Source organism: Protopterus annectens, chromosome 9.part0, assembly GCF_019279795.1.
Source record: "Protopterus annectens isolate FY-2018-M chromosome 9.part0, PAN1.0, whole genome shotgun sequence".
Taxonomy (NCBI): Eukaryota; Metazoa; Chordata; order Ceratodontiformes; family Protopteridae; genus Protopterus; species Protopterus annectens.
The window spans coordinates 1,546,940,145-1,547,012,233 of NC_056743.1; positions in this window are offsets into that span (position 1 = coordinate 1,546,940,145).

Sequence of the window (72,089 nt, forward strand, 5' to 3'; positions counted from 1 at the left end):
ATGCCTTTCCTGCCCAAGACACATACCTAGTAAGTTCTGTCATGCTTCACTGCATGTCACTAAGGGTGGAGCGTCTAAGATCATTCACTACCATATGTAACACCACTAAATCATAATTATATTTGTAAGGTTTTAGGAACCTCACATCTGTAACGATGTCTTAGATTCTCATCCTGGAATGTCAGTTTACAGCCACCATGTTATGTTGTAGACTGGTGAGAGTGTACCGGTACATCATACTATAGATTCAACAATGACTAGGACATGACTTCCAAGATGGCTGCACACTGATCAACAGGATGATTAGAGCATTCCTAGTGTAAAACAAACTTTGGAAAACAGCCAACAAGAATCATTTATTTCGGTAAAGATTCAATTACTAGTTAGTCACTGCACTGCTTGGATGTAGGAAAGAATAATTCTGTAGAAAATAAGAGAAAATCAGCTACAAAAAGAAATAAAAAAACTCTACTGGGAAAGAGCCTTACAGATGTTCAGTAAAAAATCTGTCCAACTTTTAGTCTCAATAATTGCTTCCAGTAATTTAGAGAAAAAGACAAATCAAAAGCATTCAGAGGCATTTAAAATAAATGAGAAACTGGAGAAATGCATGTAGTCAAATGTCAAAATGATGGAAAGAATATAAGAAGCTTTAAGTAGCTATTCAGATGAGCTCATAAAACTACAGAAATCAGAAGCTGAAATGAAGGAAGGACTGGTTGAATATTAGGTTTCACAAGAAGAACTTTTTAAAAAATATTTGGTGAATGAGAAGACAGAGCATAATGAGAAAACCCGAGCCTTTCTGCTGTACCAGAGAAATCAGAAGGAACAGATTGCATTCATTTTATGAAAGTACAAATAAGCAACTTGACTGGCATTCCACAGTAGGAATTGCTAACTGAAAGGGAACATGATGTCTATGCCCATAATCTGAACATGTGAAAGAAGCCAAGATCTCTGCAGTAAAGATGCAGTCATATCTGCAGAAAAAGCTGCTCCTGACAAAAATGTGGCAGAAGAGTAAAGTATTATCAGTTGGGGACATCAGAGTGCTCATGGAAAATGATTATTCACTATGCACCAAGCAGAAGAGAAATTAGTTTATCACTGCAGAAGATGTTGAGAGGCAAGTTTGAAAAATAAAGTTATTATATCCAGCTGTCTTCAGAATATTTTTTTCTTCTGAAGGAGCAAAAACATTTTTTTGGAAGTACAGCAGGTGAAGGAAAACTTTACACAGCAAAAAGTGAGATGGCAAGCTACAGGGAATTCTGCTTCTCATTCCTTTGACAATGGCAAGTATATATACAAATCCTACTAGAGTTACAAAGGAAAGTGATTGAGTGGCAGAAAAAAAAACTCAAGAGCTGATGAGACAAAAAAAAAAAAAACAGGAGTAGCTATGACTAATGTTGGATGGTTGATAAGATGAAAAAGAAGGCCAGCAAGAATTTGAAAGCAAAAATAATCAAATGAGCTGCAAAGTGTCATTTCTATAACATGCAGTTTGAGCATGACAACTGTGCTTTTTCAAGAAGAAGAAAGAAAAAAAACTGAAAGCTCTTGGAGTGTGTTAAACTGGTGGGAAGACTCTAAAGTATAATTCCCACTTTATTATTAATGTTTAGAAGTATAATTGTGGAACTGAATATGCAACTGTAAATAAAAAGTTGTTTTCTTCTAGTAATATGTGTATAATAATTGTCTTAAAATCGAGTGCATGTTACACAGTAGTTTTCTACAGTATGTATAGGTACTTTAAATGTGAAGCGGGGGAGTCTTATCAGTGACTGTTAATGCCAGTGATGTTAAAGTAGGAAAGTCCTTTTTTCAAATGTATTGTATCTGTGGTTTATACTGTAAGAAGATAAAAACTAGATATAAGTGCCATAATGCTTTGACCTTGGGGTACGAGAGGAATTATATGCGTGTATTAAATTAATATGACTACCCTAGTGCAAGCATACAGGTGGAAGTGTAAGCTAAAATCAAGCAAAATTATAATTTTTCAGCATTTGACATGACTTAAATCTTGTAAATGCAAAATTATTAGCTGGTCTTTTTATCTAAATCTCTGCAATTGTAAACAAACTGTCTGCAGCAGAAGCCAATTAATCAGAAAATGACTGAACCACAAATTTTGAGGCATCTGTGTTTGAAACACTTAAAGGAGAAGTAACAAACAGTTCAGTGAAAATAAATGGTCTAAATACATTGGAAGAAGTACGAGTAGATACATTCATAGTAGCATAAATCACTTCCATATAAATCACAAGAATGCAAAGTCTACTAATTTAATGGTAGCTAGGGCACTCTTTCTTAAGGCTAAAAAACAACTATTGAGAGTATGCAAGTTGTTTTTCACATCTGGGAAGAAGCAGAGATGGGGGAAGAATAGACAGTGTGGGTGCAGGAAGGAACACAGACTGCAATATGCATTTTCAGCATAATTAAACCTAAGATGATGTTGAATAATGACTGTTGGCATAGCTGTCTATTTTGGAAATCTGCCCTGCATAGAAGGGGTAGCTTTACATTTTAGAAAGTATATATGGTTGTGTATATTTATTCTAAGTTAAATGAAGTTGTCAGTTAAAATGAAAATGCACATATATATTTTTTTCTTTCTTGACTGCTTTATTGAAACAAAAAGTCTGGGAAAATATGACATGAGTCCAAACAGAAACTGCAATTCCACATAATATTAGCCTAACAAACATTACTGTGTATATATAAGTTGCAAGTGGGAAATATATATTAAAAACACACACAAAAAATGTAGAACCGGCAAGGTGAAAAAAACTAAAACCAATACAAAATCACCTCCCAAAAAGTCACAAATGAAGACGTTAGGAATCCATTTTATTCTTTAGTGCTTTCATCCACAAGGGACTTCATCAGAATACCAGACAACATTGAACACTTACTTTTAAACAGCTCTAGACCAATAGACAGCTGTATCGATTAACATTAAAACATGTTTTTAAAAATATTTAAACAAGCATTCATCTACAATACTAAACTAGCACTTATGATTTAATAAACCATGCTACTTAAAATATTAACTTTTAAAACTTCTATTTTGTAAACAAATAACATTAATTTTCTCATTTAAGCCTGGAAACTTATCAGTTTGTAATTTAATCTACCACAATGTTTCTTTCATTTAGAAAAAATCTTATAACAACCCCTCTAAAGTCTAGGTGTACACATTCTAAAACTGTAAAATAAAACTTCTTCAATCCATTACAAACTGTTGTATGTTTATATAATGAATTATTTACATCCTTGTTTTTTTATTGAATATAAGCATTCTTTAATCTGTTTGAATAATCTCTGTGTAGTCATTCCTACATAAAGAGCATCACATTGTGAGTACAGAGCAACGTATATCACCCCGCCAGTATTACAATTTACATATTCAGAAATCTTAAAGGATCCATCTAAATGCGGTAAAAAATGTTAGGTCCCTCTAATATAAAATTACAAAGATTACAATAAACACATTTATACATACCCTTTAGTTTATTTATGTCTGGACTAGGTACTTTTGTACTCTCATTTTCTAAATATTGTTTTATTGTCCTCACTATTTTATATACAAATGTCAGACCTGAATTAATTACCTTATGCAAATCAGGGTTACCTTTCAAAATTTTCCAATTATCTAATATTATATTCCTAACTATCTACAGTCATTTGTAAAATAAATCCATTTTTATAATCATAATCGTTGATGCAGTTAATTTTACATGGAATACCTGCCAATAATATAGGAGCAAACAAATCACTCCTATTATTTTTAATTTCTACAGCAGTAGCTTCTAATTTATGTCTGTTATACACTCTGAGACAAAACATTTCAATTACTTCATTAAGAGCTTCACAAAATATTTCAACATTTGTTGTAAGTCTATATAATCTAATCATTTGTCCCTGAGGTATACTATTCTTAATACAACCTGGATGTGCATTAGAAAAATGCAGATAATTCATTTGTAAAACACACTTTGCGATGAATCCTACTAGCAAATTTACAATCATTACATGTCAAAAAATATCTAAAAAAAGTACAGTGTAGCCAACATGACCTAAAATAAACATTAAAAAAACAGTCCTATCATTTAAATTAATTACAAACTTTTCAATATCAGTAGATGAACTATCAGTAATAAAAAACAAATCATCTATGAACCGTTCAGAAAAATAGATATGTTGTCTAAAAAAAGTCAGGTTCATTAAAGTATGACATTCCCACCAACCCATAACTAAATTGGAAAATAAAGGTGCTACTGTAGCACCATTGCCCCTTCTTAACTGCTGGCAATAGTTACCGTTATACATAAAAAAATATTTTCCAACATGCTTCCACTAATAAGTATAAGGTGTTAATCATGCTATTAGCAAAATTAGCCTTGTTAGACAAAAATTATCTTAAAACGTCTAAACCTTTCCCATTGGGAATACTATATATTATATAATAATTATATATTAAAAAACTGTTGTGCAATACATGAAAGTAATAGTATCTTATCTGTATCCCTTATTAATCATAGCATGGAATGTAAATGGCATTGTAGGCATGAACATGCAGAGAGTATTGAATTTGAATTATGTTAAGAAGTGTAGGGTACAAATACCAATGTTACAAACAGCACACTTTGAAATGAGAAAGTGAGTTTGGCAAATAAAGGATTTCAGTATAGTTATTCAGTATAGTATCAGTGGCAAAGGAAAACAGGGGTAATAATACTCATTGCAAGACATGCTCCAATAGTGACAGAGGTGGAAAAGAAAGACAATAATGGTAGATTTGTGGTAATATGGATTTACTGTCAGGGAATGGGGATTACATTGACATGTATTTATATTCCACCTAAAACTACTATTATGGAGTTTAAGAATTATGGGAGAAGTAATTAGCTTCCAGCAAAAAATATTGTTCATGGGTGCAGATTAGAACCAGATATGCGACAGTGAAGATGCATTAGGGGGACATAGAAAGTAAAATATAACAAAAGAGGGTAGATTTTTGAAGACTTTAGAACAACCAAACTACAGTACAGGAAACAAAAGCGCTGCTGTATATAAAAACAAAAGTGATTTATTAACTTGAAAACTTTAGAACAACCAACTACAGTGTGGGAAATAAAAATATTGCTGTATATAAAAACAAAAGTAATTTCTTAACAAGAAATCTATGAGATTTTTTGGAATTGAAGGTGTGAAATTACTAGCAGAAACACAGACAGAATTTACATATTATTCTCCAAGGCACAATGACTGTCAGAAACTATATTTCATTGGCTCATAGGTTCATAGCTTCATAGGTGTGTTCTAGGCTAATGACCCTGGAGCTCTTACAAGCCTAGCCTATAGAAGTGCCCTGGCATCGTGCCGCCCGATATTAGTTCCCAGTGCCTCTATCAAGTAGAGCCACTGGAGTGATCCCCGGGTTGAACTTTCTATTTCCCATCCACTCATCAAGATTTCTGTTGAAGAGGGCCAGTGAGGTGCTCTGCTTGACATGTATGGGAAGTCTATTCCAGAGCATGGGCTCTCTGGGTTCATGGGGTCTCTGGGTTATAAACCTGTCCCTCCAGCATGTTCTGTTGATTGTGGTAATGAGGTTGAGGTCTCTGGAGCATGTGGTGCGGAGGGATTGGGATTCCTTTAGATGTAGCATTTCTAAGAGCTGGGTCAGGCATGGCTTTGTAAGTCAAGCAGAGATCGCCTTGGGGTATTTCATTGAGATCAAGAGTATTTAATTGAAAGCTTTGAAACACATGCCAATAAAGACTAAGATAAAGATGCAGGGTAATCAAGTAAAATGAGATACTGGTGACTACCTACTTATCTATTAAAATAGTGGGATTTAAGAAATGGGTAGTGGAAATAATTCAAGAGTTGTTAGGGAAAATATAACTTTTTTCAGAAAGTATAGCTGAGGAATGGGATAAAAGGAAAATGAAATTTAAGACAATATTGCAAGAATGAGACAGAAAGACATAATGGAAGGAAGTAGTAAGAATTAGAGGCATTATCAAAAGTTAAATTATTACAGACTAAGGGAAACACTTAAATATGCCAACACTAGTGGAAGATGAGACTCAAGAAGTAATAGCTAAGGATGAGATAAAATGGTGATATGTAATCAATCCACAGGGAAGTCTTCATGAACAGATGGTACTCTTGTGGATGTCTGGAAGTTAGGGAGGAAGAAAGTGACAAAAATCTGGCAGGTTTTAGCAATATTTTAAAGGGATAACAGTAGCAGCATCTTGCAAGAAAGCTGTGGTAGCAGTAGTAGCCAAAGTGGGAAAATAACATTTAGACCCTACTTCATATAGACCAAGTTCAAATCTGAACCATGATGCTAAAGTATTTATGTTTATACTAGCTGACAGAACACCTAAGATGTTGCCAAAACTGACAGATATGGATTAATGTGGTTTTGTGAAAGGCAGGCATACATTTGACAATATTAACAGAATGATAATGATCCAGAGGGAAGCAGAGTGCAAAAAGACACCTCTCTTGGTGAGTCTTTATGCAGATAAGAAATTTGAAAGAGTTAGCTAGGATTTTATGGGTAGAACAATTTAGAATTTGCATTTACTAAAGGAATAATAGGGTTAATTAGGAAGATATATGAGGGGTCAGAGGCATGAGTTAATGTATGTTTGAACAGAGGAACCAGGCTGTGGTGTCCTCCTTCTCTTTTATTTGCCTTATACTTACAGCCATTGGCAAAAAAATAAATAAATAAATAATGACTCAGTGACTCACAAGTACAAGGGATTAACTGGAATGGTACCCAAGAAATATTAGTTTTATTTGCAGATGTTATTATTTTGTACTTGATAAATCCACAAAAAATATTTCCATGTTGTGGAACATTTTGTTATGGTTTCATTTTTTCAGGATATAGAATAAATTAAGATAAAACAAAGACTATAGTGATAAATTATATCCCCACTCATAAATTTGTTCTGCAGTACTCATATTTACCAGGACATGATAAGATGAAGTATTTAAGGATATGGATTAAAAAGGAATCTATTATGACAGCTTAGGCTATGTGGGAAGAAAGTAAACAAATGATAATACAAAAAACATTGAGGTTGGAAGCTGTTCACTATGAATATGAATAGTAAAGTACAAGTACTGAAAATGTTTCTAGTTCCCTTTAATATTATATACAGGCTAGGTATATTTTTATCAACCAGAAGAGATGCTGTGGACCATAATTAATAAATAATTAAAGGTATTTATTTAGGAGGGAAAGACAGCATGAATTATGTGGGTAAGTTGTTTCTCCCCACTGAACAAGCTGATTTAAGATTTCCTGATTTGACGTGATGCTTTAGAGCTACACATTTATGGCTCATATACATAAAATAAATGGAAGTTGGTGGAACAATATATGCAAAATAAGATTCAGGAGGAGAAGTCAAATTTCAAGGAAGGCAGGTCTTGAGCAATCTGTGTTATGTTAAACTGAATAATAATTAAGAAAGAAACCTTACATATTTGTAAAATACATGAAAAGAAAAATGCCTTTGTAATGGTTTGTTTTCTGTTTTGTAACTGTACTGGTATCTGTGTCAGTGGGTAATATGTAAGTTAATAAATATGTTTTAAAAAATAACTACAACATTTCCCTGAATGCTGGTAGACATTAGGGGCTGTGTGGACTTCTGTGTTCTTTACTGATGACAAGATTGTGAACTATGTAAAGTGGTAATGTTATAACAGCACTTGTGACTGATTTTTGTTTTATTACATGGACTCAGAGAGTTAATTGCTTGCCATCTTTGTTTACACTGTTTTAAATTAAAACGTGTTCCTCTTTGTAAGAATGCAATTATTTCTATTAACAAACAGTTTCCAGACGTAATATTCCAAGAGATTTTGGATAACGTTTCCTAAATTGATCTTTTCTTCTTAAAATACAGCTGACATTGTAGCACAACCAGAAAAATAAAACAAGAACACATTTGCAATATACACATGGCCATGCTCAACTGGGAAAGCCTCATGCAAAAAAAATGCAACAGTAATGTATACTTTATAAGCAAGTTTACTTAGTCACATTTGCCTGGACAAATTTCTGTTTTTAAAGACTAAACTCTTCAACTGACAATAGGTACAGGATCATGCATTCTTTTTTCAAATTTTATATGGTTCAACTTGCAATGTTTCTTTTTTTGAAAGACTACATAAAAAGAACATGTTTCTGCTTTGGGAATGACTGATGATATTGCAGACAAAAAAAGCTTTGGCTGTCATAAGTACTGCTTGTCTTCCCAAACAGCTGCAGATGTGACACTTGCAGTTTTGACTATTTATGCTAGTTGTTTATTAAATACCTAAATAAAAAAGAAACAGATATCCTTTGTGGCAGATGTGATACATGACAATGTAGATAAAGGCTACTCAACTGCCAAAAGCTATTCTTTTTGTACAAATCATGCTCAGAAATATTCACTAGTTGTGCATCAATAACACAGTTTAATAGGGGAGTAAAGCTACAGGGAAACAGTGCTGATTTCATGGGGATTGCTGCTAAAACTGAAGACAGATGTTATTGTGAGCTGTCATTATCTGACGCCTACATACTTTGAGCAAGTTAGCAGATATAATGTCTGCTCCTATTAACTATACTAGCATAATTTACCTTTTGTGTATGAAGTCATAAAAGTAAAGCATTCAAGATATTGTAATAAAAACAGCCAATGTGCTTATTTAAATGACTGCAATGTTTTGCAGATTTAAAAAAATGCTCTCTTTCACTAACAACTTTGGTGGTTTCCTACTATTTGTCTAAAATGTGTTCTGTGTTTTTGGCACTGTAAAAAGAACAAATTACCTATTAGGATTTTAGATTATGGAGCTATACACCTAAATTTAGAACTTTCTTTTCATACACAGTATATATTTATGTAACTTTAATTCCTTACGTTACTACTCCATCCATAAAAAGAGGAAGAATATCCAGTTAACAGATTATATATATATATATATATATATATATATATATATATATATATATAATTTGCAAGGCAAACTATCATCAAAACAGCATATCCATTTAATAAAAAGAATTCTGTAAAAATACACAAAACACATTGCAAAACATCAACTTTATAAAGCTTTGTTTACTTTATTTTCATTCATGTTGCTTTTCTTGTACACATACTGACAGACAGTGAGTCTGGTTAGCTTTATTTAATGTCTCACATCCATGCATACATACGGTATGCTTTATCAGTTTTTCCTCATGTGTGTTAATCACCAAGAGAATTTACCTTTAAAGGACATATTTTTTCATACACAAATTACAAGTAGTGTCTGATATGTGCTTTATTCTATCCATGAAGTATTTTACAAGCCTTCATTTCACTATTGTCATTTTATTTAATTTGTTTCAGCCTGAGATCTACATGATCACTCTGGCTGCTTATAGGCTGAGGCCTATTTTGGGGAGCTATATAAACAGACAAAGTGAACAAAAATCTTCAGTATTTTTTTTTCTGTCTTATGCATCTCTGAGACTTTTCTAGATGAGCAGGTGGCCTAAAGCTTTCTGACAGACAGATAAGACTTGCTTGAGGAATGCTTCCACACTCATTTTTATGATTAAAAGTGTTTTTTAGATTTTTTGCTTTTTTTGTCAGAATTGTAGTATATTACTTTAAAAAAACTGGCTTTTCAGGAATGTCTGTCGATGTCCCTCAAATACCACTAGTTTAGTCTAGGAATTGCTCTCTATGTATCTAGAGTGTATTTTAAACAAAGAGGCTTATTTTACACTGAATTGTCTTCTACTTTAAATGATTTATAGACCAGATAATGTCCTTTTGGGCAGAAATAACTGTCAGTTATAGTTGAAATGCTTGTGTACACTTTGTGACTGTTGATTTAGTTTTGGTTTTCTACTGGTTTACTTTGGGGAAAACAATTCTGTTTTCTAAAAGGGCTAGTTTGTATACTGCTCGTGTAACTTGGTGCTTAGATTCTGAAATATTTGGAAGGGATGTGTGCTGCTTGTATGAACTAACTGACAACTTACCTTCCAACTGACACCTTATATTGCATCTTACCAGAATTAATGCATCTTCCCTGGCTGCAGCATGAATACTTTTCCTGTTCCTGCTGTTCCTTCCTCGAAGTTACCTAAAAAGAAAAAAAAAAAAAACAGTCAAAGCACAATCCCTTGACCATAGTGCAGGCTCAGTCAGTGCCTCTGCTTATGGTAGGTGACCCTGCAGTACCCACTGCTAGTTATTCAGGCAACTTACCAGTTGCCTCAAATCTCTCTGTTGTAGCCTTGCTGGTGATTATGGATTGGGGGTTAGACATGCCCTCTTTGTCTGTTCCATTTTCCAGTATGGGCATAGGACAAACTCATTTAAGGTAGTGTAGACATTCTGGGAGGTTCTTTTTAGTGTGGCTTTGGAAAGAGCCCTCTTGCTCAGGATGATATGCTTTCCTCTTGTCTGTCTTCATCTACAGATGTCCTTAGAAAAAAGAAGCAAAAAATTAACCATTGTGACAACAAAGAATTGGTTTATATGGCTAAAACTGATGTTATTACTTTAGCTAGGAACTTGTTGCAGGCTTTTAATCCCGGGTGTCAAGTGCCTCAGACTGTACCATATTCCCCTACTCTAAACGATAAGTACTTTTGTTCAGACAGTTCTGATTTAGGCAGAGGCAGTATAATGCCACCTTAGGGTTCATAGGCAAGACTCTGATTCTTCAGACAGTGCGTCTGAATTTAAACAGTTGGTGACTGTTTCTGAGACTGTATCCAGGCTGAAGGATGTATTGGCTTGGGAATAGGTAGATGTTCCCCCTGAATTGGGCAGATATTGTGATTTGTTAGAACAGGAAGCCCTGCATAGTACACCTATTATTCTCTTATTCTGCCAGCCTTGGAGGATGTTAATAATGCTGCCTTCAGTGCTCCTGACTCTCAACTATCTGGACCTAAAAAGACAGGTAAATTGTATAGTCTTTCAGAATAACAAATATATTTTTTTCTCATCTTACAGCAGACGCAGATTGCATCTTTACCACTGCTCCTAATGTGAAAAGATGCCTTACCACCCCAACCCAGTTCTAGGGATAAGGAGAGAAAACTTCAGGACAGACTGAGGAAGATCATTTTTTCCTCTGCTTCTAGCCTTTAGAATTCTTAATTATCAAGGCTACATGTGGAACTTTATACTTAAATGTACCAGTAGTTTTGAGAAAATGTTCTGCTTCTAAATCTTCTGAAGGGAATCAGATTATAGCTTGTCTCAAGTTTCTAAACATGCCTTAAAAAGTGTATATGGTTGTGCTGACACTGTATCTAGGGATTTTGTTTCTGTCACATTCCAAAAAAGATTTCTGTGGATACAAAACCAAATGTTTTCATATGGCTTAAGTCAAAAATTCAGAACTCCCCTCTAGATAAGAAGGGTTTATTTAGGCTACTGTTACACAGGTGCTCAAACAATGGGATGAGAAATGAGAAATGGTTAGTGCTGGATGGTTTAGGTTCTATTGGTACTGGTCTGATTAGTGCAGATTTCCAAACTAAAAAATAGTGTTTGCTGTGAGGTACAGGTTGTAAACATGGCAGAGAGGAGTAACTATGTATGCTTTGCAGTGATACGGAAACCAGTGGTGGAGATTTCTGAGCCAAATGGAGAATCAGGAGGAATTGTTTTCAAGTAGAGGTCTTATTTGTTTTCATACGATTTTGGAAAAGTAGAAGGGGGCATTTTGGAGGGTTTAGACTGAGTAGGGGACATGATATGGTGGTGGAGAGCGATGCTGGAAAGGTAGCAAATTCTTTAACGAAATCTGATAGAGAGAGGTTGTCAGACGAGCAATGAATGGTTCCTTTATGTGGACAGTCTTTGGGCTGGGATCTACTTGTTATCTTATTTATGTTTTTAGGAGAGTAGTTGTGACATTTGTTTTGAGGTATAGTTATTTTGCTCTGTGCCTTCTAAAGATTTGTTTGGTGATATTAAACAGAAATGTGTGTCTTTCTCTGTTTCATGTGTTAGGCAAGTTTTTCTAGTTTTTCCTTGCATTATCTCTTATGAATATTAAAGCTTTGAGCTCTTCAGTGATCCATTCATTTTTTGTGTCTATATAATCTTGATATTAATGGAAGCTGTAGTTCTGAATGGAAAGTATTCCATACATTTATACATACATATACATTTTGTGGATGTAGAACTGACATCCATCTCAGAAAGAATGGGAGTCCATTTTAAAGTAATAAGGTGACCACTGAGTATAGCAATATTGGTAGGTGTCTTGGCATGAAATGTGATTAATTTGGGATAGAATTTGAGTGTTAGATTTTGAATGTTGAATGTTAGAGGGCAATGGTCACTGAAAGTTAGGAGATGTGCTAAAATTTTAATTGGATAGTATATGATTATGAGATCAAGGAGAAAGTAGTGTTGTGTTTTTACATTGAGAATAGTTGGGTTGCATGCCACCTGAAGATGTTTGTAATCAGCAATAAGCTCTGTTACATCTTGTACAGAGTACCTAGGAAATTTATATTGAAATCCTCTAACATCACAGTAAATCTGTTAGGAGGAATGCTGAACAGTATTGTTTAGATAAGTAATTGAAATGTGTGAAGAGTGCGGGGGGTATGCCACTGCAATGTATAAATGTTTTGCTGATTTGGTTGCAAGTTTGTTGATAATCCAATTTGGGTCATGTTCTGCAACTGAGCTAGCTTGTTTGATTATTGTCATATTGATTGAATTTTTTCTACATTAGCATTATTCTAACTCCTTGTCTGTTACATGGGTGGGTGTCTCAAAGTAGCTGTAATAGTGGGGAAAGTGGTGATCTTAGGATTGGCTGCTTTATAACCAAGATTCAGTCACTGCAACTATGTCTGGGGAGTGTGTTTTAATGAGGACACCAGCTTGATGTAAATTGCTTCTACTGCTTTTGTATTGAATAGTGTGCAACATAGGGTGCTCTTGTTAGGTGTGAGTAGGATGTTTTGCTGAAGGTTCAGTAGAGATTAGTATATTTGTTGATAGTTTGTCATGAAACTCTTTACCATGTTGAATATGAAGTTGTGTAACTACAAAATGTTTACTGAACATCTGCATCAACTGGAAAGGCTACAGAAATACTTCACTAAAAGAATCACAGGTCTAAAGCAGATGCCCTATGCTAACCGTCTAAAAAAACTCCACCTATACTCTGTCGCATATCATCTAGTCAGAGGCAATCTCTGCTTAACATACAAGGCCATGTCAAACTCAGAGCTGTTGGACATGCTAAATTTAAAGAAATCCCAATCCCTCAGAAACACATGCTCCAGGGATCTAAACCTTGTCATCACAATGAACAAAACATGGTGGAGGGCTAGGTTCCTGACCCACAGACTCCCCAGACTCTGGAATAGACCGCCCATACATGTCAAGCAGAGCGCCTATTTGGCCCTCTTCAAAAGGAACCTTGATGATTGGATGGGAGATAGGAAATTCACCCCGGGGATCACGTCAGTTGCCCTGCTAGACAAGGGTCCAGGGAAGTAAATACTGTGGGAAGAAATAGCTAGGGAATTGTTATGGCTAGGCTTGTTTAGGCCCTAGGGCCGATAGCCTAGTACCAACCTATGAACCTGTAATAACCTGTTATATGTGAGTTGGATGTTTTGCTAAAGGGTCAGTAGAGATAAGTATATTTGTTGATAGTTTTCCATGAAACGGTTTACCATGTTGAATATGAATATTTACTGGATAACCATAAAATATACCTGACAGCTTATCAGTATATCTGTATGAAGATGACAACCCACGCAGTTCTAACAAACTGGTTAATACATCAAATAAATTTAAATATAACTATATTTAACAAAAGGAGTGGTAAACTACAACTGTAACTACAGTGCAGATGAGCAGCAGCACAGGATAGAAGCTTCATTAAGAAATTAAAATAGGATGTCAGCATAATATAGGCAGACAGCACTATGTAAACAAAATGTTCCAAGACATTTTCTCTATTTCTTGAAACAGTATTTATGACCAACTTTTCAGACATTGTCTCATGTGAGACATTTTCAGCATTTAACACTACTTTTAAAGGCAAAATTCATTAAGCACATAACAATTCTAATATAGGTAGATAAACTAATAGATGACAACTATAGACATGTCACTTAACTGTCTAGATTTTTTTATAATTTCCAGATTTTCCCTGATATTTTTGTCTCATTCCTCATAAAATTTGTAGTTTTCTTGAAAATCATTGAGGATGGAGTCACTAAATAATGACAGACATTTGAGTTACAGACTTTATATCCTTTAGAAAATGCATGCTACTACAAAACTTTTTATACAACCTATGTTCTTTGTTTACAAGAGCCATTTTAAAATCTGCCCCTATTGTTGGGCCTTTGTCCCCCCCAATTACTTTTAGCTTTGTTCAGATTTCTTGGACTAAGATGTTGAGAGGTATGACTACAGAAAATTGTAGTAAAAAAAACTATTTGAAACGATCACTAAATTTAAACAAACGTGAAGCATTTGAGTTAAATGATTCACAATTATATTGCAAATATGTTTCTATGTAAAAGTCTTTACATAAATAACTAAATAGAACACTTAATAAAGATTAACTGAGAAAGACAAATATTTGTCATAAAACATTTCATTCTACTGGGGCCAAGAAAAATTTTATATGATAATTTGCTACTCTGTGCCAACAGTATGGTAAGAAAGGAATAGTTCATATTTGGATACTCCCTCCTCCGTCTTCCAAACATCCTTTGAACATTTTTTTTGCCAAGGTAACAGTATATTTCTTCCACATTTAGTAAACGATTCATTCTGTTACTCTTGTAAACATGTTGTTTGGAAAAACAAGATTTGAATTAAGGGGTTTAAGTTTCAAAGCACCGTAATGAGAGGTACCATTCCTATCCTCCTACTCAATGACCGTGACAAAGTCATTGATACAAATAAAATTACAGCCTTGTAGGTGATGAGGAGATTGGAGAAAGCACTTTTAAGTACAACATCTTTAACTACCAAACAAATAGCTGATGGCGCAGTGTTGTTGCAGTTGAAAATAATTAGTAATAAAGCAGCAGGTTTTATTTGAAATGGATTGTGTTGATATTTTGTTTTTGAGAGAGGCTGTGGCAAATAGAAGTAAACCATATTCTAGTTGAACAAGGAGAATACCTTTACCATTGACAGCTCTGGCAGGTGGACAGTGGAAAGGGGATAGTTTTTGTGCCCAGATAAGCATGTAGTTGATCATGGTTCTGAGTTCTTGATGCACTCCTTAAAGTTGTGTGACTGATCTAGCCAAATAAATAGGTATCCAAATGTTGCACCTGTTTAAAATAATACACCATAAAACCATAGCAAACACCTTACAATGGAAGGGTTGTACTAAACAAATAGCTGATGACACAGTGTTGTTGCAGTTGAAGAGAATTAGTAGTAAAGCTGCAAGTTTTATTTGAAATGGATTGCAGTGATATTTTATTTTTTGAGTGAGGCCATGGTAAATAAAAGTAAACCATATTCTATCTGAGTGAGGAGAATACCTTTACCATTGGCAGCTCTGGAAGGTGGTCACAGAAAATGAGATAATTTTTATCCCCAGAAAAGCATATAGTTGATCGTGGTTCTACGTTTCTTGATGTGCTCTTTAAAGTTGTGTGACTGATCTAGCCATATACAGAGGTATCTAAATGTTCTGTTTCAATTGGGTTGCTATATTGAGGAGTGATGGGAAATGCCTTTGAGCATTCAGACAGTCTTTTGGTTGTGCCAAAATCATTTTTTAAAAACTTTTTTTGAATTATCACTGGTGACACAGGCACAATCAAGCTGTATTAACAAGTTCACATTTACAAACTATATACTTCACATTTATATATCATATAATCTAAGCAACATTACATAAATTATTCAGTTCCCGCCTTTTTTATGATATAGGCATTCATACATTTATATAAATGAAAACTATCCACACTGACACACTCCCAACTGCAAACATTATACATCACTTATAATCTACAGATTTTCAGTCAAACATTACATAGCTCATCTAAGTCATGCCTTCTTTTAAACTTCATTCCTCCCCTGTATGTAGTATTACCATAATTCCCATTTTGCCTAAATAATTTGCTCCTACACTTTTCTAAAGATCTCAGTTCCAGTTGTTTTATCTCTGTTACTGTATTCACTACTTCAAGTGTAGCTGGTTTTGATTTGGATTTCTGTTTGCTAGTAATTGCTTTTTTGGCAGTCACCATAATTAGACACAGCCAGATCTTACCATGTCTAGGCAATTCTGATTCTGTATCATAGCTCAGAAAAATCATATCCCTCATCACACCAGTCACACCAATCTGCCCACCCAGCATCTCAGACAATGCATCCTGCAGGGAATCCTTAAAGTCCACCAACTCACCCCACTCCCAGAAAATATGTTCCCAATTACCACTTTCTTCACCTGTCATACTTCCAACATTTGCTGTCTACCTGAGGAAAAATTCTATGGAGTCTACTTGGGGTATAAAATATCTATGTAAACATTCCCACACAAAAATCCTAAATCTTCTAGATTCTAGACATATTTGGGAGACATGTATATATCCTCCCATTGTTTCTTTGTGAATAGTGTATCCAATCACTCTCTTCCCAATCCTTTCTAACCTCCTCCTCTGATTGATTCTTATAGTTATTATGCAATATTGTATATGCTCTAATAATTATTCCTTTTTTTTTAATGGTAGTGTCTGTTCTAGATTCTACTAAAAACTCTACCAGTGCTGGTCTTTCATTTAGGACCCCCTATTTCTTTCTCTTTGCCTATACTCTGATAGCAATCCTTAATAGGGAAGGTAATCTCTAACCTGCAGATCAAATACGACCTTAGCATCATCCCATTCTACCATGTTTCCCTCTCTAGTTATTTGCTTCCAATATCTTTGTTCCTTTGCCATTTTTCTCCAATAAATTCCAGCCCCCTCTTGCCAATTGTCTATATCCCTAATTGCAGTCATCCCTATCAGTAGAATCTCCTTTCTCCATTCCCGTGTTGGTTTAGTTCTTAGGATACTTTCTGCTACTTTATAGATATAATATTCTGTATGATTATTGTTATTCTCCTTAAAGGCCTGCATCCAAAATTCCAGTCTCTCCTTGTTTCTTGAGCTTTCCCCCTGTTTCATCATCATCCATTTCTATTGAATTATAGTCTTTTGTTTGTGCTATGTATAGGAGCCTTAACTATGTAGCTCTGAAATACCCCTTCAAATCAGGTAATCCCAATCTACCCTGTTCTACTGGAAGAATCAGTTTATCCCACTTGACTCTTGCTGTCTTTCCCTCCCAGATAAAGTCCTTCAACTCTTTATTAATTGCTATCCATGATTTCGCCTTTTGTTAATAAAAATATGCCTGACCTGTGCATAAGACTTATGGGACTAAAGTTGTTTTAACTGCTTGTATCTTATTATCCATATCCATATAACAAAGCTTCCATTTTCTCAGTTTTTGTATTACCTTTTGTTTAGTCTTGTCCCACATATCCTTAACTGCCAGACCAAAATTATTTTTAATTCATATTCCTAAATACATAATTTTATCATATCCCCATAAATATGGATATTGATGAACCAATTCATATGTGGGAACATAATTTTCCGCTATTGCCTTTGTTTCAGCTTCATTCATTTTGTATCCCAAAAAAAATTTGTAACTGTCTCAAAATGTTCCACAACACTGTAATGTCTCTTTCTGTTTTTTCAGGTATCTGCAAATAGAGCCAGCTTTTCTCGACTACCATACCAATTATATCCTTAATTTCTGAGTCCCTTGTTTTCTTTGCCAATGCTTCTAAATATAATGGAAACAACAAATGGGAAAGAGAACAGCCCTGTCTGGTTCCTCTGCTCAAGCAGACATTGTCAGAGAGGGCCCCACCTACTTTAGTTTTCACCTCCAATCCCTAATATATCCTCCTAATCAACCTTATAATTTTTTTTCAGGAACTGCAAATGCTTCCTTTGCCCTGCTCATACAGTCTCAGCTTACTCTGTCAAATGATTTCTCTGCTTCAAAACCCACCAACAACAATGGTATTTTCTTAATTCTGCTTCCCTCTGGATCATTAATATTCTGTTAATGTTGTCAAATGTTTGCCTCTCCTCCACAAACCCACATTGATCCATATTTATCAATGCTGGCATTACTTGTGTCATTCTTTTAGCCATTTTAGACATTAACTCTTTATAATCATGGTTTAGCATTGAAATGGGCCTGTATAAAGCTATATCTGATGGGCCTTTACCCTCTTTACGTATTACAGCTACCACTGCTTTCTTCCAGGATGTTGGTCCTTTCCCCTCCTCTTAAAATACTGTTAAACAAACCCTTCCAGATCTGTATCACCTTTTTCCTTCCTAGCTTCCAAACTTTCATAGTAATTTCATCTATTTATAGGGACTTTGCTGTAGATTGGTTATACATCACAATTTTTATCTCATCTCCTCCTATGTTATAGCCTTTAGTAATTGAGCCTCATCTACCACTAAACTTGGCATATTTAATTCTTCCATAAACATTTCCATTTGTATCTTTTCTTGATTTCCATATTTCTCTGCTTTATACAGACTTTCACAGAATGTCTGAAATAGTTCTAATACCTCTACAGGATCTCTTGTTACCTTCTTTGTTGTAGGCACCCTAAGCTTGATGACAGCCATTTCTACTTTCTGTTGTGCTAAACGTTTTTGTGCTGTAGTGTTATTATCAAAAAACAATTGCTTAACAGCAATCTTTCTAAACTTGTGTATATTATCAAGGTTATCCCTTATTTTCTGCTTAGCATTCTGCAGCTGATCCTCTTCTTTTTCTGTGAGATTCCCCCTATTCTGCAATACTTTAACATTTGTCAGTCCCTTTAAATCATTCTTGTTATTTCTTAACCATAGTTAACTTTCTTTTATTTCTACTCTATTTTTAAACTTCACCTTAATTTTATCCCACTCCCTAGCTAAATTTTTAGAAGTAATTTATATCTCCCAAATAGCTCCTGAATAATCTCCACTACCCATTCCTTAAATTCCTCTTATTCAACAGATAGCTGGAAAGTGCCAGTTTCTCATTTTTATTTCAATGCTGTGTGTTTTTATTTTAGTAATTATTGGTTCTTGATCCAAAATAACTATTGGGTGTGTATCAAGAATTCAATTAAATACACATGTTCCTTTGAAATGTAAATTCTATCTAGCCTAGTCCAGTTTTTATATCTCAGGGAATAATGTGCAAACTCATTCCAAACTCCTATTTCTGAATTCACATCTTCCATGCCAAATGCTTTCATAAATTTCCTCAAAAATCTACCCTCATTTGTTATACTTTCCTGTCTGGGCCTCCCAGACACATCTGCACTACTGCAAATGAAATTCCAGTCCCCACCTTTGAGTAATATTCCTTGCTGAAAACTGATTATTTCTCCCAGAATTTTCTTAAGCTCTACTATAGCGGTTTCAGGTAGAATATAAATACATGCCAGTGTAATCCTCCTCCCTTGCCAGTAACCCATTAGCACTATAAATCTGACATTTTTATCTTTTTTATCCTCCTCTATCACTATTGGAGCTCCTCTTGCAATTAATATAAGTACCCCTCTTTTCCTTTGTCCCAGATATTCCACTGAATAACCATCCTAAACACCTTTCTTTATCAAAATCACATGTTCAGTTCTTTCCAAGTGTGTATCCTGTAATATAGTTATTTGTACTGTACATTTTTAATATAGTTCACTATTCTTTTTTTTGTATTTATCTGTGAGACCATTGGCATTTAAAGATATTACAGAATGCATCATTATATTAAAATGCTATTATTCCTACATTTTATGTATAACACCTTTTTTATTAAATGTCTAGTTCAAGCTGTTGTGTTACATGTATACACTGTTTGGCAGGTTGAACTTTCACATAGCTGTTTCTTGTCATATCCATTTGAGTCAATGTCACATCTTACAAAACCTTTTGTTTTATTGAAAGCCTTCAAACAAAAAAGAATAAATAAACAAACCCCCAATACCCCCTCTAAAATCCATTGCTTTAATACTAATATTAAAAACTATATACATCTTCAGATATTGATGTTTTACCCTCCTAATAGGAACAAATGTCCCAAACTGACAGCCACACTCACAAACTTGAGTTAATCTAAAATAAAGGTTATCCAAGCTAAGACATATGGTGCACCCTGTGCATGTACTAACTGGTAACTGTTGTTGTCTTATCTTTATAGCTATCCCAGCTGGAAAAACTCCTGAAAGCCTTCAGAGAACATTATTTCCTAGCCAGCTTATCTTTTCTTTTTTTTCCCCAGCCAATCACTCTCCACCAGACTGCAACCAATTTCTCTTTAATAGATTGCCTCCATTGAAACATGATAACCAGACAGCCAATTTCTCATTCATTAAAGATAAATACACCTCTAGACTGGTTAAACAGGACAATTCCCTTGAATTATTCCAGTAAAATCGACTGCAGGTAAGATCCCTCTTCAGATCATTGCCAGCTATAGGACCCTCTCCATGAATCATGACATCCATTCAGCCTACTTGGATCTACTTGAGTCAATCAAGATACAATCAAACACCCTGGTTTTGGATTACTTTAATTACACATCCATTGACTGACTAAAGTATACATGTTCTAACTCACTTGCCCAAAGGTTCCTGGATTTCTTTAACATCAATGTCCTGGACCAGCTGGTTGACACACCCACAAGGGGCGCAAGCATCCTGATCTGGTGGTCACCAAAATGGGGGACCACTGCACCACCCCAGTGTGTGGCCATCCTCAGTGAGATCTGATCATAAATCAGTCTCACTAGAAGTAACTATAACACAAACCCCCCGCCCTTAGCAACAACTAAACTAAAAAACTTTTCCAAAGCCAATTATGACCTCTTATGTGGCAGCATAAATAGCTTCATAGCCCCTCTCTCCACTGATGGAACAAACACCTATGCTGAGTTATACACCAATGCTTTATACAAGCACATGTACAATTGTATTGACTCTACCATGCCTGATAGATCTTCAAAGAAAAACAAACCTGCTTGGAGGACAACTGCCATTAATAGGCTATACAATAGGTGAAAGAAATTGCTGTCTAAGAGTAGGAAGGAACAGTCTCAAAACTGGAAACACTCCCTCCTTAACTTAAACAAGCAAATAAAACTCCAAAGCTATCTATGAATCCAAATTAAATACCCTAACTAAAGATAACCACAACGAGTTATTTAGTTACATCCATAACCTCAAAGGTAAGGCTGAGATTTGCACTGGACATGTAGCTAATGGTATTACAGAACTTGTGGATATAGCAAACCTGCTGGCTGACAGGTTCAGTGAAAAATTCACTCTCTTGTCCCCACCACATATTCCCCAAAGCATTCCTTACACCTGTCTCCCACCTGGTATCTCCAAGGAGCATGTCTTAAATACCCTTTCCAAGGCCAAAAACGCATCCTCTATAGGACCAGACAATAACCCAGGCTGAGTTGTACATGGGTTAAAATAGGAATTAGCATCATCACTGGGCGCACTTTTCAATCACAGCCTAAGCATTGGCTTTGTCCCAGTGGAATGGAAAACAGCTACCATCATCCCTTTGCTCAACAGGGGTGCATCCATGGACCACAGTGAACTATAGACCTATTAGCCTGACCAGCCTTATCTGCAAGGCCATGGAATGAATCATCATGGACCTTATTAACAAAGATACAGGAAATCTCCAAACACTCACGCCCACCCAGTTTGGCTTTGACAAGGGGAGATCATGCCTGTTAAACTTGGTGGACTTCTTCAAGACATTAGCTAAAGACCTGGATGAGGGCAGATATGTGGATACTACCTATCTAGACTTAGTAAAGGCCTTTAACACATTCCCCCACTCAGGCATCATTGATAAAGTCACCCAGCTGGCTATCAACCCATATATTGTCAGGTGGGTTGCAAACTGGCTCACTGAGAGAACTCATACAGTCAAAATAGGGGACTCCACCTCCTCCAGCAGACCCATAACCAGTGGTGTTCCACAGGGAGTGGTTCTGAGAGCCCTACTGTTCAGAAACTGATTCTCCAAAGTACAGGCTAAAACTAAAGGACTGTGGCTGACAGTGTTTGCCGATGACTGCAAACTGGGAGTGATTATAGAAACCCCTAATGATGTCAACATCCTACAAGAAAGTTTTACACAGACTAATGACTGGTGCCAAAGTCAAGGTCTTAAACTTAATGCAAAAAAATGCATTATCATCCCCTTCGGCAAGGGTTATGTTTCTGCAAACTACCACATCAATAGCAATACCCTAAGCACACAATGAGTGGTGAGAGATCTGGGCACACAGTGGTAAGAAGAGCATTTTGTATTGCTCATCTCAAAAGTAAGGGCATTTCCTACAGAAAAAAGAGGTTATAACCCCCCTGTACTCTTCCCTCATCAGGCTAATAACAGAGTGCAACACTCCCTTTGGTATGTTCCTTTCCAAACACCTGAAGTAATTGGAGACACCACAAAGGTTCCTTACAAAGAATATTCAGGGTTTTCAAGATCTGACTTATGCAGACTGACTGAATTCATTATTGCTTTACTCTGTGTCATACAGACTGCTCAGAAGTGACCTCTATCTTGCATATGGAGTAATCTCTGACCCAGCTTTAATGGATATGCTGTACATTTGCAAGTCAAATGGTACATGGGTCACTCACTCAAAGGACTTTAACCTGGTATGTGACATCAACAGAACTTGCTGCAGAGACATATTTGTCTCACAGAGGTTGCCCCATCTTTGCAACATGCTTCCTGTTCATGTTAAACAAAGTCCCTCATTGGCCTATTTAAGCGTAATTTGGATGACTGGATGGGTAACCAGAAATTCACCATGGGGGTTTCACCTGCATCCCTCTTGGACAGGGGCAATAGGTGCTGATTTTAGTGTCTGCTTGAACCAGACACCCTTAGGAACATGGGTTGAACTTGGCTAGGCTTGTAAGGGCCCTGGAGCCATTAACCTAGTAACCTCCTATGATCCTATGATCCTATGATCAGATTGTCTCCATGCAGACATGAGAACCAGACAGTCAATTTCTCTTTATCAGATTGTTTTCATGGAGACATGAGAGTCAGATACAGAATTGCTACTAAGTGTACATTAATTTGCTAGAAAAAAAGCCTCATGATATTCAATATTATGTTTTCATTTACTTGCTTTCTCTTAAAACTTGTTACTAAATGAATCTAATGTCCTTAATCTAGTCATTCCCTCATGCAAGAATGAGAAAAACAACATTAACATTAACAACAAACACATATATATATATATATATATATATACACAAAAAATATATATATATATAAATACATAAATACATAAAAAACATATGTGATGGTAATGAATTGAATGCTCTGGCAAAACATATTAATGGATTCCCCTCACATTCTTTTAAATTTGTTGTTTTAGATGTTATAAAAATGGATGTTCGAGGAGGGGCAGGGCAACCATTTTTGGAAAAACTTGAATTAGAATGGCAATTGAGACTTAACGCCAATAATTGGCCAGGGATGAATAATAGCATCTCTATAAGTAGTGTTTTAAAATTAAAATCATTAGATAGATGATTATTTTCACTTCACATACTCCCCATTATTATCTACTTGAACAAATTTCAAAATTATTAATTTTATATAATTTTTACATTTATATACATTCATATACATTTTTATACATAAAAAATGGTTATGAGACATATTTAATATTTAATAACAAACATACATATATATTTTCGATATTTCTGATAAATTTAAATATTTACATCATGTATTAATGTGTTTTTTTATGTATTTTTTTATGTATTTATGTATTTATATATATATATTTTTGTGTGTGTGTGTGTATATATATATATATATATATATATATATATATATATATATGTGTGTACATATATATTTATATATTTTACACATTTTTACACATTCTTGTATTTATTTTGTATTTATATTTTTATATTGATATCGATATTTATATTTACATTTATATTTCATATTTATATTTTTATTTATATCTTCATTTATATCTATATTGACAATCATACATTATCAAACATATATATTAGATCTATTATATTTAACATAGTTTTCTATATGATACACATTTTAAATATGTATTTTAAATTTGTGTAGTTCTCTTTTATATATATATATATATATATATATATATATATATATATATATATATATACATGTACATCCATCGTATGTATGACATTCTTTCTTCTTTCTTTTTACTATCCTATATGTACACATGCATTCCCCGTCCGTTCATAAATGTATTTTTTTGAAATGAATTCTTTTGAATGGATTTTTTGAATGGATTTATTATTATTTACTTTTGGTTTTGGAAATATTAATATAATGTTTAAATTCCTGATATTATTCATACACAAGTTTGATTACTTTTAAAATTTGCTCGTGAAAAAGATTGTACACTACTCAGTGTTTTTATAGGCTTCATTCTTTCATGATGGTTCTCTTAGTTTTGGGCTTAGTTTTTTTAGTTACTTAGTTACTTTGATACACTAAATATTTCCTTTAAGCTGTTTTTGTGCTGACCGGGTATTTTATTTACGTTTCATATGGGTGCTGTTATTTTAAAGTAATTGTATTTTTAAATGCATTAATTGTTTAATTTATCAATTATTAACAGTGCATTGTCTATTTAAACATACAGGAAGTGATGTTATATATCAGTTGGAAAAAGTTTGGCAGGAACCAAACGAAAGCGCTTACTGGATTTATACTTTAAGATATTTTATTTTGTATTTCATTAAACGTTTCAGTCCTTCCGTGAATTTGTTTTTCTTTATTGGTTTGTTTCCTTTTGGCTCTTATTGTTTTAATTAACAACTCCTGCTGTGGAATACCAGTTCAGTTGCTTATTTGTGCTTTCATAAAATTAATGCAGTCTGTTCCTTCCAGCTTCTCTGGTATAGCTGAAAACTTAAGATTTTCCTTACATGCTCTGTCTTCTAATTCTATTATTTCTTGAAACATCTCTTCCTGATCAGTCTCATATTCAGACATTTTTTTCTTCATTTCAACCTCTGTTTTTTGCAGCTTTATCACCTCATCTGAATATCTGTTTAAAACTCCTTCCAATTTTTTCCCGCTTTTGCTGTTTGCATTGATATACTCCATCAGTGTTTCATTTATTTTAACCAGGTCTGTGTGTACTTGTCTTATACCTTCCTGTGGATTACTGGAGGTCATGTATGGAGGTCACATTGTTTTTTGCTGAACAGCTGCAGAACTTTCCCCAGTCAGTGTTTCTTTCTCCCTTTTTGTAGCAGATTTTTTTCAAGGTTCTCTGTATTTTTTTTTCCTGGCATCCAGGCAGTATACTTACTAGCCAATTACTGAAATTTACCCATAAACACAAAAATCTACTGGCCTTCTCTGTTGAATTTCTGGGTTTTTTTTCACACTGGGAGAGCTAGAGTTAAGCTGTTACTCAATGTGCAGCCATCTTGGAAATTGTGCCAAAAATCATTTTTTGAGTAAATTATAAGTTTATTTGAAGTGAGCCGGTTGTTTAGTTGTTAGAGTTATGTCTGCAGTTGCTGCTGTATATCAAGGAGATTTGAGCTAGACCAATAGGTAACCATGCCATCAGCACACAGCATGAGTTGTAGTTTACGAAGGTCAAAAGGAAGTTAGTTTACTTATATATTGTCGCAGTATCTGTCACAACAAAGAGCACTTTATGACCCAAGGACGAAACGCCAACCAGAGCAGTAAATAAATCCTTTATTGGAAAGCCACCACACTTAAAAACAAGCGCTTTCGCTCGGTACAATACCGAGCTTTTTCAAGTTCAATGAAAATGCAAAATATTCAAGTGTTATATACCAAACCTGGGTCACATAATATGCATAATTAATTAATTAAGTCATTAATTCATTAAGATGTTAAAGGGATATTCATGAGTTAAACACCAAAACATGAAATTAGAATACTGATTCCCATCTAACATAAAGAATAAAATGCAATAAATGTGAAGCCTGAAAACCATTGAATAAATACATAAATATGTGTGAATCACAACTTGTAAAACACTTCATCGATTAAAAAACGTGGTTCAACCACAATTGAATTTGGTGAAAAGTTCATCAACCAACTTAAACAATCTCATGTTGTTCAAAAACTAAACATTACACAATTACTATTGTAGTTTAAGTTGTTACTAAAAATAATGAATGTTTAAAAATAAATATTAAGAATAAAATATTAAATAGTGGCTTGTACCAAAGCTTAAACAAAAAATATATACGTATGTAAACAAATGTAAATAAATATATATGTAGATGAATTCAAATGTATTTAATAACTAGTGCATGTAATAATATTTTGCACGAAGGTCTACATTGGTCTCATCATGTAAAATACCATTAAACGAATCTATAGTAAACCAGGATGACTTAAAGGCTATAGTCAGGCAGTCCTTAGCTTCAGGACACTACTGATGTTTATACTATCATTGAGCCCTGGTGGTTTACCTGCATCCAGTCTCAATTGCCACAAAAGTTCCTGGTACTCAAGTGTAGTCTCCCAGTCACCACCTCTAGCCTCAGGCAAAACTTGTTCTAACACCATAAATTTAAGGCTCATATTAGGACAGGAATCTGTGTGCTTGAAAAAGGCGTTTGTTTCTTTTTGTTTAGAGATGTCGTATAAATGTTCATAAATACACCTCCTAATGGGTCTCTCTGTCTTTCCAACATAGAAACTTGTACATACTGTGCAGACCCCTAAATAGACTACCCCTTTTGTTGAACAGTTGGAATAACAACTAGATTTAAAAAGAAATTTCCTAGATGGAATATATAACTTACAATCATTAATTATAGCATTACATTGTTTACAGGCACCACATTTGAATCTGTCACAACAAGCCAAATTGCTTTGCAATTTCACACAATGGTTACAACTGTTAAACTAAGGATTCTTAGCAAAAATGCTTGAGCTTGAAAAGTTAATATCAATAAGATAATACTGGAAGTGTCAGTGAATGCATCTCCAACACTAGTGACAATATCACTTCAGTATAAAGATCTTGAATATGTTTCTACACAAATTTATTTTTTATTTAAATTTGTTTACTGGGATAGTGCACTGACCAAGAAGGACTATGTGCAGGCACGGCCTGGGCGGATTACAGTAACAAGTGATAACAGAGCAGTAAAGTTACAGAACAGGAAACTGTACTTAAATTAAACAAAGTATTTACAGTACATATTTATAGTGAAAATACAGTAGAAAATAGAGGCAATGTGTTCAAGCAGTGATAGAAATACAAAGCAATTAGATTAATTTTAAGTAGGATATGCTTGGAAACAGGAGAAGAAGGGCAATTAAGTTTCATTGTATAAGCATGTATGCAACAGAGAGAATAAGGAGGTAGCATGATTGGTGGGACTGGCTGAGCTAGGGTGTGTTTCATTTATGAGGGCATGTGCATTTAGCTTGCAGATGAAAAAGGATAATGAGTTCCTCCACAAAGTCAGATAATGTAGAATTTTCTCTGATGCAAAGTGGGATAAATTCCCAGAGGGAACTAGTAGCAATAAAGAAGGCATTAATGATAGGCTGGAGTGAGGATCTTGGAGTGGCCAAGGAGTATACTGTTTGAGAGGACACTCTTTTACATCTTGCTGAATGTTAAAATGAATACAATACATTCATAATAAAATGAATCCAGTTTATAAAAGGGGTTATTGATAAGTCAATCTAGTGTATTGCAATGTGAAATTTAACCTAAGCTTAAACTATGTGTATAAGAATATTATCTTACAAATCTACATAGCACACTGGTAAATTCAATATACAATCAAATCAGTTCCAGTCTGCATATAGAATCATATATTTAATAACATTTTGAATAACTCCAAAAATATGGAGAGGATCTGCTACCATATCCAGGCAAAATGGATATTTGGGGAAAATCTGAATCCTAAATGATGTATATAAGAATTTCATCAAGTCATCCTTAGTCTTTCAAAAGGCTGTGTGAGATTAACAGTCAGAGAAAAGTTAGACCTGTACAGTATCAAGAACATTTCTGAGGAAGGTTTAACATTAAGGACATCCAGGAAGTTAAGAAAAAAACACGTTTCATTTCATGTCCTTCTGGTACAATCTACATAATTAAATTGCTTAAAAAAAGTTTTTCTGGTCTTCAAATATATTTTGTAAAGACAGATTTTGCTATAACAAAAATTGATTACACTTCATTCTCCTGTGATCTAAAACTACCAATAAAATATGCAGATTCATTACTCTCATCCCAAAGCAGGAATACTACTGCAAAACAATTAAAAGTGATAACCTGCTTCAGGTGAAACAAAGAATAGACTTTTTTCTAGGATCACAAGTTTTGAAGTTTCCAAACAACAAAACTGTCTCCCTCCAAGCTGCAAAACTAATAAACAATCACAACTCAATAAAAATCAATGTCAAACTGTATAGACATTATAACCATCTAATGCATAGATGACTACTTTTCCTTACTTACCCCCAAATTACAGGAAACTTTCCCCTCCTACTCCAAAAACACTTTCTCTTATCTTATATTCTGGTCGCAGCTAAAAGCCCATTTCCATATACATGTTAGATGCCAATGCCACTTCTCCAATCACATTGATCTCCTCCTCCTATCTCTCAGTTATTAATAAAAAGCTTTACTTTTCTTTTTTCCTGTTTTCCACTGCTAATCGCAGACTTTTTTGAGCTTTTCTTTACTCATTCCTCCACTAAATTACTTAAGGACCATATCACTCTCTCCCTTAAAACAGGACTTTGATAGAACTGTAAATAATTGCACTGTCCTTTATTAAAATGATCTACGATTCATATTATGATCTGCCATATTTAACTGATAACTCGTGTTGTGGATTTCAATCTATAACTCATGTTGTGCATTTCAATCTAGTTATTATACTTTTCACAGGCTGAGACTGAACTTAGTCATGTGTGATCAGTGCTCTGTCCTGATTAGCAAATGTTTAATAAAATAAAATAGAAATAAATTACAAACTCCAGTATTACCTACTCTTTCATGTTGCACATCCACAGTCTGCTTTAAATCAAATATTGTGGGGTAAAAACAGTTATGTAAGGGAACTATACTAGTTATGTCCATCAAGTTGGCAATAAAGAATTAAAGCCTTTTTTTCAAGATGCCAGATACTGACATGCTCTGAAAGGACACGTCTCAGTTCATGGAATTAAGGGACCCAGTTTAAATAATTTTTGACAACAAATGAGTTAAAGTAGTAATCCAAACATGGCTGGACAAACTGTACCAATAACTAGGTTGGTATTACTGCATAAAACCCTCTAAAACCAAGATTTTTTCCAGGAAGGCAAATTATAGTAAGATTTTACTGAGCCATCCACAGAGATTCCTCATGGAAAAACTGTCACCACCCTCTAGAGTTATATAGTAGTAATAAAACTATCAACCTCAGAAACACCTTCAAACATTAAATCAAGAGAAATTGTTTCCAAATACTAAAATCATACACCATGACATAAACATATTACCAAATCTATATCAAAATATAAAAATAAAATAAATATATATTAAGACTGTGACACAAATTAAATACATTCTGCAGTAATAAAAGCATTACACATTTGAATGTAAGTACATTAGTTGAGTGGGAACAGTAAAATTAATCTAGAAATGCAAAATAAAATAAAAAAAGAAAGAAAGAATTTAAGCTTACACAGACATAAGGCATATCTAAACAATCCTATCTTGGTTTGTGATTTACTGGGGAGTTGACTGGTAAGGGAAGTTTTTATTTGAATTCATATTGTGTTTGTTACCACTGTTTTTCACTGTCTGTAGGTAGGAAGGGATTGCTTGTTAACAAGACTTACTTTGGTTCATATTTAGTTGTTTTACCTTTAATTTCACTGTTGGTTGTTACAAAGGCATATGTTTTAGACAGGCAAACTCTAGCCACCTCAAGGGGCCTAGTCAGCTATAAATTTACAGAGACTGCAGAGAGGAAAATCCTGAGCATATCTAAACAATCCTGTCTTGGTTTGTGATTTATTTAGCTTTACTGTTAAAAAGAAGTGTGAGTGTAAGTGATAGTGAGCAGAAGCTACTGTGCGCCTTCAAGTGTGACATAATGGAATCACAACTATTGTCTGGCTTATAGAACTTGTATGATCAGAACAACTGTACTGCACTTTATTATTCAATTGTATATTGTTGATGTGGTTTATGTCATATAAGTTGATTTAAGTTCTCTTTGCATTCTGTGGATACTGATTTTGATTATTCTTTTGCAATATTTTATTCATATAAAGCCGAAAATGGATTCCTTAAATGAGTATGCAATTACTGATTTGCTAATGCACAGATATCTTGTAAAGTGTAATAAATGCTATGCATATTTAAAGGTAACAGCTGATAACACTGGTGATCTGTGTTCCTCGTGTAAAAAGTTGGATGATTTGCTTACCATTGTTTGAAGCAAATCTAGACTTAGTGATGATGATTGCACTCGTGCAATTGGTATGGCTTGGAGAACTGTTGTTTGATATATTAATGACTGGACTGATGAACTAAATAATGTTAGGCATAGAACAAATAGAGCACTTTTAGGAAATGATGCATTTATTTTCTGCAAAGATCATTCAACCCCTATGAAACAGGACAACCCCCCTGACAACTTTGGAATCCTGGATGCAAGTATTCAGCAATCTGAGGATCCAGTTTGTGTTAAAGGAAACAAAAAAAAGAAAGAAAGAAGTTCATAGCAAATAAGGAAGAAAAATAACTTGATTAATGACTGTAAAGGAAAGAGAATATGTGGTAAAAAGGACACTGCTTTGTTATGTAACAAACGGGTTACAGGGAATGATGATATTTTTATATCAGAGAACCTTCAGTCTACAGAAAAGGCATCAATCTTCCAATGGAGAAGGTAGAAAAAATAGGCAAGGGGCAGGTGTAAAGGAAGAAATCAAAATTGAATGTGGAAGGACTAAAGAACATTATTGTAAGAAAAAAGAAGAGAAAGACAGATGTTGACCACATGGCTCAAGCTGTGGATTTATAATACCCACTAGATGAGAATTTAATACACAATGAAAACAGTGGGACTAATAAGACTAATAGTGATAAAGACCTATTCTTCGTAACAATTGATAGAGCAGATATTATTGTATTAGAAGCTGAAGATTCTTCAGAGTGGCCAGCAAAGATATTCTTGTAATTGAAGATTCAGTTATTAGAGGAACTGATACTTATATTTTTTAGGGTTGATAATAAACATTGAATAGTATTATACTTGCCAGGAGCAAAAATAGAAGATGTGAGACAAGCCTTGGAATGCCTTAATGTAAGGCAGTATGGATCTGTTTTTATTCATGTCGGTACAAATTATGTCACCTGCAAGGATTCTCTGACTGTTAGTAGGGAGCTGACAGCCCTCTTAGGTAGTATTGCTCGTACTAGTGTTAGGACTTATTTTTCACAAATCACCTATAGAAAGGATAATCAGATCACTGTGAATGGAAAGATGTTTTGGGTAAATACCTACATGGAAAAAATGTCCTGTTTTAAAAAATGGAAATGTGTAGGGCATCCAAGCCTAGTTTTTTGGCACACGTGTTCAGACAGGATGGTGTGCATTTGTCAAAATCAGGGAAGAGAATTTTTGCAGCAGATATTTTGCAGTATTTGACAAATACTGGGCAGGATTTCTGCCAAGACAAAAATTTAACAGTTCACTGACAGCAAACTTTGATGCATCTCTGATGGTTGTTAATGCTAGGAGCATTAATAATAAAGTTTTTTTATTGGACACTTTGCTACGTTCCCACAAGACTGATGTTGTTACTGTTTGTGAAACATAGTTAAAGAACAATGACTGGAAATCAGTTCTGTCACGGTATAAATGTTTTTACTGCAACAGACATTCTAACAAAAAATCAAGTGGGGGTGTTATGATAGGGATTAAAGATAGCTATGACACCTGTGATTATTACATGTTCAATGATAACACCAATACTATAGACTGTGCAACTGAGACAATAAAGACAACCCTGGAACATATAACAATTGTTGGAGTGTATAGACCACCAAAGTCAAGTGCAGATTTCCTAGAGGAATTCATGCATTTCTTGTATGAAACACAGGAGAGAAGAATAATATTAACTGCGGACTTAAATTTTTATGATAACATTGATTCAACAACATTATTAAGGAAATTATTCACAGCATATATTCAGGAACAACAATTGCTTCAGATTGTTAAAAAACATACCAGGAGACAGAATATACTAGGCATTGTTTATGTTCCCAAATAAATTACTGTAACTTCAAGTCAGGTTTTACCACCTTTGATGTGCAGTGATCATGGGGTTATAAATGTTATTTTGTTGCTAGATAATTCTGTCAAACTGAAATCTAAGCCAGTACACATAAGGTTAATTACAGATTATATGGAAGCAAAACAGTCACTATGTAAAACTAACTAGAGTGAGGTGTTCAGTGGAAAAACTGCAGATGGAATGTGAAAAGCATTGAAAAAGAAATTGAGTGCAAAAAATCAAAAAATGTTTAACATCAGGATCTAGGCATACAACATCAGGGGGATATATTTCCATAAGAACAAGATATCTGATTAAGGTGAGAGACAAAAAATATAAGAAATGGAAGAGAGGTTGAACTACAACTTTAAAACTGAAATAAACAAGGTGGACAAACAGATTAAGCATAGTGTGAGACAAGATCAAGAAAAATTTGAAGAAAATTTATATAAAGATATTGAGCATAATAGGAAACCTTTTTATAGATACATAAGATGTGGAAGAAGTAAAGACACACAAATTGATAAACTGTGTGCAGATTCTAAAATGTATTCTCAGACACAACAGATTATAGATATATTTACAAAATCTTATGCAAAACAGTTTGGCTCCACAAAAGATATGATAAGTTGTCCGAGTGACATTCAGGTAACCCCAGATACTGGAATCAAATTAGATTATATTGAGAAAAAAATGTGCAGACTGGATCCAAACAAATCATGGGGAGGAAATAGAATCAGTAACAATGACCTGAGAAGACTTCAGCAAGAATTTACAGTACCATTATATTTATTATTCACTAGGTCATATAAATATGGGGAGATTCCTAAAGATTGGAGACATGCACTTACTAAACCTGTCTTTAAGGGAAAGGGGAGTAGGACTAACCTAGAGTCATATAGACCCTTAAGTCTACTTTCATGTTGTGGAAAAATAATGGAGAAGGTAATATTGGACAAGTTATTGTCAGAACTGGATAGGTTGGGACTTGAAACCTGAAAGCAGATCTATTACCACCTGTAAAAAACATGATGTTCTATAACAATATAATAACAGCAATGAATGAAAAATTGTGCTGTGATGCAATTTATATAGATTTAATTTCAGCATTTGACAGGGTTATACACAAAACACTGATCAATAAATTAGTACAACTAGGTATTGATGTACTCTTGATAAGATGGATAACTGCATGGCTTACAAGTAGGACATGGAAAGTATCATACAGCAACTGGACAGGTGAAATCCTTTGTTACAGTCAGGGTGTCCCACGGGACTCTGTCCTAGGCCCTTACTTGTTTAGGTTGTATCTTTCAGACCTAACTTTTTCATTTGAGGTGTTCTAGTCTATAAGCAGATGACCTGAAATTGGGTAAACTGATTACATGTGTTATTGATAAGGCATGTCTGCAAAATAACTTGACTAAATTGACCATTTGGGCACAGGAGAATAATATACCGATAAATACATCAAAAACTAAGCATATGAAATTTGGGAGACATAAACTGAAAGATGAACATTTAATACAGCACCCAGTAATTGAAACTGTAGACTCATTTAAGGACCTGGGTATATCGGTAGATTCGGCTATGTGTTTTTCTAATCATATCAACCAGTTGGTTAATGATAGTTATATAACTACAGGTTGTATAAAAAGATTATAAAGTCTAGGAAATTAAAAATAATGAAGTCATTGTTTGTTAGTTACATTAGATCCAAACTTGAATATGGAATAACAATATGGAACAAGCATGAGTAAATTGGAAAGAGTACAGTGGAAGTATACCAATGGCATGGATGTGAACTTTTAAGCTATTATGAAAAACTAAAATATCTGAACTTGTACAGTGTCTGTTATAGATATCTAAGAGGTGATCTTATTCAGGTATACAGGGCATTTAGATACAACTACCTCTGGAAATGTTTGGGGTTATCAAAAAGCACTAGACAGTCATCAGACAACCTATGTACAAGATTTTATAGGAATGAGAAGTGTATTAACTGGTTCTCTGACAGAGTAGCTGATGCATGGAACAGACTACCAAATTAGATTAAAGCAAGTACTAGTTTAGATATTTTTAAGAACAGGCTGGACACTTATTATGGGAACAAGTGTTTGGGTATATTGGCAATCTAGAAGGGCATTAATGCCTGTGTTTGAAATATTTGTATGTTTGCATATGTATAAGATCAACAACTGCAAAGAAAGTGAATAAAGTAAATAAAAAAATATATAGTCATTCAAACTAAGCTAAGATGTACAATTGCAGATACAATACACAGAGTAAAATACAGATCAAAATAATAATAAAACACATATAACTCAAATAAATATTACCACATAAACCCAAATGCCACAAATGTATTAAGCATACCATTAGCCAAACCAATTTAAGACAAATGATGAAGGGATGCATTATTGTGATTTTCAGTGTTTGGAATTGCAATCATATTAACTTGTCTTGTGAAAATGTTAAAGTAGTTGCTACCTGGAAATGTATACATTAATCAACGCATTATTTAACTGCTAGTCAAGCCATCTCATCTGCATTCATTCACACCTATAAAATTCCATTGGATTTGTGTATGTTGTATATTTTTATTTCATTCTTTTTTTTTCAGATAATAGAAACCTTCAAAAAGTATCATGGTGTTCTCCACAATTCATACATGTTGTCAAAAGTCTTAAGAATCATAAAAAAAAACATAATGAGTAATAGAAACACATATAGCAGTACCAGTGATAAAATCATAAACTGAAACACTCCTTTGCCCCATCCCTTCAATTTCCTTGTAAGACCATCAGATTCTACCCATATGTCATATTTTTTGTTGTATGATAGTAATCTAGCTAGCAAAAGTATTCTGAACAATAGTCATGCCTTTTTGTAAATAATATACAACACAACTCGTTCTGTAAAGTTCACCACATTATCTTTCCACTCCACACAGGGAAGGGTTAATTTCATCCTTCTAATATTAAAAGCTATAAAGTAACATTATTGACGTCACTTATAATCCCCAAGTATGTCTTAAGACTGCTATAGTATATTGCAGAGGACTAAACTTCCCAAAATAAACTAACTACTTGTCATATGAGCCAATGATAACATTAGGCTTGGGTCAGAGGGATAAGCCTTAAGAAATTGCATTCTTTCCACAATATCCTCTAATATAAAACTATATGGGAGAAAGACCCCCCCCACACACACACACACACACACTGCTTTTTCCATTTTTGCCATGAGGATCTAGTTTAAAACATGTAAACATCCTTTTCAGTAGTTGTATAAATTTCTGCCAGGGACATTGGCAAGCATACACTATGTACAGTACAGCATACACTGGCTAGCCAAGAAATAGCAAAATGACAGAAAAAAAGTCCTCCCCTCCCAAGTTTCCACCCTAAAATGCTTAACAGCTGATTGGCTTGCAAGCATGGGGGTGGGGGTCATCATTGACCAAACTGATCAAGAAAGTACTTTTTTTTTTTTTTTTTTTTTAGTTTTACTTGATTATTATTGGCTGCAAGGGTATTTGGCAAGCTACTTCTTTCCAGATAAATACAGCTGGAGTCAATTAGCTCTTTCCTTTCTTTACCTTTTGGAGCTCCAAATTGAGCTAAGCTACTAGTGAGTCATCCGTGACAAGAAGGATATTTTTCTTTTTTTTTTTCAGTCCTAGAGCTGGTGGAGTGAATGACATGGCCAGTGTGGAGTTCCCTGTTTTTAGTAAAATTTTAAATTATTAATGCCTGTGCTGCACTAAATGCTTCTGTTGCTTTTATGAATGTACTTCATTTTTGTCAATATGTGCACCCCATATGCCTGTAGCCTCCTTAAATTCAGTTGGGTTCATGCCTGTGCACTGTGGTATAATTGCTACATTGCCCTGGATCACTTTTATTTGATAAATACAGACCAGGTTGGGAGCCACAGGAAGATTCAGAGGAGGGATGTTAGGTCAAACACATGAGAGGCTTCTTATTTGTAGCTCTATGGATTAATTATCAAATAACAAGTCTAGATATGACAGTCTAGTAGACAGAATAGGTAAGTAAGTAACAAACTGTGTGTGTGTGTGTGTGTGTGTGTGTGTGTGTGTGTGTGTGTGTGTGTGTGTGTGTGTGTGTGTCACTGTGGGAAAACAAAGGCCCAAAAATATGGACAGATATTAAATATTACTCTTATAACCTTAAAAAGTTGGTGGAATAACTGGATCTGTGTTAGCATGCATTTTTTGATTTTGTGTGTGTGGGGGGAGAGGAACAAAGGACCAAAAATAAGGACTTTTTTAAATATTTCCCTCACAAACTTACAAAGTTAAAAACAAAAAAATGGTGGTTGACAAGGAAACTAGCCACAAATACAGTGATTTTATTAAAGATGAGTGCTTTCATCCACTTTTTTAGCATTATGTGAACTTCTTCAGATCTGTATTTACGGCCAGTTTCCTTGTCAAACACCTTTTTTTGTTTTTTTTTATCAGTTGGATTCATTTTTGTCATTTTAAAACCTACAAAGTTACTGGAATAATTGGATCTGTGTTATCATGCATTTTCTGAAGGATATAAAATCTGGACAAAGACAAACATGAAGGGAGGACAAAAGCCACAATAGAAACAGATTTTAAATAATCTTCTTATAAACTTATGAAATTGCAGGAATAGCTGGATCTGTGTTAGCATGCATTTTCTGATTTTGTGTGTGTGTGTGTGTGTGTGTGTGTGTGTGTGTGTGTGTGTGTGTGTGTGTGTGTGTGTGTGTGTGTGTGTCTGTGTGTGCTTGTGTGTGTGTGTGTCTGTGGGTGTGCGTGCGTGCGTGAGCGTGCATGTGCTTGAAAAGTGCGAGTGTGTCTTTGTGTGTGTGTGTGTGTGTGTGTGTGTGTGTGTGTGTGTGTGTGTATGTGTGTGTGTGTGTGTGTGTGTGTGTGTGTATATGGGGGGAGAGCAAAGGCCAAAAATAGGCACAGACTTTAAATATTGCTCTTATAAACTTAGAAAGTTGCTAGAAAAAGTGGAACTGTGTTAACATACATTTTCTGAAGGATATTAAATCTGGGCAAAGCCAAACATGATGGGGAGGGAACCAAAAATAGGGACAAGTTTTAAATATTGCTCTTATAAACTCTGAAAGTTGCTGGAATAATTGGATCTCGGGGAACTAAAGCCCCAAAATAGCAATACATTTTAAATATTTCTGTTGTGTACATCAAAGGTATTTGGAATAACTAGATCTGTGTTAGCATGTATTTTCTGAAGGATATGAAGCATGGACAAGGCCAAATATGAAGGTGGAGGGTCAAAGGATAAAAAGTAGGGAAAGCTTTTAAATATTTCTCTTATAAACATAGAAGGTTGCTGAAATAATTGAATCTGTGTTAGTATGCATTTTCTGAAGGAAATGAAATCTAGAAAAAGCCAAACATGATGGGGGGGGGGGGGGCAAAGGCACAAAAATAGGGAGAAATTTTAAATATTGCTCTTATAAACTTAGAAAATTATTGGAATAACTGGATTTGTGTTAGCATGCATTTTCTAAAGAGAATGAAATCTGAACAAAGCCAAATATGATGAGGGGGTCAAAGGCCCAAAAATATGAACAGATTTTAAATATCGCTCTTATAAACTTTATGAAGTTGTGGGAATAACTGGAACTGTGTTAGCATGCATTTTCTGATTGTGTGTGTGTGTGTGTGTGTGTGTGTGTGTGTGTGTGTGTGTGTAAGGTGGAGAACAAAGGTCCAAAAATAGGAACAGACTTTAAATATTGAAACACCATACACAACACGCTGATTTCTAATGGCCCCAGTTCCAATGTAGATCCACAGAAGCAAGTAAAAACATTATAAACGTCCAAATAATCCAAGTAAAATTAATTCTGGTAAAACAAGCTTTATTCAGTCGACACCAGTAAGCGCTTTCACCCTAAGGCTTCATCAGACTTTTACAAGTTACAATTAATTCATTAAACTTTAAATAGTCCTCCAACCCACCTCATTGGTTGCAGGGTTAACAGTCTGAACATATATTTAAAGCACTACAAGACATTAAAACCTACATTACTGCATGAAAATGCATAGGAACATCACCATAAATGCATATATACAAATGAATAAATAAATAAAATAATACATATATCTAAAAAGCATATGTATATATAAAAACTTCACTGTAGACAGAGTCCTATAATTAATACATTACTATACCATATGACCAGATACCAGATGTAAGTGAAAAGACACAACAAATAGACATATAGCCTGCACACTGTATATTCAAAAATATATTCAAAAAATATTCAGATACAACTATTTTGGTCTGAATAGTCTCCTACTCTTTAGGAAAGGTTTAATATGAACCTTATCATTGAGCCCAGGGGGTACATCGGCCCTCCATCTAATAATCCATCGCGTTTCACATTCCAGGGTCTGATTAACTAAGTCACCACCCCTGAGGTTACTCTCCAACTTCTGCACAACACTAAACTTAAAATTGTGATTCATGCCCAATTCTTTATGGTGTTTAGCCAGAGCATTAAAGTCAGAGCCTATCCTAATATGATAGGCATGCTCCCTTATACGTTCTTTAAGGGTCCAATTAGTCTTTCCTACATAGAATGCAGTACATGCTGTGCACCTGGCTAAATAAACAACATTGTCACTATTGCAGTTGGTGGATGTGTTAAAATAAAAAACACGCTTTGTATTTGGATGCTCAAAAGTTGTGTCCTTACTAATAAAAATACACTGGTTACATTTACCACATGGTAAAGTGTTACTGTTGGTCAGATTAACCCTTCTCTTATGATAGTTATACTTAGGTTTACATAATAGTCTCTTCAGGTTAGGGTTATTCTTAAACACCATATTTGGTTTAGGTCCTACAACCCTACCAATCTCGTTATCTGACAACAGAATGTCCCAGTGTTTTGCTATTATGTTTTTAATTTTTGTTGCTTCTTGAGTAAAGAACATGGGAACTCTCACATTCACCATATTGGGAGCATTACCATCTACAGTAAAATTGACAGGTTCAGAAAAATATGGTCTAGCCCTGGTCGCTCTCAAGCCATCAACTGTAGTACATGCCTCATCTATCCTTTTTGCATTATAGCCCCTCTCCATAAATTTAACCTTTAGGGCTTCTCTTTCACTTATATAACCTTGTTCTGATGGATTAAGCCTTGAGGCCCTGATGAACTGACCCTTCAATACATTATTAAACACGAACCGGGGATGCATACTGTTCCAATGGAGTAGCGTATTCCTATAGCAGGGTTTCCTGTGGACAGAAGTATTAAGTAGTCCATTACTAAGCTTAAAAACATTTACATCTAAATATGTAATCTCATATTCTGAATAATTCAAGGTGAATTTCAGAAAGTGGGTAGATGTATTTAAACATTCACCAAATTCAAGAAGTGTTTCTTCATCCCCTAGCCAAACAAAAAAGAGGTCGTCCACAAACCTGCGGTAGATACCCACAAATTGTTTGAATAACACATGCTGAAGTAAAAATCTATCCTCCCAGGATGCCATAACAAGGTTGGCGTAGCTTTTGGCACAGGACGTGCCCATAGTTACGCCATCCTTTTGTATAAAAATCTCATCTCCAAACACAAAAATGTTGGTAACCAAGATGGTTTCCAGGAACAGCGTAAGTAAATCCACTTTCTCAATAGAGAAGTCAGAATGTTCTCTAAGGTAGTCCTGTACAAACTCAATCCCCACATCATTGGGAATGACAGTAAACAGACTGACTACATCCAAAGTAACTAATAGATATGGTGTTCCATCCTGCAATTGACTTGTATAAGTATACAAGTCCATTAAAAATTGTTTACTATCACGCAGCACATTAATATTCTCATCAACCAAAGGTCTTAGGAAGGATTCAGTGTAGATGGAAAGAGATTCAGTTACCCAACCCTGGCCCGCCACAATAGGTCTCATTGGTGGTTTAACCAGGGACTTATGAATCTTCGGTAGGCCCTGTATGATGGGTATGGTGGGGTTAGATACTTTTAAATATTCATACAATTCCTGAGTAATGCTCTCGGACATAATAAGGTCATCCAACATATAATATGTTTGGAATACCTTTTCCTTAACAACTGTCATATCTATCTTCTTATAAGAGTTCCTATCATTCAAAAGATGGAACATACTCTCATTATAATCATCCACATCCATTAAAACTATGGGCCCTCCTTTATCCGCTGGTCTGAAAACAACCGATTCATCATTCCTAAGGTCCATTAAAGCTTTCCTTTGGTGGAAGTTTAGATTGTTTCTGTGCTTTTCTTTCTGCTTGGATTCAAAATACGCATATATATCATTTTCTAATACCCTCCCAAAAGCATCAACAACAGGGTGTAAGGGAGGAACATATGTGCTGTTACTACGAAAACTTGATGCATTATTAGCCTGACTTCCCATTCCAAAGTCTATTTTAAGTTGTACATTCCTTATAAACATTTTCGAATCTATAATGGTATCCACAACATTATTATGTTTAGTGGGGATAAAATTAAGTCCCATATCCAAAACTTGTATTTCATATTCTGATAGGTTTTTACTAGATAAATTTACTACTAATGAATGTTTCTCTCCCACATTTTCTTTAGGGTAGGGCCCTGATGTTCCTCTACGGAGCCCTTCCTTTTGTGTCTGCCTCTGCTGGCAGAACGTTTTGTCCCCATAAAGTGATTTTGTGCTATTGGGAAAGGGGTATGTACACTTCTATCAGTTGAGGAGTTCATACTATTACATTGAATATTGCTAATCGGAGTGGTTTTTGGTCTAACCACTAAACCAGATTGTGTAGGTAATTCCTTACTATTGGAAGTAGTCTGTGATACTTCAATACTACTGCTATTGTGGTTGCCCCCTTCTACTAATGGAGTACTAGATCCCTCCACTCCATTCACATTAACATTTACATTTGCACTTCCCAGTATCTTAGTATTTTCAGAAGGTACTAGTCCTATATCTTCATTACTGCATGTTCTATTATATGTAACATCCCCCTGGTTCAAAGGTCCTAGACCTTGTGAGGCTCCCTGGACTATACGTGAATAACTATTACTTTCATGTCTATTAACATCATCATGCTGCCTAGGCCAAGTGAACACATGGTTGTTACTAAAATCCCTTACATCTCTATCAATTTTATTCTTCTTTTGGTCAATTAAACGTTTCTCTACTAATAGAACATCATCTAATAATTTCTCTAATTTAGCATCAATATTAAAATCAGCATATTTCTTATTCAATGCATAAAAACTTGTATTCACAAATGTCCTTAGTTCATCCTCCTCTGGCATGTGAAAGTCAATGAGGAGTTTCATATAATTAAAACTAAGCTCAATATTGAGCTGTTGCCATTTAAAAAGTAACTCAGGAAACCTGTTACCTGACGTGGGCATTTTAAGTATCCATAGCCCACGTGGTACTATCTTCTTGGCAAGACAGGCTTCAAAATAATGTCTCTGGACCTGCAAACGTTTCAATTTTGTAAAAGCAGTTTCCAGTTTCTGTAAATCCTGTGTAAGGTTCATATTGTCAGCATAATCCATGGCGCGGTCATTCAACCCTACGTCCGGTGCAAAATCCAACAGTGAATTGTTTGTACTCGTCATACAAACTTGAAATCGTTCGACAAACCTGCTGGCGGTTTTCGTGACAGTCACAGGCACATAAGGGAGTTCCACGTTCGTGTTAGGGTTATCTGCCATCCTCTTTGGCCGCTGTATATAAACTAAAGCAAATAATAAAAGTATAGCAATGTACAGCGAGCCGACAGAGCTCAAAATCAGCGTGTAAGCAGAAAAAATAATAAAATAAAACACCATACACAACACGCTGATTTCTAATGGCCCCAGTTCCAATGTAGATCCACAGAAGCAAGTAAAAACATTATAAACATCCAAATAATCCAAGTAAAATTAATTCTGGTAAAACAAGTTTTATTCAGTCGACACCAGTAAGCGCTTTCACCCTAAGGCTTCATCAGACTTTTACAAGTTACAATTAATTCATTAAACTTTAAATAGTCCTCCAACCCACCTCATTGGTTGCAGGGTTAACAGTCTGAACATATATTTAAAGCACTACAAGACATTAAAACCTACATTACTGCATGAAAATGCATAGGAACATCACCATAAATGCATATATACAAATGAATAAATAAATAAAATAATACATATATCTAAAAAGCATATGTATATATAAAAAACTTCACTGTAGACAGAGTCCTATAATTAATACATTACTATACCATATGACCAGATACCAGATGTAAGTGAAAAGACACAACGAATAGACATATAGCCTGCACACTGTATATTCAAAAATATATTCAAAAAATATTCAGATACAACTATTTTGGTCTGAATAGTCTCCTACTCTTTAGGAAAGGTTTAATATGAACCTTATCATTGAGCCCAGGGGGTACATCATTCCTCCATCTAATAATCCATCGCGTTTCACATTCCAGGGTCTGATTAACTAAGTCCCCACCCCTGAGGTTACTCTCCAACTTCTGCACAACACTAAACTTAAAATTGTGATTCATGCCCAATTCTTTATGGTGTTTAGCCAGAGCATTAAAGTCAGAGCCTATCCTAATATGATAGGCATGCTCCCTTATACGTTCTTTAAGGGTCCGATTAGTCTTTCCTACATAGAATGCAGTACATGCTGTGCACCTGGCTAAATAAACAACATTGTCACTATTGCAGTTGGTGGATGTGTTAAAATAAAAAACACGCTTTGTATATGGATGCTCAAAAGTTGTGTCCTTACTAATAAAAATACACTGGTTACATTTACCACATGGTAAAGTGTTACTGTTGGTCAGATTAACCCTTCTCTTATGATAGTTATACTTAGGTTTACATAATAGTCTCTTCAGGTTAGGGTTATTCTTAAACACCATATTTGGTTTAGGTCCCACAACCCTACCAATCTCGTTATCTGACAACAGAATGTCCCAGTGTTTTGCTATTATGTTTTTAATTTTTGTTGCTTCTTGAGTAAAGAACATGGGAACTCTCACATTCACCATATTGGGAGCATTACCATCTACAGTAAAATTGACAGGTTCAGAAAAATATGGTCTAGCCCTGGTCGCTCTCAAGCCATCAACTGTAGTACATGCCTCATCTATCCTTTTTGCATTATAGCCCCTCTCCATAAATTTAACCTTTAGGGCTTCTCTTTCACTTATATAACCTTGTTCCGATGGATTAAGCCTTGAGGCCCTAATGAACTGACCTTTCAATACATTATTAAACACGAACCGGGGATGCATACTGTTCCAATGGAGTAGCGTATTCCTATAGCAGGGTTTCCTGTGGACAGAAGTATTAAGTAGTCCATTACTAAGCTTAAAAACATTTACATCTAAATATGTAATCTCATATTCTGAATAATTCAAGGTGAATTTCAGAAAGTGGGTAGATGTATTTAAATATTCAACAAATTCAAGAAGTGTTTCTTCATCCCCTAGCCAAACAAAAAAGAGGTCGTCCACAAACCTGCAGTAGATACCCACAAATTGTTTGAATAACACATGCTGAAGTAAAAATCTGTCTATCTATTTAGATACAACTACCTCTGGAAATGTTTGGGGTTATCAAAAAGTACTAGACAGTCATCAGACAACCTATGTACAAGATTTTATAGGAATGAGAAGTGTATTAACTGGTTCTCTGACAGAGTAGCTGATGCATGGAACAGACTACCAAATTAGATTAAAGCAAGTACTAGTTTAGATATTTTTAAGAACAGGCTGGACACTTATTATGGGAACAAGTGTTTGGGTATATTGGCAATCTAGAAGGGCATTAATGCCTGTGTTTGAAATATTTGTATGTATGCATATGTATAAGATCAACAACTGCAAAGAAAGTGAATAAAGTAAATAAAAAAATATATAGTCATTCAAACTAAGCTAAGATGTACAATTGCAGATACAATACACAGAGTAAAATACAGATCAAAATAATAATAAAACACATATAACTCAAATAAATATTACCACATAAACCCAAATGCCACAAATGTATTAAGCATACCATTAGCCAAACCAATTTAAGAAAAATGATGAAGGGATGCATTATTGTGATTTTCAGTGTTTGGAATTGCAATCATATTAACTTGTCTTGTGAAAATGTTAAAGTAGTTGCTACCTGGAAATGTATACATTAATCAACGCATTATTTAACTGCTAGTCAAGCCATCTCATCTGCATTCATTCACACCTATAAAATTCCATTGGATTTGTGTATGTTGTATATTTTTATTTCATTCTTTTTTCTTCAGATAATAGAAACCTTCAAAAAGTATCATGGTGTTCTCCACAATTCATACATGTTGTCAAATGTCTTAAGAATCATAAAAAAAAAAAAACATAATGAGTAATAGAAACACATATAGCAGTACCAGTGATAAAATCATAAACTGAAACACTCCTTTGCCCCATCCCTTCAATTTCCTTGTAAGACCATCAGATTCTACCCATATGTCATATTTTTTGTTGTATGATAGTAATCTAGCTAGCAAAAGTATTCTGAACAATAGTCATGCCTTTTTGTAAATAATATACAACACAACTCGTTCTGTAAAGTTCACCACATTATCTTTCCACTCCACACAGGGAAGGGTTAATTTCATCCTTCTAATATTAAAAGCTATAAAGTAACATTATTGACGTCACTTATAATCCCCAAGTATGTCTTAAGACTGCTATAGTATATTGCAGAGGACTAAACTTCCCAAAATAAACTAACTACTTGTCATATGAGCCAAGGATAACATTAGGCTTGGGTCAGAGGGATAAGCCTTAAGAAATTGCATTCTTTCCACAATATCCTCTAATATAAAACTATATGGGAGAAAGACCCCACACACACACACACTGCTTTTTCCATTTTTGCCATGAGGATCTAGTTTAAAACATGTAAACATCCTTTTCAGTAGTTGTATAAATTTCTGCCAGGGACATTGGCAAGCATACACTATGTACAGTACAGCATACACTGGCTAGCCAAGAAATAGCAAAATGACAGAAAAAAAGCCCTCCCCTCCCAGGTTTCCACCCTAAAATGCTTAACAGCTGATTGGCTTGTAAGCATGGGGGTGGGGGTCATCATTGACCAAACTGATCAAGAAAGCACTTTTTTTTTTTTTTTTTTTTTAGTTTTACTTGATTATTATTGGCTGCAAGGGTATTTGGCAAGCTACTTCTTTCCAGATAAATACAGCTGGAGTCAATTAGCTCTTTCCTTTCTTTACCTTTTGGAGCTCCAAATTGAGCTAAGCTACTAGTGAGTCATCCGTGACAAGAAGGATATTTTTCTTTTTTTTTTTCAGTCCTAGAGCTGGTGGAGTGAATGACATGGCCAGTGTGGAGTTCCCTGTTTTTAGTAAAATTTTAAATTATTAATGTCTGTGCTGCACTAAATGCTTCTGTTGCTTTTATGAATGTACTTCATGTTTGTCAATATGTGCACCCCATATGCCTGTAGCCTCCTTAAATTCAGTTGGGTTCATGCCTGTGCACTGTGGTATAATTGCTACCTTGCCCTGGATCACTTTTATTTGATAAATACAGACCAGGTTGGGAGCCACAGGAGGATTCAGAGGAGGGATGTTAGGTCAAACACATGAGAGGCTTCTTATTTGTAGCTCTATGGATTAATTATCAAATAACAAGTCTAGATATGACAGTCTAGTAGACAGAATAGGTAAGTAAGTAACAAACTGTGTGTGTGTGTGTGTGTGTGTGTGTGTGTGTGTGTGTGTGTGTGTGTGTGTGTGTGTGTGTGTCACTGTGGGAAAACAAAGGCCCAAAAATATGGACAGATATTAAATATTACTCTTTTAACCTTAAAAAGTTGGTGGAATAACTGGATCTGTGTTAGCATGCATTTTTTGATTTTGTGTGTGTGGGGAGAGGAACAAAGGACCAAAAATAAGGACTTTTTTAAATATTTCCCTCACAAACTTACAAAGTTAAAAACAAAAAAATGGTGGTTAACAAGGAAACTAGCCACAAATACAGTGATTTTATTAAAGATGAGTGCTTTCATCCACTTTTTTAGCATTATGTGAACTTCTTCAGATCTGTATTTACGGCCAGTTTCCTTGTCAAACACCTTTTTTTGTTTTTTTATCAGTTGGATTCATTTTTGTCATTTTAAAACCTACAAATTTACTGGAATAATTGGATCTGTGTTATCATGCATTTTCTGAAGGATATAAAATCTGGACAAAGACAAACATGAAGGGAGGACAAAAGCCCAACAATAGAAACAGATTTTAAATAATCTTCTTATAAACTTATGAAATTGCAGGAATAGCTGGATCTGTGTTAGCATGCATTTTCTGATTTTGTGTGTGTGTGTGTGTGTGTGTGTGTGTGTGTGTGTGTGTGTGTGTGTGTGTGTGTGTGTGTGTGTGTGTGTCTGTGTGTGCTTGTGTGTGTGTGTGTCTGTGGGTGTGCGTGCGTGAGCGTGCATGTGCTTGCGAGTGCGTGCGAGTGTGTCTTTGTGTGTGTGTGTGTGTGTGTGTGTGTGTGTGTGTGTGTGTGTGTGTGTATGGGGGGAGAGCAAAGGCCAAAAATAGGCACAGACTTTAAATATTGCTCTTATAAACTTAGAAAGTTGCTAGAAAAAGTGGAACTGTGTTAACATACATTTTCTGAAGGATATTAAATCTGGGCAAAGCCAAACATGATGGGGAGGGAACCAAAAATAGGGACAAGTTTTAAATATTGCTCTTATAAACTCTGAAAGTTGCTGGAATAATTGGATCTCGGGGAACTAAAGCCCCAAAATAGCAATACATTTTAAATATTTCTGTTGTGTACATCGAAGGTATTTGGAATAACAAGATCTGTGTTAGCATGTATTTTCTGAAGGATATGAAATATGGACAAGGCCAAATATGAAGGTGGAGGGTCAAAGGCCAAAAAGTAGGGAAAGCTTTTAAATATTTCTCTTATAAACATAGAAGGTTGCTGAAATAATTGAATCTGTGTTAGTATGCATTTTCTGAAGGAAATGAAATCTAGAAAAAGCCAAACATGATGGGGGGGGGGGGCAAAGGCACAAAAATAGGGAGAGATTTTAAATATTGCTCTTATAAACTTAGAAAATTATTGGAATAACTGGATTTGTGTTAGCATGCATTTTCTAAAGAGAATGAAATCTGAACAAAGCCAAATATGATGAGGGGGTCAAAGGCCCAAAAATATGAACAGATTTTAAATATCGCTCTTATAAATTTATGAAGTTGTGGGAATAACTGGAACTGTGTTAGCATGCATTTTCTGATTGTGTGTGTGTGTGTGTGTGTGTAAGGTGGAGAACAAAGGTCCAAAAATAGGAACAGACTTTAAATATTGTTCTTATAAAATTAGAAAGTTGCTGGAAACTGGGACTGTGTTAGCATGTATTTTCTGAAGGATATAAAATCTGAACAACACAAAAAATGTTGGGGAGGGGGACAAAGACCCAAAAATATGTAAAGATTTTAAACATTGTGCTTAGAAACATAGAAAGTTGCTGGAATAAATGGATCTGTGTTAGTATGCATTTTATGATTGTGTTGGGGGGGGGGGGCAAAGGCCCAACATGAAATCTGGAAAAAGCCAAACCTGATAGGGAACAAAGGCACAAAAATAGGGACAGATTTTAAATATTGCTCTTATAATCTCAGAAAGTTGATGGAATAAATAGATCAATGTTAGCATACATTTTCTGAAGGATATGAAATATGGACAGAGCCAAATATGATGGGAAGATTCAAAGCCCAAAAACAGTGACATATTTTAAATATTTGTCTTATAATCTTATAGACTAGATTCAGATCTGCTAAATCTAGACTGTACTGCTGCATTTGAACACTATTCCAGCCATCCTACATTAGGAGGGCCCTGCCTGCACCCCTGTGGCAGACGTGTGTAGTCTGAGAATCATCTGAGTTGGAGATTTATTTATTTATTTATTTATTTATTTGACATTTGTTTACCAGGGTAGTCTGACTGGGTCTACAGAACAAATAAACAAAAAGCCAGAAGCTCTAAAACACAGTCCAGGTTTATTAAAAATCCAGGTAAGCACTTTTGGCTGTAATACCAGCCTTAATCAGACAACAAGACAAAGTGAACCACTCCTTTTTATACAAAATCCAATGTATAATTAATTAACAATTAATCAATTAGAATTTGCATTTAAAATATATAAACATATGAAATATATATGTATATACACACCCATGCATTCCTATCTATTATAAGCCCTCAATTTTAAAATACTTGAAATAGAAATTGTGTCATTTAAACCTGGGAGCTGTGCAGCATTTAAATAAATTTGCCATCCGTTTTCAGCAGAGGCCCGGGGAGAAAAGCTAAATATACAGTACAATACAAATACAGTATAATCCAATACAATACAAATTACATCAGAAATACTATACAAAATAAGCTGAAAGAACAAACTAAGTTACAAGATGTTGCAATATATACTGCACATCTAGACAATTCTATAGAGTTAAAACATTACAGACCATAATAGTCACTCTCACATTACATGATGTAGTTAGTGTCCAAAAAATAGTACATAGGTAGTGCAGTGTGTGACATTGACTGTTATAGTACATGAAAAAGAGAATGTTAGTTTCAGTTAGGAAAATAGCAGCCAGAAAGTTAGTTATGCAGACAGATAGTGAGAGAGAGTCAAAAAGAATAGAAGTGATAAAGCCTGAGCAATAGCTTAAGGACATGGTGTAGAAACAGAGAAGGAGTCAGAAAAGCCTTAGGATCTTGCAGTCTGTGAGAGATTGAAATGTGACAGAAGAGAATGATGAGGCTAGTGTGGAAGAAGAGGAAGAGCTGAGCATTAGGCAGGCTTTATGCAGGAGCAGAGCCATACATTTTTTAGATGATTTTTTAAAGAGGTTTTGAAATGGGTTAGGCCAAGCATAGACCTGGTAGCTAAAGGTAGTGAATTCCAAAGTATAGAGACAAGAGTATGAATACAGAGAGTGACCTGCTTTTCTTGTGGGTTTTGAGATAGCTAAGATATTTTTGTCTTCTGATCATAGGGATCGATTTGGTGTGTAAGGTTTGACTAGATTAGTTAGTGCAGGGTAGGCAGTAGGCTTGAAAATAAGATTGTGCAAGGTGGATAGCAGAATAAAGGCAAGTTGGTTGGGGAGTTCAAGCCAGTTTAATTCTAGAAGTGGTTTACAGTGGCGTGAGTGATATTTAGAGTTTGTGGCAAACTTTGCAACTTTGTTGTAGCACTGTTCTATGTTGCTTAGGGTAGAAATTTGTAAGTTAGTTAGGATAGGGGCACCATAAAGAATAGAGGGAAATAAGAATATTTTTGCAAGGGTAGTTTTTGTTGCTGCAGTAAAGAAATGCTTGTTTCTATATGAGTCTTCTTTATATTTTGCTGTATATGGGGGTCAAATGAAAGTTTATTGTCAATTATAACTCCTAGAAGTTTGGTTTCCTGCACTGTTTCAATGACAGTGTTGTCAGATACAAGGATGTTGAAATGATCAGTGACAGTGGAGGTGTTTTGGGATGAAAGAGTACTAGTTTTGTCTTCTTTGGATTAAGAAAGAGTTGAACATTTCTTAGCCAGGATTCGACTGGAGTAAAAGACTGCTGAGTTTTTGAAAGTAGCTCTGGAAATGATTGAACAGTACAGATTATGGTGGAATCATCAGCGTATTGAATGAGGGTCCCAGGGTGAGAGGCAGTGTGAATGTTGTTTGTGAAAATGTTAAAGAGTAGGGGTCTTAGGATGGAGCCTTGAGAGACTCCAGTAGGGTTGTGGAGAAAGGGTGAGAGTTCATTGGACCATTTCATTGCTTGTTTACAATCCTTGAGGTAGCTCTGAAGCCATTTTAATGTGTTATGTGAGAAACCTAAATTAGACAGTGTGTTCAAAAGTAAGGGGAGAGACACTGTGTCAAAGGCCTTGGAGAGATCAAGGAATACTGAGGCTGTATAGCATCCTGCATCTCTGGCCTTGTTCACGGTGTCTGTAAAAGATAATAGGGCTGTAGCTGTGCTGTAGCTAGGTTGGAAGCCATGTTCAGTTTTGGTTAAAAGGTTGTTTTGCAATAGATATTGCATTACCTGCTGATGGATACCTCTCTCAAGAATTTTGGAATTGGGTGACAAGATGGATATATGACGAAAATTGGATGGATCAAAAGAGTTGCCTCCTTTGTGGATGGGGATGATGTGAGATTGATTCCATATGGTAGGTACTTCTGAGTCAGACAAAGACCTATTTATAAGGATACTGGTTTGGTAGGTGACTGAGTTAGCAGCCAGTTTGAGGTAGTGTGGTGGAAGATTGTCAGCTGAGGTAGAGCAGGGTTTTAGTTTTTGTAGCAGTTTCTTAATGGTGTCAGTGGTATGGGCTGAAATGAGAATGGGGTTTGTATGATGTTTTGTTGAGTAGGGGAGTTAATAATGACAGGGTCAGATGTAGTTGATGGTCTGGAGTTTGCGTCTGAATAGGTTGAAGGATGGGGGGTCCAGCATTAGGGGTGTTAGTTAGTAGGCCCAAAATTGATTTTATGAAGTGCTTGTTAAAGTTTTCAGCTATTTGTGATGGAGGGGTATCAGATGATAGGGTGTGCTCTCCATTTCTTCCAGGGTTACTTAGAGAAGATATGGACTGCCAAAATTTACTGGGATTGATTTTTATGCTGGAGTTGAAGCTGGGAATAATATGACTTCTTATCTCTGTTGATTTGTTTTGTCACTTTGTTACGTAGCTTTTTGAAATTAACATGATTTTGTTCATTTTTTTTTGTTTCCAGGTTGACCAGGCAAGGTCCCTTTCCTTCATCAGGTGTTTACATTCCTTAGATAGCCATGGTGCTGAGTTCTTTTTGACTCTTTTCATATGAATGGGAGCTAGGGTATTAAGTATGTGAAAGAAGGTGTTATTAAAGTACAGTACAGCATCAATGACAGGTAGTTGTTTAAGAGGTGTCCAGTCTATTTCATGTAGAAGATTGTTGAATTTATGCTGACAAAAATTAGTTGAGTTCCTAACTGATTTTATAGTGTGTACTCTTAGATGTTGGGAGTTTGTTCTAAGGGAATAAGCTAGCAGATGATCACTAAGGGAGCTAGACAGAGGGGTAATTGGCAGGGTGGGATACTAGGATCCAGTATAGGGTGGATTGTCAGGTAAGATCTTTGCTGTATCTTGTTGGAGTATTGATAAGCTGAGGAAAACCATACAGATGTATACTGTTTGTGGAGGAGTTGGAAGTTATGGTTTGCCAGTCTATATTTACATCTCCTAAGATTATTGTTTCAAGGTTTATTGCTTGAGATATCCAGTCTAAAATATTTTCCAAGACTGGTATATTGTTACCTGGTGTGATATATATTACTATTATGCAAATTCTTTTTGATATGTTGAGGTTCAAAAAAGAGATTAGTACCTCAGCATTGGAAAAGATGTGTATATTACAGGTGTAGGGTGTGATGTTGAGTGTAGAGGGATACAGAAGTGCTATTCCTCCCCCCTTTTTAGATCTATCTCTTCTGGTTATTGCAAAACTTTGATGTATTATTTCTAAGTCTTTTATATTGGGATGTAGCCATGTTTCAGTAAGGGCTAGTATGATCAATCGAGGCATGCAGTGGGGCTATTTTATTACATATACTTCTATGGTTCAATGTAAGTATGTTTAAATCTTTTGGGTTACTCTTGTGGTTAGGATTAGGGGGTGGCCCAGGGTTAGGATGTATGTCTCCACATTTGAGTAGATAGGTAATGAGGAATGAGTACAATGGGAAGTGTTTTTTATTCCTAGGTGATGATACTGGTGTTGTGTGGTTTCATAGGAGGTGAGGAGGCCAATTTGTGGCTTTAGTAATATGGGAGGGTATAGTGAAAAAGCTAGGAGGAGATTTGTGAGAAGCTGTGTTGTTTATTGGGGAGAGGGTTAGAGGAGGTTGTTGTGTATTGGTGTGTGGGGATATGTGAGGATATAGCTGTAGCAAGGTTGAGAATTAAGAGTAAAGAGGCTAGGCAGGTTAGGAGGAGCATGTCAACTGTGATAGTGGGTTTAAAAATAGTTAAAGTGGTATTTGTGTGTTTGAATGTAATATCAGGTGTAAATAGAGATTATGTTATCATGTGATATGTGTGCAGCTGAAGGTAAGGTTGGAAATGTTTTGACTTCAGAGTGGGCTTTGCCAATGTGGTTAGGTGTTTTGCCTTGCAGTTTGTGATATGGAGGGGTGGGGGAGATGTGATTGGTCAGTAGTAAAATTATGGTGCAATGTTAGTTTGTGTGTATAGCAGAAGAGAAGGTGATAAGCCTAGAGTTAATGTAAGATATTTTGAGGTGGTGATTGTATTGTGATGGTAAAGTAAAGAAAGATGCAAAGAATTATAGTAGAGGGGATGAGAATTCAAGGTGACGGATGTAAGGAAGAGAAGATATGTTTGGCTAAATAAAAGAAAGTAAGGTGTGAATGAAATGCGGGTATGGACAAGGTTGAGTTGTACTTAATTGGATCATAGGAATGAGAGGGAGTGGTTTGCTTAGGATAACAGTAGAGTTGCCGGGGGTGGGTGGGATATTGGGGAAGTGCAGGGGACCAGAGTGAACAAAGCGAATGGAGCGGGAAGAACCCCCCCCAGATGGTTTGCCACCATAAACAATCAGTGCGGTAGAATGTTCATGGATACAAAGACTAAGTGTCTGAAATCTAAATACTTGACTCAAGTCACAGCATGTGATTTTATAGTTATGGGCTTTTCAATGTCTTTCCAGGGATTTATTACACTGATAAGAGTACAATATGCTGAAGTGTTAATGTAACTTCACCTTCAGCAGTAAAAGGCATGTGGGTGAGTAAGTAGGGGTGGGGATATCCTTCCAGCAGATTCAACACTACAAAACAAAACACACTAATGCATGATTTAACAAATTAAGTTTTTAGTTCAAGATTACTGGAGAAAAGCTCATTGTGTGCTTTCCCATGGGAAGTTTACCTTAAAGGTGTTTAATTTCACCTGTATTTAAGCCTCACATTTGTGCATAGCTGCTAGGGTTGCCACCTTTTAAGCGGGTCAAAGTGGGACATGAGGGTGTGGCTAATATGACACTGGCCACACCCTCTGCCATGACATCATCACAGGAGTGGTGAAGGAGATGCAGTTATGGGAACAACAGTGTGAGGTTATTATGACATACGGACATCTCACAAACCATTTAAATTATGCACTTTAAACAGTAAAAGTGAAGCACAACTGCAAAAGTCCACACATTACTCAGTAGTAACAGTAGGTAAACTTTACAGAAAAAAACACTACACATATTAAATAGACAATTATATTTATTTATAAATAACAAACTAAAATCTTAAATTCTGCATATTACACTAATCATGATTACTCTGATAGAAATAGACCTACAGCACTAATTTACCCAGCACAAAGATGCAATAAAGAAGAGGTCCAACATTAGCACTGCCATATTCACACTATACGCAAAGCAGTACATTTTAAGCATATTAAAAACAGCATTAAAATAAAAAACGCACATTTCCACTTATAAAACCAAGCTATGCACTATATTTACCTATGAACATGTCCCTTCAAAAAAATAAAAAGTTACACACACACACACACACACACACACACACACACACACACACACACACACACACACACACACACACACACACTCACGTTTTTACTTTTAAAAGTAGTTATTGCAAGCCAACACCAAATAACCACTATAAAAATATACCTGAAGCAGTGAATCTTAACTTCTTGAAGACAGCATTAAAAAAATTAATTACATATGTTTCCAACAAAAAGTGCAAACTGTCCCAAAACATTTCCATCTCTAAACGCAAAATACCCCAAAACAGCCAGAATAACATTAGAAGTATATCAAGTACACTAAATTTATCCAACAGAAATAAAAAAAACCTTCTATACATACATTTTAAGCTTTAAAACTACCACTTCCAAATCATCCCAAAACAACCACAATAACTAAAGATTCAGTTTATACACACACACACACACACACACACACACACACACACACACACACACACACACACACACACACACACACACACACTTTTTGTACATTTAAAAGCTGCAACTTACAAATCTCAAAATAACCACTACACAGGTTTAAATACTGTACAGTGCACCCATTTACCTCTAACATTAAATAGTTAAAATTTGAAATAAAACACAATATTCCCATTTTTTTTAAAGCTAGAGCCATAAAATACGATTTGATTTACTTACCACTAAAATCATGGTATTTGCTGGGCTGGCTGGCTTCCCTACTGGATTGGCTAGCTGGTTGGCTGGCTGCTGGAGTGGCTAGCTCACTGGCTGGCTGTCTGCTGGAGTGGTTAGCTGGCTGGCAGGCTGACTAATGGAGTGGATAGCTAGGTGGCTGGTTGGCTGATGAAGTGGCTAGCTGGCTGGCTGGCTGATGGAGTGGCTAGCTGTATATCTCTCAACCTCTTAGAACAAGCAATCTGGACAGAGACATACATAATGTCGAGACAAAGGCCCAAAAATAGGGACATTTTTTAATATAGCTGTTACAAACATGGAAAGGTTTGACAGGCTTTGCATTAGCATGAATTTTTATAAGGGTATGAAGTCTGAAAGCTGAAAGGCATTATTTTCTGACTTCAGTCCTCAGTGATTTGCCATTGATTTGTAAGAAAACAAAAAATTTCTGAACAAGCCAAAAATATGAGACAAAAATCTGGACAGTCTGTGAAAATCTGGACAGTTGAGAGTTATGGCTAGCTGTCGGGCTGCTGGATTGGCTAGCTGGCTGCTACAATGGATGGCTAGAATGCTGGGTGGATGGATGGATGGATGGATGGATGGATGGATGGATGGATGGATGGATGGATGGATGGATGGGTGGATGGATGGATGCCTCACTTGGTGGCTCAGGTGTTAGAAAACAAAAGACAATAACAAACCTCATTCTTAGTTTTGTTAGTGGCTGTAGAAGCACTAAAAACAAACCCTCAACAGCTGTGATCTGTATAAGGCTCTTCCTGCCCTCATCCCCACTCCTGTCATGAACTGCAGCCAATTGCTGCATGATTTAAAACACCCAGACCTAACAGGAAGCAACTCTGCCTGCAGGTCTGGGTTAGTGATGCAACCAAATTGCCATGGGAAAAAAAGAAGTATTTCAGGCTTTTCCATGGCAATTCAGCACGATTGAAAAGCAGGACTTTTAAAGTCCCACTACTTTACAGAGTGGGCAACAGGATGAGGTAGCTCAACCCATGAATGTCCCGCTGATGACAGGATGGGTGGCAACCTTAGTAGCTGCACACCACTCAACGGGGTTAAGTGGTGGCCTGTATAGACGCAAAAACCTTGAAAGACAAATTTCTCCTAGACATCTGTTACTGAACCCTCCCAAGCTTCCCTGCTGCATTGCGGGGAAACTCAGTTGTGCACTGAGAAGCATTGCCATAGTTTCACCCCTAGCCTTCAATAGAATAAGCCCCTTTGTTAATCCTAGAGACAAATCTGGTCAAACTAGCCCATTCCCCAATAGTAGTTACTGCAAAAACCTGCCATAATGGACAGTCAGTTTCCAGCCATCTCTCTGGCCAGCCTAGCTGACCTTGGCATCCTGAAGCAATGTAGTAATTGCCACATGTAAACTGATAACCACTTATTCCTAAAGCAAACAAATACAATATCTGAGAGATGTAATTACACTATGAATTTGGAATCAGTTCTCTCACATAACAACAAACCAGACACCAAACAGGTTGTTAGCACACATGCACACACATCATCTCTCACACAAAACAAGGTCACAACACAAACCCACATACACGGAGTTACTCAATAGAAGCCTACCAAAAGATCGGAGACCTCCCAAAAATCAAACCATTTGCACACACTGCAAAGCAAATAGAATCCACTACACATAACAACACACACCAGTGTCTCAACAAATAAGCCTGCGAGGCAAAACACCTCAAAACCAAATGTCCTGGTCATAGGCGACTCCATAGTGAGACACACAGATGCCCCCCTCAAAAGGCTGGACAAGGAGAAGGTCACAGTCAGCTGCCTGTCTGGTGCCAGGATCCATTAAATCATGCATGCACTCAAGTCACTCAACAACAATTACTGATATGACTGACATAGTATATGCTAGAGTGAATGACTTGAGATCAAGGGCACCCGCAGGCAGGTGCAAGGGGGTGCACTTGCACCCCCCTGGAATCGGCTGGCCAGGAGAGTAATTATTAGTATTTTTTTTTTATTAGAAGTAAATTAAGGGCGTTCTTCTTTAAGAACTCCCTTTGCGTCCGGTCGTACAAATGGAGGTGCTTGCGACCCGTTTTCATCTTTTCCATACGGTTTCCGTCTTTATCTTCCGCATTCGCGCGTGAAATTTGAATTCTAGATGGGCGCCAGCAGAGATGCCGTGTCGTGTCCACGAAGAGGGTCTTGCCATTAAAATCGGAGCAAGCAAGCTGTTTCAGGAGCAGAGAGGGATTCCACGAAGGTAGGAAGGTTGCAGAAATAAGTTAGTTTGGTTAATAACAATTACCAGGGAACATACTCCTTACTAATAGACTGAAGTGTTCATTATTATGCACTATTAGGATTGTGGTCCAAACTGACTGATTTTTATGACTCCATGTGTATGGTTGTGTTATTGCTTGTGCAAGTGCTGGCTGATCTGTTTTGCAATAAGATGCATACAGCAAAAAAGGAATAAAATAAGGTTGTGTTTGTTTGGTTTATAAAAACAATGTTTAAGTTGTGTTGCTTTTTCCTCTTTGCTAACAAGGTTTTTGTTTCTTTACCAGAAATTTAAAACTGGAGTTCAGGGATAATGTTAGTTAGTTTGTGTGGTACTGTGCTATTACTTTGTAAAGTGACAGTGTGGATGTCTGGCAACCATTTGGCATAACCCAAAATGTTTGTTTTGTACAGTTTTTATAGTTTTTTTCAGGTTTGCAAAGTCGGTTTTTATACAAGTTAAATTTGTCTGCATGAATAATGTTGTATGTCCGTTTAATATTAGTGATGTCCTCTTGTGAATTATTTGAAGGTTTTAAATAATGCTGTTGAACTATACACAGCTCTTGTTATAAAATTCTGATTTTTACAACATTAGTCACAAGAAGCCAGATTTATATTTGGATGCTTGGAAAATACAGGTTCATATTCATAGTCCCAAGGATTGTAGTTGCTTTGGGAAGTCATCCATACCTGATACTATCATATTGACAACACACCCTTAGAGTTGACCCAGTAGTCAGGGACTTGGGGACACACACAGGTAGTAATCTAGCCTTTGATCATTATGTGTCTGCTGTGTTGAGGAAATCCTTATATGTTGCACAACTTATAAACAAAGGTATGGCATCTAAGTCCAAGGAAGTCATTGATCCATCAGACCTGTCATTGAGTACAATGCCCCTTTGGTATATACCTAACCAGGCATATCCAATAACTATATATCAGGCATATCCAATAACTGAAAAGTCCACAGAGGTTCCTCACTAAAAGAATACATGGTGTAAGTAATATGTCCTATGCAGGTCGCCTCAAGGCCCTATCCCTGTATTCTGTCTCCTATAGGTTTTGAGGGCAATTTATGCCTGGCATACAGGGCATTGTCAGGCCTCACTTTGATAGACCTCCTGCATAGCCACAAAAGAAACAGTACCAGAATTACCCATTCTACAGACTTAAACTTTGCCTGTGATATAAATAGGACCTGCTATAGAGATAGGTATGTATCCCAGAGACTACACAGTCTATGGAACAGGCTCCCCATCCATTTGAAGCAGAGGTCCTCTCTAATCCAATTCAAGTGTAACTTGGACAATTGGATGGGAAACCAGTAATTCATCCCTGGTTTAGCACCTATGTCTCTAATGCAAACAGGTAACCTGTAAATGGTTCATCTCCCAGACCCATGCTTACACTTATCAAGGGTGTCAGAACTTGTCAAAGATTTGGGATGCATGGCTAGGTTTAAAAAAGGCCCTTGTAGTAGTTAGCATAGTAAACACCTATGACCTAAGGCTTTGGCCAGGTCAAGGTAGGTGGTGTGCACCATCTTCCTCTTGTCCAATGCTTTGGTGACTGTCTCAAAGTCAACCAGGTTTAACAGACATGACCTCTCCTTGACAATGCCAAACTGTGTGGGGTCGAGTGTTGGCAATGTCCCTGTTAATGAGGTCCATGATAATCCATTCCATGGTCTTGCAGATCAGGCTAGTTAGGCTGTTGGGGCTATAATTTCCCGGATCGGTGGACACTCCACCTTCATGTAAAGGGATGACAGTGGCAGTCCTCCACTCAGCTGGGATAAAGCCAGTACTCAGGCTTTGGTTGAAAAGGGTGCCTAATGGTGCTGTAAGTTCATGCCTGAATTCATGTAGGATGCAGCCGGGAATGTTTTCAGGTCCCATGGAGGCTGTATTTTTTTGCCTTTGAGAGGGCAGTGAGGACATGTTCCCCTAGAGAAAAGGGGAGGGGGGCAGGTACTGAGGATGTCCTGATTTACTGATGGGTGGACAGAGGGGTGAAGTTTTGGTTGAATCTGTCAGCCAGTACGTTGGCTATATCTACAGCATTTGTGTATGTGGTGTCCTTGACCACCAGTTATGAACAGATCTGGGTGCTTCCTTTGAGATTGCAGACATATGTGAAGAAGGCCTTATGATTGTCTCTAGTAGATGTGGCCAATTTGGAGTCTAAGTTGGCTTTACAGGATTTCACTAGTGCTCTTATTTGCTTGTTCAGGCAAAGGAGAGATTGCTTCCAATTGGGCACCTGCTCCTTCTTGGTCCTAGACTGCAATTTTTTCCTTTTGTTATATACTATTGCAGATGTCCACCAGAGAGGTTTACTCTTCCTTGTGGTGGATGATTTTGTCCTGTTGGGTATTCCTGATTCCATGTGTCTATATAAATGCTTGTATAGCACTTTGGTATAAATTTGGATATCGGTGCCAGTTACTACAGAGGTGAAGGAGGCTGTGAAACTGTTTATACATTCCTCAGGAGATTGTAATCAGCTTTGGAGAAGTTTTTTTGTTTGACCCTAGCTAGAGGGGGTCAGGGGAGATGGTGACTTCGAAAGTGACTGCTTTATGGTTGGATCTTGCCAGGGAGGATAATACCGTAGGGGGTGCTGCAGTGGTTACTCATGTTGGTTAATACCAAGTCCAAGATAGTATCACCGCTTGTTGGGGTATTGACTAGCTGTTCCAAAGCATTTGCATTGATAAAATCGAGGAATCTCTGGGCATTTGTGTTCTGGCATGAGTAATTTTTCCTATCTATGGTTGGGTAGTTAAATGTTAAAAAAATAGACACATTTCAATATCGGACTTCATATTCTTCAGAAAGTCAGAAAGTGTATGGTAACAAAAGCAAGCTTTTATTCTAGCAATTTTCTAAGTGTACAAGATGGATATTTGAAATGTATCCCTGTGTTTGGGACTGTATTCCCCCCATTATTGGCTTCATCCAGGTTTTGTGCTAGGGTTGAGAGTTATGGTAAGAATTGAATTCACTGAATATGTTTGGGGGCTGTATTAACCCAGTATTGGCTTTGTTCAGGTATTTATTGGCTTCATCCAGGTTTTTTGCTAATGTTGAGAGCTATGGTAAGAACTGATTTCACTGAAAATGTTTGGGGGCTATATTCTCTCATTACTGGCTTTGTCCTGGTGTTATTTGCTAAGAGGTTGAGAGCTATGGTGAGAACTGAATTCACTGAATGTCTGGAGCATCCTCGGCCTCCTCCGAAAAACACAGGCTCTGTGGAACCTAGTCGGACTTTCCCGGTCAACAAATGATAAATAAAATAAATAAAATAATAAAAATTGGTGGTTGTAGTCACCCATTATTGGCTTTGTTCAGGTCTTTTGTGCTAAGAGGTTGACAGCTGTGCTATGGTGAGAACTGAATTCACTAAATGGTAAAGTTTTTGTCTTCCTCTTTCACAAAACAGCTGATTTGGCATAGTGGTATGTTGCTTTGACTGTTTTGCACGGGGTCCCCTGGGTTCAAGACGTGGCAGTGAAATGTATGGTGGTAATGCAGCATTTTATTCTAGCAACTTTCAAACATTATACAAGCAATGTTTAAAATGTGTCCCTGGTTTTTGGCCTTTTGCCCCCCCCCCCCCAATAAATTTCGGCTTTTTCCAGATTTCTTGTGCTGCAAAGTTCAGAGATACAGCTGAGTGTCTAGTAGATTTTACAAGGAGCTGAGAGCTGCAGGGGAGCAAAAGTTTAGTGCTGCTTATGTTTAGTCTGCTTGCATTGTTAATAACACAACAGATAGTGTACTTGCTTTAGATGCTGAAGGCTGTGGGTTCTACTCCCACAGTAGGTAAATGCATTGCTGATGATGTATTGTGTTGTAAAGGGGGTGGATGCTGCAGTCCTTTTGGCAAAGATACCTAGTAACTATGAACCTGTTAACAGTTTGCTATCCATTCTCTATTGCGGTATTACTAGCTTTTCATTTTTTACTGCATGCAACAAAGGCAATTTATTCTTCAAGGGTAACAGGCACTTTATTTGTAGATTAAACAATGACATATAAAGTGTTTGCTAGCAGCAACCTCTATTAGTTACAAATTTCTTCAATGTGGATTTTACTACAGAGATTGTGTATATTTTTTACTGATACTGGTGGACTTGAGTAGACTTTTTATGATGGAAATGTTCTGAATTGGGCAATTTTGTCATTGGTGGATGCTTTTTGTTTCTTTGTTTACTGGAAAAATTTTCAAAACAATACATTTAAAATGCCCTTTAACAACTGTACTGTATTGTACAAGGAATATAATGTAATACAGTCAGGAAGGTGTATCAAAGAGCATGTGTATGTTATGTTCGAGGGGCCTATGATTTTGAAGACAGCCCAGAGTTAATATTTGCAATTGGCAAAATGTATTTTCTCTGAAAGTGGGTTTCAGTGCTGTTTCAATGCATGTGAGTTTCAAGGGCAGAGAAGTTTTAATGTTAGTCTGTTTTCATTGGGACTGCATTGCTTTAACAGATATGTATTAGGGTTTGTGCTGTAAAATACAAAATAAAACTTTCAAATGAAATCCTAAATCATCGCAGAAGTAAAGCAGTATGCACATTAGTGTTTATGGTAAATGGGGCAAAATAACCAAGGAATGGGACATTGGAATGGCTGCAGGGGGGGGCTCCATTTGACCATGATTTTGTGAGGGGGTATCAAACTCAGACAGCCCCGGTTGAACTATACCTCTCAGTTGTCCATATCTTTGCAGAATTAATAGATATTTGCTGCTTATTTTTGGTTTGTTCCTCATAAAATTTGTGGTTTTCTAGCAAATCATTTAGGAATGAAGCCATTAAATGACAGACACTGAGTTTCAGATGTCATAACCTTCAGAAAAATGCATGCTAATGCAAGACTGTATAAGTTTATACAAGAGCAATTTTTAGTAGTGTTTGTATGTTCCCCAATATATTTGGCCTTGTTCAGATTTCCTGCATTAAGAGGTTGAGAGGTACGTGCAAATCACTTTGTAGATTAGGAATATCCAAACATCTCAATTGTCCCCAATTCTGGCTCAAAATGTTGCTCTCCCTAATAATCCCTCCTCCAAAATGGCAATTTTGGAAGAAAATGTGGAGGGTTTACAATTATAACTGTAATGATCAGTTATAGATTACCTTTATTTCAGAAATGCATGTGGATGCTCTTATTTTGTTAGCTGCTTCAAGTTAACTGTTAATATTAAAAGGTGTCCCTTTTTGACAGGTATTTTGCATCACATTTTGGTCTGTTTTTCATAAAATTGTGGTTTCTGGCAAATTAGTGGCAAGTCATTAAAGATTGAAGTTAGAAAATAATGGCAGACATTTGAGTTTCAGATTTTATACCCTTCAGAAAATTTGTACTAATGCAAGATCTACCTGTTCTATTAAGTTAATAAGAGTAATATTTAAAAATTGGCCTTATTTTTGGGCCTGTGTCCCACTTCTAGTTCTATGTATGGCTTTGTCCAGATTTCTTGCTCTGAAGTTGAGAGGTAGGAGTGTCAGCCATCACTGTCAGCCAGAGACATTTCAAATTATGACATACTTATTGCACCCCAGCCCCCATTGTAGTGGCTCGGGATGTGTCCAAGGAAGGCAAGAAGCAGTTATGCAGTAAGTGTGCAGAGTATTCCCCCATCCAAGGTAGATCACAAATACGACTGTGGCTTTTCATCTGTCCTTGATTTTGCAAAATGTTCTGATTTTCTATCAGATTTTTATACTGTTGATTTATGCTTCTTATTATTCAGGAACTGCATGCTATCACAGTGTCCTGTTGCTCTGTTTAAGTAGCCATGGTTTAATGAAGATCAGGTAAGCTTGTCAGAGATTGTAAGATGCAAGTAAGCTTTAGTAAGCTTGTCGGACATTGTAAGATGCAAGTAAGCTTTAGTAAGCATATTGTTAAAGAATTGCCAGCATTGAAAGCCTTTTCGTTGTTGCCATGCAGAGAATATTTACATAGCTAGATAATGTATAAGCCTTGGGTATTGAAATGCATATGACAGTATTTGTAATAAAAGGACAGGATTACAGTGTTTTCAGAAGTTCATTACATTTTATTGGAGACCAGTGTCTTATAGCAGTGTCTGTGTGTTAGTACACTTGTAGTTGGGTGGCTTTAATGGTATATGGTAAATAAGCATTGCTACCTTACTTAAAAGCCAAGCCCTGCAACAACTAGCTCCACACTGAAGTCAAAACACAATAGCTCTGGTGGGTAAATGTACTCTGTAGTAATCAAAAAAAGGCAAATGTTTGAAATAACTACAGCTTATGTGCAAACACAATAGGTAGTGATGAAACAATGCTCTGCTAAAAATGCTTTAATGCTCCACATTGCTGAGCTGCAATCACTAGCTACCAGGATTTCACCCACTTCATTTCAAGCACGGTGCCGTTCAGTGCAACCTTCCCAGAACTAATTCAAGTCTGACCAGAATTATTTGGTGTGTGTGTATAAGAGGGAGGTAGCATACCCCTCAGCTGTCCAGATTTTTGCCCCATATTCCTCTTAAAAAGGATTGAAGTTGCTAAATAATGAGACTTTTCAGTATTAGTTGTCATGTCATTTAGAATAATGCATACTAACACAAATCCTGTTACTCTTGCAATTTTCTAAGTTTCTGAGAGCCATATTTATAATCTGTCCCTATTTATTTTAGGCTTTGTCAAGATTTCTTGCACTAAGGGTGAGGCCTTGAGGGGTGTGGTATCTTTGTAAGAGAGAGAGAAAGTGAAATGCCCAAGTTAAAGTTAGCAGGTGGAATTTTCAAGTGCATTTTCAAGGAACTGTGAGTTTTAAGGGAAGCGAAGTTCACTGCTGCTCATGCCAAGTCTATTTACAATGTGCAACCATTTTGTTTAGCAAATGGTATCTCTATTGTGGTATGAAGTTTTAAAGCTATGTTAGTAGCACCACAAGTAGAATACTTGCACCTTAATGTAAAGGCTTGAGGTTCTATTCCTACAGCATATACATGTGTATGCTGCAGTCCTCAGGATGTCCTCCTTTGGATGAGATGCCTAATAACTATGAACCTGTTTTTCAGCTTGTCATCCATGTTCTATTGCAATATAACAGCTTACCATTTTTTTAATTTAACATAGGCAATTTATTCTTTGACGGCAGCAGGCACTGAATTTGTAGATGAAACACTGAAATATACAGTTTTTAGCAACAACATCTTCATTAGTTTCAGATATCTTTAATGTGGAATTATTCAGATTACTTTTACTTCGGCAGCGACACTCAAACAAGTGTTGTTGTATAATACAAGGGATATAATTCAATTATATATTATAATTAATACAATCAGGTAAATCAAATAACTTTTGCATGGCTCTAACGGTGTGCAAGGAGCCTATTGCTTAAACAGTTCAAAGGTAAATAACCTGCCACTGGCCAGATGCATTTTCTTTGAATGTGGGTTTCAATGCCATTTCATTGAATGTGAGTTTCAAAAGTAGAGAAGCTTTAATGCCAAGTCTGTTTTCATTGTAAGACTATTGCTTTTTTTAGGTTTAGTAAATATCTCGGTGTTTGGGCTATAATGTTTGAAATAAAAGTTGTAAATTAAATCCAACTGCCTGTGATCATTGTAGAACTAAAGCATGACACAGTATGCACACAGATTTGAACAGTGTCTACAGTAAATGGGGAGAAATAGCCAAGTAATGGGACACTGGAATGGCTGTGTGGGCGGGGCTTGGGTGGGTGGACTTGGGCGGGGCTGTGTTGGCAGGGGGCGGGGTGAGCTATGTGGGTGGGGCTCTGGGTTTGCACCCCCCTGCAAAAAATCCTGCGGGCTCCCTTGCTTGAGATGTATCTCTCTGGACAACATGAAGAGAGACATGACTGAACTCTCAGAGTATGTGTCCCAGGCAGTTATTCCCTAGCCCTAAACAGCATTCTACCTTCACCCAGGATGACACCACAATATAGACAAAAAATGATTGACTTCAACAATTGGCTTAGCTTCTGGTGTCAGTCCAGGGGGATCCAGTATCTGTCAGCCTGGGAAGACATGGTTGATATACTACACTGGTTTGTCAGAGATGGTCTTCATCTGTATCCTCTAGGCTTTCAGATATTGGCAAAGATGCCCCCCCCCACCCATACTGACTTTTTTGGCAATGTCAAAACAACAACATTTCCAATGTAAACAAATTCACTTGAGATAAAACTCAAGGTTATGCTGCTTAATACTTGCAACCTAAACAGGAAATGGCTTTCCCTGGAAGCACTACTCACCTTGGAAGATGCTGATGTCTGTGCAGTCACTGAGACATGGCTTAAAGCCACAGACAGCACCCCGGATGTGCAAGGCTACAATGCCTTCCACACATTCAGACCCCAAAATGAGTGTGAAAGAACCAAAGGTGGAGGTGTACCTATGTTAATTAAAGCCAAACACACCTTGAGACTGGTTAAACAGTATGACTCTTTTTAGCTACTCAAATTATAGGTAAAGCATCCTACCACACCATTGCTAGCTACAGGTCCACCACCATGAACCAAGGGAAGCACACTGCCTACCTGGACCAACTAAAGTCACTCATGATACAGCCAAACACTTTGGTTATGGGTGATTTCAACTATCCTTCCATTGACTGGGTGACATACATAAATACAAACATGCTTGCCCTGAGGTTCCTGGACTTTATCAGTACAAATGTCCTGGAATAACTAGTCTGCACCCCAATAAAGGACTCAAATGTCCTAGACTTAGTACTCACCAACATGAGAGGTCACTGCACTACCCCTTGTGCATCGCCCTCACTGGTAAGGTCAAACCATAAATCTGTCTCATTTGAAGTGATAATCAGACCTGACACCCCCACAGGAGCAAAAAAATGAAAAATTTCTCCAAAGCAAACTACAGCTTACTAGCTGATAATATAAAAAGTTAAAAACCTCCTGCTAACACAGACAACAATGACTCCTATGCACAGGAGTACACAAATGCCTTGTATAACAACCTAAACAACTGTATAGACTTGGCTGTACCTGACCAGATCAAAAACAGATCCTCCCAAAAAAACAGGCCACTCTGGTGGACCTCAAGTATAAAGCGGTTATATAACAAAAGGAAGAAACAGATGTCTAAGGAAATTACTAAGCAGAAAAATACCCTCCACAGCTTGAACAAGCAAATCAGAAATCTTGTAAAGTCCTCTAAAGTTAGTTATGAAGCTAAATTACCATCCCTAGCTAAGGATAATCATAAGGCATTCTTTAGCTATGTCCAAAATCTAAAAGGGAATGCCCAACTATGTGCTGAACTTACAGTGGACGGTACCCCTCATACTGAACCTGATTAAATTGCTAACCTACTAGCTGACAGATTTGGCCCAAACTTCACCCCCCCCCCGTCCCCACCAGCCATACCCCAAAGCATAACTGACACCAGTCCTCTACCTAGTATCTCCAAAGAACAGCCAACAATACAAGATAGCACTCCTTCTTCCTGTAAATAATAATTTATTGATGTTCACAATTCTCATACCGGTTTCAGCTGCATAAGCCTTCATCAGTGTAAAGAACCATTGTTACATCAGACCATTAGATACTTTCTACTTACACCCCATTGGTCAATCACAAACAACCATTTAACCCTGGTGGAAACAAGCCCCCTAACCTGATAATCCACCTTTTTTCTTTTTCATCCAGTAGTTTATGCTATACACCTTTATTTCTTTTATACCCAATTTTATCAATAACTGTAAAATAAAATTTAGCAGTGCTATGTTGCAGAGTGCATTTATATAAAGCATTAGTAGTTTTTTTGCATCTGATATCAGTCATATGTTCTGATATCCTAAACCTCAGAGGTCAAGAAGTCTGATCTATATAAAATGCTGAATAGTTACATCTAGCTAGGTACTGTATATCACCCAGTCTGTGTTGCAATTGCCAAACATTCAAATGTCAAAAACTTGTGAAGTATTAGTGGATGAAAAATGTTCAGTTTTACTAACATATTTACACTTGTTACAGTGTCCACAAGGCTGGCATCCTCTAATTAGATGCACTCCAAGGGACAATTGACCCATAGTTGGACCTATCTCAATGTATTTTTTATAATGATTAAAGCAGCCCCCTAAAGTCTTTCCATGCCTAAATGTAAAGAAACACTCAGCTGGTAAAGTATTACTTAGATTTTCATCTAGAATTAATATATGCCAGTATTTCCTCACAAGATCCATAAAGGATTTTGTATTATTTCCAAAATTCATAACTAGCTTAAGAGGTGCCTCTGCCACCTTTTTAGACTTATATTTTAAAAGCTGCTTTCTATCTATGTCTTGGATGGAGCATAATATTTTATGGACATTGGTGCTGTTATACCCCCTTTCCACAAATCTCCAAACCAGATCCTCAGCCTCGTGAACATATTCTCACTCTAAAGAAAAGATCCTTTTGATCTTAAGAAACTGTGCTTTCTGTATATTCTTAACCATGTTTCGAGGATGACAACTGTTGGCCTGCAAAAGAGTATTTACCTTCAGGAATTTCCTGAGCACTCGACTATTGAGTGCCTTATCTAATTCCACCTGTATCTCTACATCTAAGAAAGTAATTCTTCCCAAGTCATGATGCTCAGTAAATTGTATACCCCATTTATTCTCATTTAGGTATTGCACAAATTCTGATAAATAACTGGCATCTGACCTCCAGACCAACCAGCAGTCATACAAATACCTTCTTCAGATGTCCATTTATTCCAAATATATATTGTGTGAGTTATCATAAATCAGTTGTTCCTCCAAATACCTCATAAAGAGGTCAGCATAAATAGGTGCAAAGCTTGCCCCATAGTGGTACCATTAAACTGTAAATAGCATTCTTCCTTGAAATAAAATACATTTTCATTAGTACATGTTCTGTTAAACATAACAGAAAAGTACTGAACCCTGCACAGTATATAGTTACCCTATTTAGCCAGTACTCTATGGCCATTAATCCTGCCCAATGTGGAATACTAGTGTACAATGCTTTCACATCCAACGTGCAAAGAAGCCAACCTGAATCCAACTGCATAGTTTCTATAATTGACAAAAGCTCAGCCATGTCTTGAATTCTAGGTCTGACATATCCCAATAGTGATTTTTAGCAATATGACAAAAAAATCTGATAATGGTTCTGTCAGAGAACCATTCCCCACTACAGTTGGTCTACCTGGTGTGCTCCTAGCATTTTTATGGATCTTGGGCAGCATCTAAAAATACTGCCTGATAGGCTCAGGCACTATCAGTTGATACAAGACATCTTTTGTGATAATCCGTTCCTCATAGGCATATCTCAAAAAATTATCAATCTCAACCTTAAACTTAGGGGTTGGGTCTAAATATATCTTTTGATAAAATCATTGGTCAGATAATTCGGCATTAGCATCAGCAAAATACATGCCCCAATCCCAAGCAACCACCTGGCCACCCTTGTCACCCTTATTTATCATAATTTGCTTATTTTCAGACAATTTTTTGAGTGCTAACCACTCTATTTTATTCAAACTTGAACTAGTGGTTTTCTTTAAATTCCCTGTACTGAAAATGCAAATCTTTTAAAATCTTCTGTTGAAAACTGGCCACATATTTGTTCATAGGTGGTGTAAATTTAGATGGCCAAAATCTAAATTTCTGGGTATCCTGACCGCTTCCTTTCCTGTTTATCAAAGAACAACCTAAGATTTAATAACTGTCAAAAATCAACCACATCTTTAGCATAAATATCTTCTGATACAGAGTAACTAGGAATAAAACCCAAACCTTTATAAAGCAACTCAGTTTCAGAAGGTGACAATACAGGAGAAGAAATATTGCATACATTACTTTTCTTGTTTATTTGGTCAGCACCAGCTGTAAGATTGTCTGTGTTTCCTACCTCCCCTTCTAACCATCCTAAAGGGGTAATTCCAGACTTCCTTTTAGCTATAGGAGACACAGATACTTCAACATCAGTATCATTAGCTGAGGAACTCTCCCCAGCTGATACATCCAATGAAGTCTTTTTAAGGATAGATTTACCCCCTCTTACATTTAAAGGAGTAAGAATGTTCTTTATTAGGCATAAATTCCAAAGAACAGGTCATATCTGCACTCTCCAAGGCCAAAAACACTGCTTCTGTGGGACCAGATAACATCCCAGGCTGTTTACTAAATCTAAAACAAGACCTAGAAAAAAACACTTATCACTCTCTTTAACGTCAGCCTGAGCACTGACTTTGTTCCAGCAGAGTGAAGAATGGCACAAAGTGGGGTCCATGGACCTTATCAACAAGGACATAGGTGACCTTCAAACTCTTGACCCAACCCAGGTTAAGGGTAGATCATGCTTATTGAACCTGGTGATCTTCTTTGAGAATGTTACCAAAGCCCTGGATAAAGGCAAAACAGTACATACTATCTTGACTTAGCCAAGAATTTTGACACAATCCCCCACTCAGGTATCATTGAGAAACTCTCCCAGCTGAGGATTAAAAAAGCTGAAAGGTTAATATTGGTGGCCCAAGACAGTGGGCTACGCACACATTGGTTTACAAAGTCCATTGAACATGTGGGAGAAACAGATGAATATAGGTTTTGTAAAACAGAACTGGAAACAGTTGCACACCTCATTGCTGGTTGTGACATACTAATGGCAGAAGGACTGTATACTGAAAGGCATAATAATGTGGCAAGACTGTTGCACTGGGGATTGTGTAAACATTGTGGTATTAAAGTAGATGAGAAACATTGGAAACGAGCCACAAAGCATCATAGAAAATGATGAAGTCTACATCACATGGAATCACCCATTACCAACAGTTCAAAATATAGATGTGAGAAAACCAGATACAGTGGTCCATGAAAAGAAGACAAAAGTAGCATTGATCATTGAAATTGCTAAACTCAGTGACTACAGTGTCTTCAATACAGAGAGACACAAAGTCATAAAATATGAAGGCAGAAATAAGAGCTATTTGGCAGAAAGATACCCAACAGTTCCAATAGTAGCAGGAGCAATGGTTCTTATAAAAAAGAATCTACAATCATATTTAGATTTGTTATCAATACATGTAACTCCAAATGAACTCCAGAAGGAGTCATTACTGGGCATATTACGCGTGTTGCGAAGATCACTTCTGGCTAACATCAAAGATTAAAACAATACTAATTTTGTGAACTTTAATCGTACTTTGACTTAGAAACAGGGTCCATTCCCATCATGGTAATAGAAACCCAAAAGATTTGGATAAATTCAAAACTGGGAATTAACTCATACATCACTAAATAGGTAGCCAACTGGCTCACCAACAGATCTCGTACTGTCAAAGTTGGGGATTTCACCTCTACCAGTAGACCAGATACCAGTGGCATACCACAGGGATCTGTGCTGGGCTCTCTACTGTCTGGAATCTATTTCTTGAAAGTCCAGGTAAAAGTAGATGGCCTGTGGCTGACCAAGTTCTCTGATGATTGCAAACTGGGCACAATCATTGAGTTCCCAAATGATGTTAACATATAACAAAAGGGGCTAACACAGAAAAATGATTGGTACCAAAGCCATGGACTAAAACTAAATGCAAAACGTGCATTATTATCCCTTTTGGCAAAGAGGAAGTCCATGAAAATTAAAATATTAACAGCACACCCCTAAGCTCTAACCAAGTGGGGTGAGATTTGGGAACACATGTTGATAACAATCTAAACTTCGATCACCAAGTGTCCACAGTGGTAGATAAAGCTTTCTATGTTGCGCATCTCAAAATAAGGGAATCACATCCAACCCTAAGGATGTTATAACTCCTCTGTACGAGAACATCATCAGACCCCTAATAGAGTACAATGTTCCCGTTTGCATGTACCTCACCAGACACCTGCAGCAGCTGGAGGGACCACACAGGTTTCTCACCAAGAAAATTCAGGGCCTCCAAACCATAATCTATATGGAGAGACTGAAAGTCTTTTCACTGTACCATGTATCCTACAGGCTGCTGAGAAGTGACTTGTGCCTGGCCTACAGAGCAGTCTCTCACCCTGCCCTAATGGAAATGCTGCGCATCCGCAAATCAAATGGGACAAGAGTCACTCACTCCAGGGATCTCAATCTAGCCTGTGACATTAGCAGATCATGTTAGAGAGACAGATATATCTCCCAGAGGTTGTCACTCCTCTGGAATAAACTCCCAGTTCACGTAAAGGAGAGCTCCTCAATAACCCTATTCAAGCACAACCTAGACAATTGGATGGAAGACCATAAATTTACCCCTGGGTGGCACCTATGCCCCTCATGAACAAGGGCAGTTGGTGCATTATCACAGACTTGGACTCACTCTGTGAATAATGACCATCTAAACAAGGTCAATTAGGAACATGGGTATAACATGGTTAGGCTTTTTAAAGTTGTAGGGCCATTAGCCTAGTAACCTCCTATGAACCTATAAACATAGAAGGTTGCTGGAATAATTGGACTCATATTAGCATGCATTTTCTGAAATAAATTAAATCTAGAAAAATCCAAACATGATGGGGGGGGGGCAAAGGCCCAAAAATAAGGAGAGATTTTAAATACTGCTCTTATAAACTTAGAAAATTACTAGAATAACTGGATCTATGATAGTATGCATTTTTGAAGGATATGAAATCTGGACAAAGCCAAACATGATGGGGGACAAAGTTCCTAAAAATGGGGAGAAATTTTAAGTACTGCTCTTATAAGTTTAGAATATTGGTGGAATAACTGGATCTGTGTTAGCATGCACTTTCTGAAGGATATGAACTCTGAGAAAGAAGAAATCTGGACAAAGCCAAGCATAATGGGGGAGAAAGATAAAAAATATGGACATATTTTAATAATTGCCCTTATAAACTTAGAAAGTTTCTGGAATAACTAGATCTGTGTTGCACTTTCTGATTGTGTGTGTGTGGGGGGGGCTCATGTGTGGGGGGGAATGAGGGCCCAGC